This window comes from Adiantum capillus-veneris, chromosome 15, assembly GCF_014529385.1.
Source record: "Adiantum capillus-veneris isolate H3 chromosome 15, ASM1452938v2, whole genome shotgun sequence".
Classification (NCBI taxonomy): domain Eukaryota; kingdom Viridiplantae; phylum Streptophyta; class Polypodiopsida; order Polypodiales; family Pteridaceae; genus Adiantum; species Adiantum capillus-veneris.
The window spans coordinates 25,414,979-25,487,067 of record NC_140945.1 but is presented as its reverse complement, the minus strand read 5'-3'; the positions used below and the strand labels follow the sequence as shown (position 1 = coordinate 25,487,067).

General features: G+C 42.2%; 2 protein-coding genes across 4 annotated transcripts in view; one reads left to right on the top strand and one right to left on the bottom strand.

Moving 5' to 3' along the window:
* The first annotated feature begins 17,467 nt into the window (after positions 1–17,467).
* Positions 17,468–47,917, top strand: LOC147440410 (putative peroxisomal acyl-coenzyme A oxidase 1.2). The gene is made up of 14 exons (XM_086530153.1): positions 17,468–17,736; positions 33,178–33,286; positions 33,652–33,713; positions 33,792–34,001; positions 34,081–34,168; positions 34,253–34,415; positions 45,712–45,910; positions 45,989–46,186; positions 46,295–46,426; positions 46,557–46,677; positions 46,756–46,866; positions 46,951–47,020; positions 47,128–47,311; positions 47,410–47,917. The coding sequence occupies exons 1-14, from the start codon at positions 17,602–17,604 to the stop codon at positions 47,623–47,625; spliced, it is 1,998 nt and encodes a 665-aa protein (XP_086386279.1). The 5' UTR covers positions 17,468–17,601; the 3' UTR covers positions 47,626–47,917.
* An 18,894-nt stretch (positions 47,918–66,811) lies between these two features.
* The window catches only part of LOC147440409 (uncharacterized), a 95,407-nt gene continuing 90,129 nt past the window's right edge, over positions 66,812–72,089 (bottom strand). For all 3 annotated transcript variants that reach the window (XM_086530150.1, XM_086530151.1, XM_086530152.1), the window contains exon 14: positions 66,812–67,277. In XM_086530150.1, coding sequence (XP_086386276.1) covers positions 67,210–67,277 — 68 coding nt within the window. In that variant the 3' untranslated portion in view covers positions 66,812–67,209. The remainder of the gene's footprint in view (positions 67,278–72,089) is intronic.

Here is a 72,089-nt window from a genome sequence, read left to right as displayed (position 1 = left end):
CACCTATTGAGGAGTTTGAGGCAGGATCTCAAGTAGATCTGGATATTCGCTCATACTGGGGGGATAGAGGATTTGTACAATCTTTAGAGAGTCAGCCTCAATCTTTGAGAACCTTACCCTCGTACATGGGAGAGTATGAAGCATAATCAGATGTGAAGGCGGTGCCATCACACAAAGACTCTCATCAAGAAAGGCTATGGACTCTAAAGGATTTTCTACGCCCGTGACTTGCACTATTACGCTAGCAGAGTTTCTTAGAAATGGAAAAACCTCAACTGAACACGAGGCCCGTCCCATTAAACAAGGTTGGAGAGTATTGCGAGGGTGAAGATGGACTTCCAGTAGAGTTCCAAAAAGTATCAACCATGGCAATTCTCGATAGTGGAGTTGGTGTTGCTATTGCCACCAAGGAAATTTGGAAAAAAATGGGGAAAACCAGCCTTAGCTGAGGAGTTAAAACAAACCAGGGACATGTTAGAAAGATTTGAGAACCAAACTAGTCTTGAGTTGGAAATTCCAGAGACCAGAGAACTTAATGAGAAAAAGAAACCAAAAAGTGTAAGTTCGGGGGTATCTGTGCTAGTTGAAAAGGTGAATGAACTTCTATACGCACTTATGAAAGCCTACAAAGTGCGCCTTCAAACTAACAAAAACCAGGAACAAAAATCGATGACATATGTGTATGCTGAGTTGGAAAAGCATAGGTTGGAGATGTGTCAAAAAATGATCCAAACCGCCCAAGATTTGCTAGAGCCAACGACAAGCAAGCCAAAGAGTTGGATAGAAGTTTTAGCTCCAAAAGAGTTGGATAGAAGTTTTAGCTCCAACATCGATAATCCCACCAAGGCATGAACTGAAGGAACAATAGAGAATCCACAGCTGAATTAGAAAATCCAAGGATAGTGATGGATACCAAAGATCAGGCATCTGAGAGCTTCCATCCTATGATACCAAAGGCCTATAGAGAGGATGATGTCATAGACCAGCTTTGGAGACAAATACAAGAAGCAAATGAGACAAACGGGTTGAGCCAGAGAGTTAACCAAACCAGAGGGATTTCTTTCTTTCACCTATTGAGGAGTTTGAGGCAGGATCTCAAGTAGATCTGGATATTCGCTCATACTGGGGGGATAAAGGATTTGTACGATCTTTAGAGAGTCAACCTCAATCTTTGAGAACCTTACCCTCTTACATGGGAGAGTATGAAGAAAAATCAGATGTGAAAGCGGTGCCATCACACAAAGACTCTCGTCAAGAAAGGCTATGGACTCTAAAGGATTAATAGACATATTGTCTACGCCCATGACTTGCACTATTACACTAGCAGAGCTTCTTAGAACTGGAAAAACCTCAATTGAACACGAGGCCCGTAACATTAAACAAGGCTGGAGAGTATTGCGAGGGTGAAGATGGACTTCCAGTAGAGCTCCAAAAAGTAACAACCATGGCAATTCTCGATAATGGAGTTGGTGTTGCTATCGCCACCAAGGAAATTTGGAAAAAATGGGGAAAACCATCCTTAAAGGCTACCATGATGAAATTGCAACTAACCGACGGATACATGGAAAAACCCCTGGGACTTTTGGAGAAAGTGGTTGTTACTTCTAGTGGCATTGAGTATGAGCATACCTTTGCTATAATTGACTTTGACAAGAAGAACAATTTTGACATCATACTTGGGCGACCATTCATGTGACAATTAAAGATGGTTCAAGAACGGGGATATGATCACATATACCTCAGACATGGAAACCACGACACGTATAAAAGACCATAGTTACAAAGACATGAACTGAACCCCAATGGAGGAGTTTGATTTAGCTACATTAGCATGATTGAAGCTTCCAACTTGTTTAGGTAAACCCAAAGAGCTATGGATGTGTGGTGCATCACATTGTGGGAGCTTGAAACAAGAAGAGTCTATTTTGGAAAGAGCTATTGAAGATAAGGAATACATTCCTGAACCTTTTCTTGAAGAAGCTCTAGAGCCATTGGAATGGACTCATATTCTAGCCACCTTAGATGTGTGTGCTATTTTGAATGGCTCCACAACAAAATTATGTGATAAGAACGAATATGACGTGGTTCCATACTATATGGTCAATATAGTAAGTGAGAATGATGAGAAATTAGTCCTGAAAAACCTAGACATGACCATTGGTGAGTGTAGAGGTTACTCCTTGACGGTTATACATATTTTGAGTAGGTTATCCCTCCCTCTCTTGTAAAGTCGATTTTCAATTAATGTGAAGTCTTGAGCTTCTAATTCAATGGCTCTTTGTTTGGATCACGTTACATTTTTGGGGAATGTCCTTGTTGTTAGGTAATAGGTAATCAACCATATATAGACTTCATTGGGGTGAAAATGTTATGTGAAACAATGTGGCATAATCCACCGGTGGATTTTCACACACACACAAGGAGATGAAGAAGAAGAAGATGGAGATGGAGCAAGAGCACTCTTCAATTGCACAAATGAGAGAATAAGTGAAGTTTAGGTTTTAGTTGACTTTTATATGAGCTTGCTCCATTCACACTTGGGCACCCATGCTTAGCCAACTAATCACTTGGGAAAGATAGGGAAGGAAGGTGTATGTGTTGAGAAGAAGGATTTTGTGTTGCTACTATGTATTTCTTTGTTAATGAAGTTTTGAAAGGTTACTGTGTTTCTCTGTGGTAATGTCTTAGTATTAACGTTGTTAGTTATGTGTAATGCAAAGTATAGTAAGTAGGAAGTAGATCTGTGAGAGCTAATGAAGTGTGTTAGTGTGTAACAGTAGGTGTATTAGTTGTAAGTAGGTAGGTAGAATGTGTGTGTGCTCGCGCACAGGCCGCAGCGACCTTATCCTTATAAATTTATTATATATAAAAAAAAAGGTAGGACCGGGATCGGGAATATCTCCCAAACCCAAGCTGAGACCCAAGCCCAAGCTCACTCACAGGCTTAGGCCTCAGTCGCCCTTTAAAATTACGTATTTTAGCCTCACACGTAGCTAAAAATCGATTTTTTGAGGACCAACGGAACTTGAGGTGACCGAACGTTGTGCTGTAAAGCACACCGCGACCCTCTAAGTGATACACTCATTTTGAGCTATCACACACTTTAGTCAAAAAATCGATCATTCAAAAATATTGAAAAACATTAAAAAAACGAGTGAAAACGGACACCTAAAAAAGTAAGCGGTTAACCTTCGAGGTTATTCGCCGACGCTTGTAGGGTGCAAAAGGCACATGCATGTGCGCTCTGGTCGTGTGCTAGAGATGGAGCAACTAGAGATAATTTCAACTTACGCGAGTTCTCAATATCCACCTACCTTAGGTTTCGGGCCCTCGGTGGAGACCCAAGGTAGTACAAACCAAGACCCGAACATAGCGGCTAGTGACTCTTCCTCTGACTACGACGTCATGGAGGGTTTCCCAATGCCTAATCCTAATAGTTGAAGCCAAGACATGCATGCCATGGGCCCGCGGTCCGGGCAGAGCGTGCTTAGCTGCTTGAAGGAAACCTTTAGTAGAGCCACTCGATCCGAACATGGAGCTAATGATGTAAATGAGGGGGGTGGGGAAGTAAATTCTCCATTCATGACCAACGTAGACCCTATGCCCTTAGAGAATGTGCACGTGAATACTTCATTCACTGCACCTCCTGACTCTTCAGAGCTATTCCCCTCCGAGGTCATATTACCCGATGGTAGAAGCCTTGCCGAAGTGCAAGAGGTTGAGCGATATATCATTGTGGCCAGGGAAAAGGAAGTGGAGAGCTTACGCAAGGCGGAGCAACGAAGAGAGTTAAAAGCAAAAGCCCCTATGTCAATATCCTTGTTAGGAGAGCAATCGAGTGTTCTTGAATTAGCGACCACTAAGGGTCAACCCATAGAGAGCAACATAGCATCTAGCTCAAAGGACACCCCTAGCACCTCAATCCTAGATGGAGTGTTCCTAAATGAGAACTAGGAGTACGAACTACAAACGAAAACTTTGACCAACCTATACATAGGTCACACCTATCACGTGGGTTGGTTAGATGTCCTACAATCCACAATGGGTGCTACTAGTGTGGAGGATCAACAACAAAGCATTTGTGAGGTCATCCATAGGGTCATTGAGTTAGAGAGACAGAACAAGGGGATCAACATGCCTTCAACGGGTCTCATGAGATTCTTGGATACAGGGAAGGCTAAACAACCGACCTTATCGCAAATGGAGACTCCCTCGGTAAGTCCAATGGATCCTCCATATGTTGTTTCGCCAGGGGTCTCAGTGCAATCTGCGCCCACAAGTGATAGCTTTACCTTTCCAAGTCTAGCTCATCTTTCCCTTGATGACACCACGGCTACCATGCCTACCCCAATGATGGGCATGCCGAGAAACATGCCATGGACCTCATTTGTTGGTAAAGCACCACTACATGGTAGCTCAATGACTGCAGCAGCAATACCTACAAGTGTGTACCAATCGTATACACCCATGGGTCCTCATACTCATGTAGTCCCTACCCCTCCCATGGTTTCAACTACGTATGCTCCATAACCACAACGCCCAAGTTCTTATTTCCATGGGACCATACCGGCTAGCATTAGCATGTCACATCCGACGTCTGCTATGCCTAGGGCCACACATATGAACTTTGGGCCACCACATGGCACACCATCATACCAAACGTGGAACCCAAGGGCTTCCTATGCGCCAAGCCCAATGCCAATACCTACTCCACATGTAGTCTCTGGAGCGCCTTCACCCACGGTGCCTGCTCACTTAGGTGACTTGGCAACATTTGCTCAAGCTATTGGTCGATCTATTGCTGAGAATATGTGTAACGCGCCTGATAGAGAGCCTAGAAGTAAGGCAGTACAAATAGCCAAGCTCACACAAAAATTTAGTGGAGACAGAGATGTGAGAAAGCATATCGAAGAGTTTGAACAAATATGCGATTCTCTAGGAGAACACAATGACCTGCATAAGAGTAATGCTTTAAGCCTAACCTTAAGTGGGAAGGCAGGGGATTGGTATAGAACCCTAAGGGTGGAAGAAAGAACGATTTACCCTACTCTTAGGACTTAACTAGTCGCTTGAAGCATTTGAATTCTCGTTGTAATCCAAATGAGTGCTTCAATAATAATCAATTGCTTGATAGATTCATTAGGGGATTACGACATGAGGATATCTACAATGGCCTAGTCATTAGAGGTATCACCACTTGGGAAGTAGTCACCACCAATGCGATCCAATTGGAGGATAATTTAATGATTCAAGGAGAAAGAGTGTCTATTGAGCCTAAATCTATTAGGTCGCAAGCATCAGGGCATCAGCCAATGACCCTAAAGCCTATTTCTAAGAAGCTAAAGATATCTTAGATGACTTTAGAAGATCTCACCAAGGCTATTCAAGAGAGTCTTAGAGACAAGCGTGCTTCGCAAAACAATCATATGTATCCAAGAAAGGAGCAACAATGGTGCTCAGTATGCTATGGTCCGCATAGTACCAGTGAATGTCCTACTTTTAGAGTGAAATTCAATGGGAATTGCAATGCCTGTGGGAGGTACGACCATCAAGCTAAGGATTGCATAGTATTTAAGCGTGCGATGGCCAACATCAACCTTAGCATGGATAGACACACCTCGAGTGCCTGCATTGATACCAGCCCCACCTCTTGAACAAACAACACAACACATGGTCCCTAGGGCCCAAAATGTTGTTCAAACAACACCCTTACCACCTCCAGTGCTAGGACCGCAACCACCACATCTGAGAATCACTTCCGTGATCAAGTGGGTTATGAGTCATCTATTGCTTGTTTGGAAGGCTGTGAGGAAGATATAGATCCTAATATTGCCTATGGGATGGATGTGCTTGAAGAAAGTCCACAATACTACATGGAGGACTATTGGGGACAAGTCAAACTTGTATATCAAGTAACTGCTCTTGCGGCAAGAGGCCAAAATATCAATTACACTGCTAAGAGACCACCTCTTCAATGTTATGAGTGTGGAGGTCCACATCGTGTAGCCGAGTGTCCTATTAGGCTACAAAAGAACGCCACACTAATGCAAACCAATCAAGCACGCAGGTCTACAATGCCGATACTCGTGTAATCAATGTGGGATAGATCATTTGATTGCCCAATGTCCAAATAATCCAAATGCACCGAAGATCACGCCATTAAACTTGATTGAAGTTACCGAGGAGCCATCACAAAGTACACCTGTGGTACCAGTAAACGTACTCACATGATCGATGCTCCAAAAACAAAATTATATTCTTGAGGAAAGAGACACGGCATCAATTGCTCAATCTCAAAAAAAGAAGAAAACACGAAGGACGAGATGCAAAAAGCAGCGAAGTCAGACCCCAGTTCAAAGACCAACATAGGGACTGGTGACAACCCCGTATATATGAACGACGGTGAAGAAGATTCTGATTCAGGTGAAACCATGGAGACCAAAACAACCACTAAGATAGAAACCAACAAGGAAGATCTTCATGAGCCACAAAGGCATGGATCCAAGAAGAAGATAGGAACTTATCCAAACCCTACAGAGGAGATCGAGCGAGTCAAGTCTTTAAGGAGTTTGGTAGAAGATACCCAAAGGGATCTAGAACCAGCACCTAGGCAGATCCAAATTATAGACACCGTGTTCCCTACACAACAACAACCTCACCAAGTCCATAGACCCTTAGCCATACCTAGTGTCATCCAAGAAGAAAGTGACTTAAAGTCATGGGAAGTGGCCGTACTCACTTCTTGATGGAAAGAATATTTACAGAGGGACTACTTGATCCTATCGAAGAAATGGAGATCCCATCTTTCCCACGTTAAGGGACTGAAGTCCAAAAGGTGTCGTTAAACATTGCCAAATTGATAGATTTCATGTCTTCAGAAGTTAGAACCACCATCATGTCCAAACTATATAAAGACCTTGAGCTAGTTCAGCTCTTCGAGCCTTCCTCAATGGAGAACTGAAGTTTGGGTTACCACAACTTGCACAAATGGATGGAGCTAGGGAGATGCCAATAGAGGAGGAACACTTAGATCCACAACCCAACCTAGATGAGAACCTTGTTATAGAAGTACCTGTTAACAAGTTGGGACAATACTTTGAGGGTGATGAATCCAATGCGACCATACCAATCACTACTAAGGGATTAACTATGAAGGGAATCCTTGATGGTGGCACTGGGGTTAGCATTGTGACTAAAAATTGATGGGAAACTATGGGAAGACCTCACCTTGCGACCACAACCATAGTAGTGAAGATGGCCAATGGGTCTATTGTTAAACCTATTGGGATGCTAGAAGATCTCAAGATCAAGGTCTTTGGACATAAAATAAGAATTACCTTCATTGTTATGGATTTCTCCAAACACATTATGGCATCGGAGATGATCTTAGGACGTCCTTTTATGAGGGAAGCAACAATGGTGCATGACTGGTCTAAAAACCATGTCTACTTGCAGTTCCAAGATTCTGTCATTCGAGTGGATCTTGTGACTGATCGAGCACATCCTCTAGGAAACATGTTTATAATTGATCATAGATCTGACACCACAATTCACTCGGCCCCATTGCAGTATTGTTACACGTGTAAAGCGGACACTGATGTTGAGGAAGATTCTCCTTATATGGATGTACCACCTAGGATGACTGAGTCGACAATGTGGATTGGGTCCACCTAGCAGCAACCATAGACACTTGGGGAAACATGGGGACAGCTTGGGTAACACCTAAGGGGGATGAAATGCACGTACCCTTAAATATGCTACAAGCAATGCATATAGCTTCTGACAAGACTCATCCTAATATAATGAAGAAACATACAAGTGGGTCCCTCAAGCTTCTTTAGCGACCATAGCTAGTACTCAAAGACAAGAGCCTGGTAAGAGACGTCCCACTCGCCCCAAGAAATGTAAAGAAATGTTGCATTGGATTCCTAAAAAACTATTGCAAGCCCAAGGCTACTATGAAGGAAATGATCAAATTTGGGTGCCAAAACGTAAATTGTGCTCTTACCTGTCACCTAACCCATGTGAGCCCAATCCCGTAGTTCCAAAACAAATCAATGATTGCGGAAAGAAAAAATCACAGAATGCTACACACCCGCTCCCGAGCTAGTTTGGGTACCAAAGAAAAAACGATTTGTTCCACCTAGCTCAGGAAGGGGGGAGTCCCATGAAGCTTCTAGCTCCTCATGTAATGCATCCATAGAGGTAAAAGCTTCTCCACAGCCTCCACCTACAATAGTGGACCTCCATAAATCTACAAAGGAATCCACATCTCCCAGTGTTCAAGCATCACCTCATGTAATGAAATTGGCCTATTTAATTTGAGAGTAGCGGAAATTAATGAGAGTACTTTTGAGAAATGACTTTGTGAGCATAGCGGGTGAACATAATTGAAGATAGCAACATAATCATAGCAATTATTTAACTTGGCATGAACAATACTTTTGCAAGAGAGAGAATTAGAGAACATGACAATAGTTGAGGACTGGATTTATGTGGAGCCGGTCCCCCCTCCAATAGGCATTTGTATTATGATTTATCCCATTAAGAGAGACTTGTTACAATACAATCTTTGTGTTCCTTGTGACCTAGGTGATGCAATGAAGATGGAAAGCTTCATGCATCACAAACATAACATAAACTTGAAGAAAGCTTTAACTATCCCAAGCCTCAGTCCCAAGACCTCAAACACCTTCGAAGGTGGAGAGAGCTAGCAGGGAATGAGGGTAGGGAAGAGGAAGAAGAAACATTTCGTAGGAGAAAGAATTAGTTCCTCACTTATCATAACTCTTGTTGCTAGCATACATAATACATAGCAATGAATGAAGAAAGGAGATGGCAAGCTTAAGCATTGAAGCATGGCTCTTGGTTGGATTTGCACTCCATATCCAAGAGTGTTGGTGTAGGCTCTCAACCTCTACTTGCTTGGAGAAGGAGAGGGAGCTCTTGCACTTTGCATAGCACACAATGAGAGTGTTTGTGAGTGTGTGTGGGTGAGTATACCCCCTAAGCAACCCCCTAGCTTTCTTGGCTCGACCCCCCCTTGTAGCTCATGCTTGAAGCTCATTGGACCCCTCCAGGCCTAGCCAATCACAAGCAGGAGGCATTACAAGAAGCAAGGGTAGCCTTGAGACAAGTGTCCCCCTTTCCCCTTTGAGAGAGAGGGCTAGATAAATGCTAAATCAATTAATTAAATCTCCTAAATCATTATTGGACCTCTTGGGTGGCCAACCAATAGGCTTCAGGCACACCATGAGGGCAACATGAGGAGGAACTTGACAAGTGTCCCTTTTGCTTTCTTTGTACCATTCATACCTTGTGTGAGTGTGTGGGTGTTCTCTCTCATCCCCCCTCATGTAGGGCTTGCTGCCTCCTTGTAAGGATTGAATCTTTGACTTTTTGACACCTCAAGCCCCTTATGCATAGGCCCATTTCCCACCACAAGCTTGGCTCATAAGCACTTTAAGCTTGGGTTGGGTTCTCACCTCAAGTGCAACCCTAGCATCTCAAGCATGTCAAGCACCTCAAGCATCTCAAGCATCTCAATCATCAAGCATAACAAGCAGGACAAGCACCTCGAGCTGGGTCGGGTTCCCGTGCCTCAAGCTCAGCCCTAGCTTACCTAAGGTCAAAGGCCTTTTACACACATTATTGGAGGTCTTCAATGAAGCTAACCCTAAGGTCTTATGCTCCATTTGTTATCCTTGCTCTTTGATAGACCATCTCTCATTTGGGCCCCTTTACCATTGGCCCCATGTTGAGATAGATCTATAAGCACATGTCTATATCTTAACACTTGTTCCCGTTTATTCTCCCACATTAAGTGATCAATTTAATATGAGAAAATCATTTGGGTTGTTTAGATATTAGATATTAGATTTTATGACACCTGATGAACCACTTCAAGTTCAATCCTGTGAGAGTACCTTACCACCCTTGCAACTCGATGAGGCACCTAAGGTAATAGAAAACTAATGGCAAGAATCCTCACCTATTACCAACTGGAACAATTGGTTACAAAGGGTGATGAGCACATTTCAAACAGTATGACCTACCCAAGGAAGGGGAGAAGTCTTCATTCACGTCAGCCTATTGAATTATTTCCCTCTTACCCTTATTTCTCTAACCTCTCAATCTCCCAATCTTAGGGAATGTATATATGAAGCCCCGGGGGTTCACTCTATATACAAAACAGGACGCCACCTGCGAGCGGACAACTTTGATAAAACCCCTATATACGACTCATATTAGGGAATATGACCCCCTTTTCTACGCTTATACGACAATCAATGTGGAAAACTGTCATACCCCTATCTTACATATAAAATTTAGGTCTCACATGATCTAACTGAGTAAAACTAGTCAAAGAGCATGCAACATAGTGATTGGACACGTACTAAGGAACCATTTCTATTGATAACTATATGTACCCTCAATGTGTTTTAATTTGACTTTCAAACTATGTGCCCCTTTAGCCTGCACTCTAGCTACTCATCCAATTTTGACCCATCTAAATTACTCAAAACACATGGTTATAAAGTTGTGTTAGGTTCTCCATGTGAATTTGCATCTATACAAACTCTTTATAGCTTTCATCCCTCAACAAATGAACTATAATCAGAAAACAAGAAACTAATACAAAGCAGTGTTAGTTCTAATTACATGTATCTTTGTAGCTATTGACTAACAAGTTCGAGGCAAAACTCTTTTGGGAATCATTTTGAAACACATAAACTTTCTGTCATTTTCCCCTTTTCTCCCCCCCCCCCCGCCCCCCCCCCCCCCCCCCCCCCCCCCCCCCCCCCCCCCCCCCCCCCCCCCCACCCAATAAATATGATCCCCTCCCTTATTTTTAAGCTTGGGGGAGATAAATTATTGGGGACCTACCCCTAACTTATACGCTTATATAACTTGTAAAAGAACCCCCCTCCCCTGCACTTACGTGGTGCGATACATTTTCCATGGTGAATCCCCCGGGATATGAAGCCTTATACTCACAAAAAAACAAAAAACTAGTAAAGAGCAAGAGCAAGAGCAATTAGCAATCGAGTGTGCACAATAAAAGTTAAAACATTGACCCAGACCTACACATTCTTATCCGGTACACTGAAATAGAAACCTATTTCATAAAACACCTTTGATCCTCATCCCTTGAGTGATGGAGGGTAGGTAGGATTAGTACGATAGGAGTGTTTCTTTCTGTTTTAGAGTCTAGTGATAAGCAAAGTTCTTTCTTCCCAATGATGTGCCTCCTAGAGGTATTCTTTGTGTCCCCTCGTGTGTACAGGAACGTGTTGTTGTTGTTAGGATTTGGATCTTCATGGAATCTTTCTCTCGTTCACACTTCAAATCAAGCACGACCATCAACACAAACACGTGTTTCTTGTCCATTAGCATTGACCCTTATCTTTTTGCATCCATGTTTGTCTGCTTTAATTGTGATTGGTAGCATAATATTCAACACATTTGTATCAAACATTAAATTCAATATAATTTTTTGTCATAATCACTTGTCTAGGTTTAAAAATCAAGCAGCCCAACTAAGCTAGTTTGACCAAGCTAGGTGTTAGAGATCTTCTCTTAATACCATGGGGAATACCTTCCTAATAATCAATGGTTACTTAGGTTCTTAATCCAATTTAAGCAGCATTGTGTGAAATGTACTAGGGCTTCCTAGTGGGCTTAGTCCCTATTGACCTTTAGCTTAAGTATTATAAAGGGAGTTTACTAGTGTGATGAGAGTGGGGAGGGTAACAATGTTATATGACCCCCAAAGTTACAAAATTAAAATGTTGAAAACGAACAAACAAAAAATCAAAGTGCCACAATGTAAAATCTTAAGTTGGAAGGGAAACCTTAGCTTGATTTGGTACTCCACTCACATGTATCGCCTATGGTACTAGAGCCCTAGAGGTTCCCAGTGTGGGCGCTTTTCCTTGAAAATCAAAAAACCCAAGGCATACAAAATAAGCACGCACATCAAAATTGAATCACTATGAAAAGACTTTGGGGGTCAAAGAAAAGGTAATCAGTCAGGCGATGATTTCATGAGAAATTCCTTTTATTGTAGCTTAACTACAAGGTCTTCTAGGTATAGCCTTTAGTTAGCCCTCGAACATGAAATACTTGGCTCTCGTGATTAAACAACTTAATTGACCAGAGAAAATTAAAAAGCTTATCCATGGTATTAATAGTCGATCTTTAGTGCCTTTCGACCGTTAAATTAGCGACCCCAGACTTGTTTAATTTTTTTTAACCTTTACAACTGTTTATACGTTTGATTATATTGCAATTTAATGTTTATTGTTGACAAATGGTTTAAAATTCTGTTACCAATCGATTTGTCTGCCTAAAATTGCATATGCTTTTTAATTGTATATGAAAATGCAATTACTATGCCAATGTTGTTTGATTTTGCAGTGACTGAGGAAGGCTAATGACATTCATCTCAAATGCTCTTCCACCTCGATGAACGAGCTTCAACACAATAGATTCCGAGGACGGAATATACATCAGGAAGGGGGGCATGTTAACCATCACGCACATTCCTATCACCAAAAATGGACGCCGTATTATTTATTTGGTAGAGTCATGTATCGGACTTGTTGGTCCAATAGGAAAAGGGTAAGAGTGATTGCCGATGAGAGGCGCACTCTAACTGGAACATTCAAGGGATTAGTTGGCTAAGCATAGGCGCCCAAGTGTGAATGGGGCAAGCTCATATAAAAGTCAACTAAAACCTAAAATTCACTTATTCTCTCATTTGTGCAATTGAAGAGTACTGTTGCTCCATCTCCATCTTCTTCTTCTTCATCTCCTTGTGTGTGTGTGTGTGTGTGTGTGTGTGTGTGTGTGTGTGTGTGTGAGAGAGAGAGAGAGAGAGAGAGAGAGAGAGAGAGAGAGAGAGAGAGAGAGAGAGAGCGATCGAGCATTGCGGCAGCACGACGTCGGCGAGGCGGTTGAGTGCAGCGTAGCGGCGTCTCCCTCTTCTTCGCGGCGAGGAATCCTCCACGACAGCAAGTGTAGAGCGGTGAGTGACACACCATCGCCATCTTTGAGCTTACTAGTTTATGCTTGTTGTGTGCTTGGAGCCATTTGTGGCTCTCACACAGTGTATCGGCAAGTTCCTTGCATTGACACGTGCGACATACACGCATAGAGAGCTAGCGGGGAATGAGGGTAGGGAAGACGAAGAAGAAACGTTCCATAAGAGAAAGAAATAGTTTCTCACTTATCATTACTCTTCTTGCTAGCATATATAATAGCATAGTAATGAAGATGGCAAGTTTAAGCATTGAAGCATGGCTCTTGGTTGGATTTGCATTCCATAGCCAAGAGTGTTGGTGTAGGCTCTCACTTCTCACAAGCTTGGAGAAGGAGGTAGAGTTCCTCTACTTTCACCAAGTGAGAATCAATCCACAAAATGAGTGTGTGAGAGGTGTATACCCCCTAGCACACCCCTTGCTTGCTTGGGGCGAGTTCTACTTTTTTCTCATGCCTCAAGATCATTGGACCCCTCTCCCCCTAGCCAATCATATGCACCATGCATTTCAAGTACATGGGTAGTCTTTGAACAAATGTCCTTCTTACCCCTTAGAGAGAGAGAGCTTGAAAATATCTAGATATTTGTTGAATGGAACTAGAAGCTCATTGGACCCATCTTTAGCCTAGCCAATAGCATTCAAGCACACCATGTGGCTAAGCATAGGGAGAGTCTGACATGTGTCCCATGTGCCCCTTGAGAAAAGGGTGCCCTTTGGGTGAGTGGGAGGTTAAGTCAAAGATTCTCCTTACTTTGGGGTTTTCCCCCTCCTTTGTAGGGTCTCTTTTTGACTCAAGTATCTTACCCCCCCATGCATGGGAAGCTTCTCAAGCACCTTACTCATCAAGCATGACAAGCACCTCAAGCACCTTAGTCATCAAGCATGACAAGGACCTCAAGCACCTTAGTCATCAAGCATGACAAGCACCTCAAGCACCTTAGTCAGCAAGCATGACAAGCATCTCAAGCTTAGGTCGGGTTCCCACCTCAAGCTCAACCCTAGCTTGCCTAAGGTTCCTAAGGTCAAAGAACTTTTAACACTAACTATTGGAGGTCTTTAATGAAGCTAACCCTAAGGTCTTTTAAGCTCCATTAGATGCATGTTGCTCTTTGATAGACTACCTCCTTTTGAACCCGTATTGAGATGTGACCATCTCTCCTCTTGGTCCCTTGTTGAGATAAATCTAGAAGCACTTATCGCACATTGCTCTTTGGTAGACCGTCTCCTTTTGGACCCCTATTGAGATGCAACCATCTCTCCTTTTGGTCCCCTATTGAGATAGGTCTAGAAGCACATGTCTCTATTCTAACTCTTGTTCCCGTCTATTCTCCCACATTAAATGATCAGTTTAATATGAGAAAATCATTTGGGTTAGCTAGATATTAGATTTTATGACACCTAAAGTTGGCCATAGTCTTACCTAATGGTCCTAGGTCTAAGGACTTTTAACACTTCATTTTGGAGGTCTTTAATGAAGCTAACCCTAAGGTCTTTTAAGCTCCATTATATGCACATTGCTGTTTGGTAGACTGTCTCCTTTTGGACCCCTATTGAGAGATAAGTATCCCTCCTCCTGCCCCCCTTACTGAGATAGGTCTAACATCACATATCTGTATCCTAACTCTTGTTCCCATTTATCTCCCTATATTAAATGATTAGTTCAATATGAAAAAATCATTTGGGATAGGTGGATACATTTTATGAAATTTACCATCTTATAAAATCAACCTAGTTAGATATCTAAAAATATTAAAGAAATTTCTTAATTTGTAAAGATGACAAAAAGTATCAATCTACTAACTTGGCTACTCTATCTTCAATTTTCAAAATATAGAGTAACTGGTTTTGTCCACTCTTTTTTGCCTTGTGACCTAGTGATTGTTGTCCTTTCATTTTCTTTTTTCGACCTGCTCAAAAAGGCCTTAGAGAACAAGGGATTAAGGAGTGCATTCATAAGAGTTTGATCCCATGATGTGAAGTATTGACTCAATGAAATTTTTCTTAATATTTGAATTTGTGAAAGAGTTCTTTCATTTAAAGACCTCATAAAGGTCCATTTCTTTAAATTGTTTTACTATTTCCTATGCTTATTAGATCGACCTTTCTTATGGAAGCATTAAAGTATTCTTTTATATTAGTTTGTCAATGGATCCCTTTACTTTATTGTCTTTATTTTACTAATTTTTCATTTTATTTTGTTTTAAAATGCCAATGTGCGACCGTCACTTTGTTGTTTAAGTGGGGCTCTTTGTAACATAAATGGTATTTGTGATTATGTGTGTATAATGGACAATGCGATCTTATATTAAAACACAACAAAAATGATGTGATTCTAAGCACTCATCTAAACCGGCTCCCCATAGCTCTCATCCCCCTCTAACTTCAGTGGGCCTAGTGGGTCTTCAAGATTCCTTATCTTGTTTTGTTCATTCACACAAAAAACCCTTTCTTATAGTACAACAATTACCATACTCCAATGTTGCTTCTACCACAAACTTCAAAGATTAGCTCACTACCTTTTTTAGCAATATGTCTATCAACACAATTGACACAATACCTTGATTTTGAACTCACTTTCAACGTGCTCAACACTAATTTGATGCATATGTACCTACTCAAGCATTCGAGTTTGTTCAAATCAAGATATGTAGAGTTTGTTCAAATGGTGATGTTTAGCTGTTGCACCTCCTTGATGGATGCCTACTATGGGTCTCATATTTTGGCCACCTACTTTTTGGATATATGTAGGGATCTCACATGATGAGTTTGAAAAACTAGAAAGAAACTCGAAGATGCTTCTTCATTTCTCTACTCTATTCAAAGAAAGCCAAGTTTGCCAATTTTCAACAAAGGAGCACCCTTCACATTCCAAAACCATGTGCTTGAGAGCCGACCCTCGTTATGAACTAGTGTAATTTGTAAAATTATGATATTCAAACAAATTAACTACATAAAAAGCTTATTTGATTTGAGTTGTGGTAAGGGAGTGATTTCCTTAACTAGTGGTGCTCTTAATACCCACTTTTTCCCTAAACTAACCAATGAAAATTTAGTGTCTTTTGTGCATCTACTTGCATGTTCCTTTTCCACATTCTTTAAGCGATTCAATTTGAATCTGCCCTCTCCCTTCTTTTAGCGCCCTTTTTTTAACCTTGCCCCAAAAAGGTGTGAAAATAACGCGAGCTATGGATTATGGAAACATGCAAGAAATGTAGGGAGAGAATAAATGCTTGTGCATACTGTTTCACCCACTTTTGGCATTTGTTGTAGAGTCGAACTTTGTTGAGCATGTCGAGGCACCCCTATTTGACTCCACCCGTGAGCGAGTTTGTGAAGGTTGACACACCAGTTCTTGTGTGCAAGTGGAAATTCCCGCCTATTTGACTCCACCCATGAGTGGTTTTGTAAAGGTTGAGACACCAGTTCGTGTGTGCAAGTGTCCATTCTTGCAAGGAGGTCTTCTCGAGTTTTTTTCTCTGTGTATAGAAGCCATACTTCCCACTCTTGTCCTCAACCTCCACCACCCCTTTGTGTTATTGGTACTAATTGCATCGTGATCCGGCGTGAATTTGCATTATCTCTTTCTATATTTCTATGAGTTTCAAAGTTCTTAGTAAGAAAGTCCTCTAAGAGCCCTGTCACATGCCAAGGGCTTGCAATAGTACAACATAAGCAGCTGAAGCGTTCGAAACGTGCACTTATTACTCCTTTCTAAGATTGTTCAATTGGTAACGGACGGCGAGGACAACTCGCTCAATTCTAAAGAAGGTCATGTGACTTGTCTATCAGCGTGCAAGCCTCCTTGTTTGTGCAACTGAAGCATTGCAAACATTGTGAATGGGCTAGAGCGCATCGTACATAAGATCTAACTTTATTTTTATTTGTGCGTGACTCCTTTTAAAGAGAGCATGTAGCCTAGGCAGCTTTGCAAACCCCTAGCCACAACATGCGGCAGGTCATAATTGATGACTCTGCCTTCCTTGGATGTGGTAGCCGTTTCTCAGGCTCCCTCTCCGGAATCGAATCCTAATTCTCCGTCACCCGTCACCCTTCCAACGTTTATGTGCCTTTTATCATCAGTTGGCTTTTCATGCAGCGTGTAGCTCAGAGAATACACGCCCTACGATGTTGGACGCATTGACGGGACGGCAAGGGCCGACGAGTGTGAATGGCACCGGAACTACCGCATCTTATATCGCTGCCCACTATCCCCACATCTGCAGAGATGGGCAAGATCTTGGATGTTTAGTTCCTCGGACGCGGCTACTATCACATAGAGTTCGAGACTTCCGAGATGGCATCATATGTAAGAGGCTCTCCCTCATCTGTCAACGTAATGGGGGAACGGGGCCCTAAACTCCCTAATAGTTTTGAGGATATTCCACATAGTAGAACACGAAATTGACGCCAGCACTGACGGCACCTGCTTTTCATCGCCCAACTAAAAACAGAGGTACTGAGGCTTGAAAAACGTCGCTCGTTCTTACTTTTGAAGTGCAGGGCGGGGAGTCAGTAGAGCCGCGAGCGAGAAAAGTGTGTGTGTGTGTGTGTGTGGAAGATGGAGATGAATACACTCGCCCAAGAGCGCAGAAAAGCGGAGTTTGATGTAGAGTCCATGAAAGTCGTGTGGGCAGGCAGTATGGAGCAGCTTCACCTCTCGCAGCGCATGGCGCATCTTGTAGCTAATGATCCTGTAAGTCCTGTCTGACTGAGAGAGAGAGAGAGAGAGAGAGAGAGAGAGAGAGAGAGAGAGAGAGAGAGAGAGAGAGAGAGACTTTGATGACCTTTGCCCGTGATTGTCTAAAATTCGACAGGATCTACGTTTGTTTGATTAGAACTGGAAGAAAAGAAAAATTTGTTACTCAATCCTAAATTTTCTCAAATCAGTGTTGAAAAACTAATGATTACTCATCTGGACTGTTATAGTCTGACACCTCGTTAGGTGGGTTGGCGGCTCCATATTTTCCTAAGTCCATTCGCCTTCGTCTGAACAGCCCTCAAATGCTTAGCAGCTTGATTTTCAACATCTTCATCAGTCCATAGAAATGGTGATTGTCTTTCTTGCAAATAGTTTCAAGAACAAGGTTGAAGCCTGCAAATATTTGAAAGAAGATTGCCATTGTATTATTCAATGATTTGAAAGTTTGAACCAACCCTTTTTGCTATCAGCTCCCTGGTGTTACTCTCATCAAATTAGGAGTTGGCACTTGTTTCATCCGATCAAATATAGTTGGACTACAAGATAGCTCACTGATCAAAAAGTTGTTGACAAACATTAAGCAGCTTCTGTTTGTGTGTGTCGCCAAATGAACTAAGTTAATTGTTCGAGTTCAATTGTCCTATGTTGATGACCATTGATATCTGTCGAAGACAATTGTAGTAGAGGGAGAAATACTCTAGTGCTGGTGTTGTCAAAGACTCTATATTTGGCCCCTGCTCATGGTTTTTTGTTTTCAGGAAGTCAATATTCCACATTCATATCCTGGAAATGGAGGAGAGCTCTATTCTTCTTTGATATAGACCTATGAGTTTTTATAGGGTGAATGTTCTTTGGAGTATTAGAATGTAGGTCCACAGTCACCATGAAACACGTTTCGGCAAGTGTGAAACCTTGAAACTCCAAAATTAGTTCGAAACACCTCACATGAAACCTTGGCTGAAATGTCCCTCAAATTTTTGGCCGTTGCTCACATAGTTGAGCCGTCTTTAGTCGAGCTGTTTTGGGCAATGAATTTCTCTTGAATTTTATGTATTGACGTTTTGGTCCAACGTTTTGTTACCTCTTTCCTATGGGCATGTAGCCATGAAGTTTCAAAACATTTCGTATGAAACAAGTCGCAAAAGTTTCAAAGCAGTCTCACTAGTTTATGAACTTACAAAACGTTTGGAAACTTCTCTTGAACGTTTCAAAGGCGAATGCTTTCTACTAGGTGTCTAAGACTTAAATCAGACACTCTTGTCCACATGTTACTTTGATTGAGGTTTCAACTTCAAAGTATTTTATGAATCTCCTAGTCTTTTTAAGTTAATTAGTGATTGCATGTGCTATGAGGTTCCTATATAGCGAGTAGCGGGGTCCTCTCTTGGATACCAATTTCAACTAGGAGAAAAAAGTGAAGGCCAAACTATCTGCCTTTTCACCACTTCTATCCTTTTAGTGTTTCCCCATACTCTTTGACCACATCGGTCCACACCGTCAATCTACTCTCTTTATGTGATTTCAACTCTTGTATTTCAGCTCCTTCTTCTATAAGAGTTATGGCATCTCTCTAGATTGGTCTAGTCGGTCCTGGTATCTCCTAGGGACAGGTGAGAGGGAGTGAGGGTTGTTTTGTGGGTGTGCCTAGCTAGAGTGAGGTAGTTTTCTCATGTCGGGATTGTCCAGCCATGTTTAGCTCGGGGTTTTGGCTCATTCCATGGCCATATAAAGGCTACAGGTATTTTGGCCTATTTTTTCCCTTGAGCCCTATGGGCCTATATTGCCCTTTCTCCCCCATTTCCTCATTTCAGCCCCTATTTTTGTAGGTCACGAGCTGAAGGAGTGGGTTGGGCATTTTGGCTCTTTCCCTATATAGGGAGCCGTGGGGGAGGGGGATCCCTCTCTTGGACATTGATTTACAGAGCTCTTTGTGGGGCACCCTCATTGGGCAGCCCCTTGGGTAGGCAGAGCTCGTCGGCAGTAGAACACCTGGCATTTTTGCGCTTTGGTGTTTTTCCCAAATCGGCCCTAGTGTTTTGTCAGGCTGCAAGAGCAGTTATGGACAATGTCTCGAGGATGTAGTTTTATAACAGACTTGGGCACCTCAAATCGGAAATCTGCCACGACACATGAGAGAATCACCTAAAAACACTTCACAAACTTTATCACAATTTAAAATAGAATCGACACGGCCCGGCGTAGTTCCGTTCCAGGTATTGGCCTCAAAATCTGGCGTCCCTTTCGGTATTTATTTTTATATTAATGCTTGAGCATAGTTACAATTCGTGCGGGCCTTCTCTACTCAGATGCCTCAGAACCCATCTTTATTCTTATGCTTGCGTCTTTACTCGTATTCCTTTTTCTAGTTCGGGTTTCTTGCCAGACCAACGGAATATCCCTTTTCGATGTTCCCCTCACCCCATCACGTGACGCAGCAAGAATATCCGTTTTCCGGTCTCTCCTACCGAACTAACGGTACAACCTCTTCACAATGCTTAATGTCACCCATCATATGACGCATCAGAGTTGTCCGTTCCTGATGGCTTTTAATAATTCAAGTAGGTCTACAATTCCTAATCTACCGGTTCAAGTGGACACATTTAAATATCCTAATTTCAATAAAAAGAAATTACTGAAGAAAATAAGAAAATAGTCCATTTAGCAACAGGTACCCGCGTGGATGCCTTGCTAGTAGTTTCTTGTGCAGGAGCAAATGGTAGTAGCAGCATAGTTAACGGGGAATGCCATCTAGGGAGGGGGGGAACGCCGGAATGGTGCTCTAGGCCTCGGGCAATCTGTGGAGTTTCGGAACGGCCGGCCCGAAACTGTCCAGGACTGGCAAATTTTCAGATTTTGGTTTTTTTATCTTGTGAGCCAGATTTTCAGATATTGGTTTTCTATCTTGTGAGCCTCCCCCTTATAAAATGCCCCTCCCCCCACCCCTTACCTTCACAATGCACACAAGCTTTCAAGTGCCAAGGCTCAAGCTGTACCCTCTCGAGTCTCGACTTTCAAGCTCTAGCCTGTCACAAACTGGTGACGTGGCAGGTCCTCGGACACACACACACGGCTGATTGCCCGTAAAATGCGCCTAACATGGTAGTGCCATACGGATCTCCACAATTTTCGCTGACTATTGACGTGGCAGATTTCCACAAAATGCACTGATTTACTGACGTGGCAGTACGTACGGATTTTCGGAAATTACGTTGGCTGTTTTAGCAGCTTTTGGTTATAGTTGCTTTTGAGTTTGAGAAGCTTTTGAGTTTAACTTTTGGGGCTCTGTTTATGGGCATCTCTTGTAAGAATAAATAATTCCTTTTGGGACTCGCTTCTCAGAGCATCTGGATGCAGAGTCTGAGAGTGAGTACCCATGGACTCTCTTGTACTTTGCACACAGATTAATATAAAAACAGATACCGAAGGGGTGCCAGTCTTTGGGGCCAATACCTCTTGGCACGGAACTACACCGGGCCGTGTTGTCTTTTGTGAATTGTTTTGAAGTGAAACTCTGTTGTGTCGCGGTAGAATCTTGACTTGGGGTGTCCAAGTCTTAAGAGTGGTATCAGAGTGCGGCCGATTTCTCTTCTAGCAAGAGATCCGATCCTTTTCTCACGACACTTATGGATTCCAACAAGAATTAGTCGACTTCTTCTGCATCTGCTGATGCAGGAGGAGATCACGAAGAAGATTCAACGGATTTAACAGGAGAAGAGTAGACACAAAGAAGAAGCATTTTTACAGAGCCAACCAATATGACTTTCTCGAAGACAAAAGCAAGAAAGCAAAAGAATTCAAAGAAGGTGGACAGTTGATTGAATTTGAATCCTTTTTTGGGTTTCGAGATGCTCCGAGGGCTTAGCCTTCATCGAGCAGTTTGACATAGCCTTCTCTGGAGGACATTACTCCGAGCACCTCCAAGATTAGGAGGGTTGTATCTTTTCTTAAAGGAAATGCTCGAACATGGTGGTTGAAACGAACGAAGGGAGTGGATCTCCCAGCTACATGGACCGCCTACAGACATGCGTTCGACGAACCACTCGACTATAGACACCATCCGGTAGCTCCCCCGTGTTGGGGCAGCGTCCGAGGACGTAGGCGTGCACCTGTAAGACCGAGCATCCCATACCACCCGGCCTCACCTCCTCGAGGTGACCTCGCGCACTCCTAGCCTCGCGGGCTTACCACTGGCACTCTGCCAGCGGGGGTCGATAGCTGCAAATGAGGCCTTGGCCTCCCTTTTATAATAATGGCTGGCCACACTGGCCGTGTTCACACTACGTCCGCCCGGACATTGGACGCCCATCTCGATGGCCTCTGGGCTAGATCCCCTCTCCCATGAGCGGGACATAACATACTTCCCCCCTTAAGAACCATTGATGTCCTCATCAATGAAAGTGGGGGTACTGAGCTTTCAAAGCTCTAACTGTTTCCCAAGTAGCAAACCTTTCAGATCGACCCTTCCATTTAATTAGTACTCGTCATAAGCTTTTTGGCGTGAATGATGGGTACGATGATCTAAAACTGCCTCTGGTTCTTGAGGAATATACTTAGTTTCCATATCTTGCCATACATTTTCCTCGATGAGCACAACAACGTTGGCTTCGCTCAATTTTACTTTAAATAGACCCATTCTCCCACATCTAGAGTCCTTGGAGATCTCTTTTGATTAGCATAAGTAGTGACTCGACCACGAACGAGCTAAATCCAATAGCAAAAGCAAGGGAAAACTCTAACTGTGGAAGATACCTTTCCCAATGAGACTGCCTATGAGAGACATAGGCTCTCAACATGTCCTCTAATGTCTGATTCATCCTTTCAGTTTGTCCGTCAGACTCGGGATGGTCAAAAGACGACATACTCAACTTTGTCTGAAGATTAGCAAACACATCTCGCCAAAATCGGCCAGTGAACTTAGTATCTCGATCACTGACGATATCCTCTGGCTGACCATACAACTTATAAAGCTGATCGACAAATAAAACCGCCAACTCATGGCTTTTTATAGTTGACTTTTTTGGTATAAACTTTGCCATTTTTGTGAGTCTATCGACCACAATCCCAATGGCGTCATTGCCCCGACTAGTATTTGGCAAACCAACGATAAAGTCCATGGAAATACTCTGGCGGATTGGATGTAGCAGGCGAACTTTCTCAAGGCGCTCTGCCTTATTGACCTGACACTGAGCGCATCTCTTCACATAGCTCTCTATGTAAGAGCGCATTCTTGGCCAATAGAAATATTGCTTGACCAAAGCCAAAGTTCTTTGGATGCGTGGGTGCCCAGCGCTAGGAACATCGTGGCATTCGCACAAAATTCTTTGTCGAACCTCATCGATTTCTGGCACGCAGACTTTACCATTTCTGAACAATAGTCCACCTCTAATGGAATATTGTCGTTGTCTCGCCTCTCCAACACGACTCACTTGGGTCTCCGGATCACCCAAGCTTGTACGCGAGTCATACCCCGCTTCGACCTCGTTCCATATCTTGCCAAAATGGCCATCGGAACGACATAGCCCTCGGAGAGAGAGAAATCCGTCGAGATTTCAGCCATAGACAAGGCTGAGTGCATCGGCAACTCGATTGCTGGATCCTTTTCTATAACGGATCTCAAAGTCAAACTCTTGCATAAGCTCAACCCATCTAGCCTTCCGGCCTCTGAGATCACCCTGATCACAGACAACGCAAAGAATGATGATCTGTCCATGCAACAAAGGTAGAGCCATACAAGTAGTGTCGCCATTTCCTCAAGGCGTTGACTACGCCATAAAGCTCCTTCTCATACGTTGGATAACGCATCTTAGCGTCAGAAAGTTTCTTACTTTCAAACGCAACAGGACGTCGGATGCTAGTATAATGCCGCACCAATGGCATAATCACTAGCATCCGTTTCAACCACAAACGGTTTGCTAGGATCCACAATGTGCAATATTGGCGCAGTAGTCACCAAGTGCTTTAGTGTCCGAAAGCTCTCGTCGAGACGCTCATTCCAGACAACATGGGACTACCTTTACGGTGAGGACCTGAAGTCTTCGGCCCTTTCACCCCTCCTTTTAAAAGTTGTGTAAGTGGGGCAACAACTTTAGAGTAATCCTTGATGAACTTGCGAAAGAATCCAGTAAAGCCTAAAAAGGACTTTACTTGGCGCACATTCTTCAGAATGGGTCAATTTGGCACTTTATCCAACTATTCAGAGTCAACGCGAATTCCATCGCGAGTAATGATGTGACCCAAGTACAAAAGCTCTTTCCTAAAGAATTCACATTTAGAGCGCTCCCCCATACACATATTAAAGCAGCATTTTAGAAAAGGGCCCTCTAAAGTTTGGAGGGCCCTTGTAAAATCTTATTGTGTGCCCATATGCCCTTTGAAAGGAAGTTTGCAGGTCGACTGTGCCAACCATTTCAGAGCACACCCTTACTTTTGACTTGTAAACCTCCTATAGCAAGTTATAATGGCGTTTTTGAAATGTAAGGGGTGGTAGAAGGACCCCCTAAAAGTTTTGTGCAACATTTTAGGTGGAGGGCCGTTTAATTTTTGGCAGCCCTATGAGGCACAATTTATTTGTTTGGAGGGCCCTCTAATAGCACCATTAGGGGGTCTATGAGGGAGCCCTCTTAGAAGCCTTGGCGTAAAGCTTCTCAGTTCTCAGTACTTCGAGAACAAGCGTGTATGCGCCAAGTGCTCAGATAAACGTCGGCTGTAGATCAAGATATCATCGAGAAATACAACAACGAAGCTACCTAAAAATGGTCTCAGCAAATCATTCATCATCTGCTGAAACGTAGCTGGAGCATCGGTCAAACCAAAAGGCAAGACCAAAAACTCATAGTGACCATAACGCGTATGGAAACCTATCTTAGGAATATCTTCCAGTTTGATCCGTATTTGGTGATAGCCTGATCGCAGGTCTATCTTCGTAAAATACAGTGCTCCATGGAGTCGATCTATCAGATCGTCCATGCGTAGGAGCAGATACTTGTTCTTGACAGTGAGCTTATTCAACCCCTTGTAATCCATGCAGAAGCGCATAGTGTTATCCTTCTTTCGAGAAAGTAACACTGGCGCTCCCCATAGGGATTTACTTGGCCGAACAAAACCCCTGTCGAGATAATCTTTCAGCTGTCGCTGAATCTCATCCTCCTCGGTTTTATTAAACCGACAAGGTTGCTTTGAGAAGGGTTGACTACCAGCCACTAACTCAATGCCATGATCTACTCCTCTTGAAGGCGGCAAGTCAGGAGGTAGATCATCAGGAAAAACATCCTTGTAATCAGTCATGATTTCTCGGATAAGGTTGGATTCATCGGAATCCCCAAGTTCAACAGAAGAACATGAAACATTTTTACGAAATTCGGTGACAGAAGTATTGAGCACTAATGAATCAAATCAAACAGATGGTACACATTGATAAAAGTCAACATCAGAAGACTTTGTATCTTTATACATTTCCAAAGCAGTAACAACCGGTATTGCAAAACCATTATTTACGAAATTCTGATTACAAAGCGACACAGATACATAAGGCATGTCCTGCTTAATAAAAACAAGAGAGTGATGTACATAGTCTATATACAATGAGTCTTGTTTATCATAAAACCATGGAATTCCTAAAATAACATCTGCTTTGTCCAGGCGCATGATGTGTAAATCCAGGTTCACTTTGTAATCAGCTAGCTCAAGCGACAAATCTAGAACTATCCGATTCCATACATTCGTATCCTCGCCACGAGCCATCTTCACGCGATACTCATGGTCACTGTCCCGCGTCCGCCGCCGCAGGCTCAGTTTCTGCACCAATTTTGTATCCACAAAATTGTGTGAGCTTCCATTATCAAAGAGTACGGTCATGTCGTGACCATTGATCTTCTCCGGGAAACGAAGAAGATCATGCTTATCAAACACTTCGGTGCTAAAAGTACAATCAGTGCATGAACTGTGCGCTAAATGATGGATTTCAACTTGAATGACATCAGAGTTACTTGAGATCTCGTGAATCTGAACCGAAGGACCTTGCGGTTTCTTTGTCTTCTTCTTGGGGCAATCCTTGATTTGGTGACCCGTCTGGCCACATCCGAAGCAAGCCCCCTTCTTAACTGCATTAGCAACTGAAGCATTTTTGGCCTTCTTCTTCTCCTGGGAAGATCTCGGCGGTGATTCGGACTTGTGCTGGAATCGGGGTCGCTTCTTCGAAGCGCCCTCAACGGATTGATGGTATGAACTTCTTTTCTTCTCATAGTTCGTTCCATTTATCAAATGGAACGTCTTGGCCTTTGCCACTGCATCCTCGACGTCATTCGGGGCTTTGTCCTTGATTAAGGCCCAACGGTAATCTTCATTTAAATTCAACAAGTACATGTGCACAGTGTGCGTGGAATCCACCTTGCAGAAGGTGAGCGCTTCTTTGAAAGCTGTCGTATACTTATCAAAAGATAGAGCTTTCATCGAAAGACTACAATTTGGTGTAAGCTTTCAAAGGATCCATTTTGGCGAAATCCCTCTTGAATTTCACACAGAAGTCGGTCCACGTCGTAGGCTTCTCTGTCATATCACGCCACCAGGTAAGCTGGCCTTACTACGCAAATAAAGAGGAATCGTCTGAATCCTCCGTTCATCATGCTCCCCATGGAGGTCGAAGTACGTGGTCCACTGGTGCAGCCAATTATTTACGGCCAGTTCCGTACATTCCTTCTCCTCCCCTGAGAAATTCGTAGTTTTGTACGGAATCGTGGTAGTTGGACCACCTTGTGAACGCCCAAAAGCAGCAATCTGCGTCCGCAATTGCTGGAGGTGGGTTTCACCTTTGGAAATTCGCGCAGTCGTCGACCAAGCCGTATTTCCAGAGCGGTAAGTCGGGAACTAAGCCCTTGCACGACCCCTTCGAGAGAGGCCAAGCGAATGTTCGTCTGAATGTTTGTGTTTTCCAGAGTGGTAACACGTTGGTCGAAGCTCTGTAAGGTACTTGTAATCCATGTGTATAGAGCATGCGTGTATGGAATTTGAACATTACCTGGCGCGTCATCACGCTGCACATGCGAGCTGGAGGAATCCATGGCAAAGTGTGTGAAAAATTGAAGGTTGCACGCGAAACTGGGTCTCGAAAAGTTGTACTGTGAATAGCTCTACGCGTTGGCGTGAGCGTCTGAAGGCGAGCAGGTGGTGGTGGGAGCGCGGGAGTGCGAGCAGGTGAGAGAGAGGAGCGGTGGGAGAGAGGCACGAGGGCTGAAAACTGAGTTTTGCTGTATGTTTTTGCAGTCTCTATAAGTGAGTTTTTAATATCTGTAGGTTTCATACTCATTAAAAAAACTAAAGTGTCCTGGCCACCTTAAAATAAAAGGGCCGCTTAATAAACTTCCCAGCGCATAGCGTTAAAAAAAACTCCAATGTAAAGTTGCCAGCGATAAAAGAAATCGAACCCCAGCAGTGAAAGTGGGCAGCAGATGACGCGTGGGAGGAGGGAGAGAAAAATCTTGGTGTGTGCCCGCTTGTGCAAACCACGCGAGAAAGGCCACGCTGGCTCTCTCTCTTCTTGCGCAAACACTCCCTCTCCTCTTTTGCAACGCAAAGATTCAAGAGCTCTTTGTCTCTCTTCTATTGTTCCCTGCAGATCCAAATAAGAACACGGAGAGAGGTCTCTGTGTGTGTGTGTGTGTGTGTGTGTGTGTGTGTGTGTGTAACTTACACTGAAGAGGAGTACAGAGAAAGATTAAAACTTTTGTTCGTTGAATTTAGTCTAAAGTCAGCAAATGAATAAATAAATCACCTATTTTCATCAAAAATCAGCGAAAGCAATAAAATTCCACCGATTTTCAGCACTTCCGCCTACTAAATTACTGAATTTTGTCAAAAATCAGCAAAAAGCACATTAAATTTCACCAGTAAACATGCTCAAGAGAAGAAAATAATCAATTAAACAGTTATTTCATCAAAACTTGCATGAAACAGTGAATATCCGACTCTTACCAGCCCGTAGGTGTGCACACAGTCCCTTTGTAGCCAAGCCGGCTCTGATACCATGAAACGAACGAAGGGAGTGGATCTCCTGGCTACACGGACCGCCTACAGACACGCGTCAGATGAACCACCCGACCATAGCCACCATCCGGCAGCTCTCGGCAGCTCCCCCGTGCTGGGGCCAGCGTCTGAGGACGTAGGCGTGCACCTGTAAGACCGAGCGTTCGAGGACGTAGACGTTCACGTGTAAGACCGAGCGTTCCATACCACCCGGCCTCACCTTCTAGAGGTGACCTCGCGCACTCCTAGCCTCGCGGGCTAACCATCGGCACTCTGCCAGTGGGCCTGATAACTGCAAATGAGGCCTTGGCCTCCCTTTTATAATAATGGCCGGCCACATTGGCCGTGTTCACACTACGTCCGTCCGGACATTGGACGTCCATCTCGACGGCGTGTGGGCTAGAGCCCCTCTCCTATGAGCGGGACATAACAGTGGTCCACTCTTCTTTTGAGGAAGGAAGTTCGAGTCAAGTGGTTGAAATTCAAAGGGCTCTTTATTTCTTCTTGGCTGACCGAGGACTACGAATGGGATATACGAACCGCTTGGAACCATCTTTGAATGACCAAGGCAGATTCTTTGGACGCTTATTGGGAGAGATTTTGGGACTCTTTTCTACCAATTATATCAGAGGGGAAGTGTTCTGGTTGCGGGGAACATGGGCACATCTTTGCAAAGTGCTCCAAAAAGGCATAGCAAGAACAAACTGAAGACAGGCCAGAGAGTTCAAGAGCTGCAGAGGAACGTGGCAGAAAAGGCAAGATGAAAGCAGGACTGGTACCAGATTGCATGGGTATTGACCCAAGCCTGATTGCATGGGTATTGACCCAAGCCTGATTGATGAAAGTACAGAACTTTGTCGAGCTTGTGGCAAAGTGAAAGATCAAGAAGCCTTGATTTTCTTTGATGGAGGAGCCAAGGCCAACTTCATTTCACTTGAATTGGCGGCACGGCTCGAGATTACACCTGACAAGATGGGACCACCAGCAGAGGCAATTCTAGCGGCACCCGGACGGGCATAGCCATTACACCTGTCATTGGCAAACTTCGATTGCATTGTCAGGGGTATTTAGGGCATGAGGACTTTTACATAATGCCCTTGGAAGGTTGTGACGACGCCATGGTTGATTATCGGGCAAAGAATTCAACGTTGACGAATGAAAAGGGCCGAAAAATTGTACTTGATGTAAAATTGAAGGGCGAGTTCGTTCCTATTGTATCGGCTTCGGCCATTTCCAAATTAATGAAATCTAGTCTCTTTGTTTACTCTATCTACTTGAAAGAGTTAAATGATGAACACAAAACAAACATGTCTGAACTTGATAAAGAACGCCAAGATTTTCTCTACACACATGCTAATTGTTTCTCTTAGGGCCTGCTAGGCGAGTTACCCCCATCTCGACCTGAGGATCACACCATTGATCTGATTCCATCGAACCGGCCACCTTACCGTGTTAGCCGAGCCCAGAATGAAGAGATCATGAATCAAGTGAAAGACCTTCTGGAAAAGGGTCTTATCCAGCCGAGTACTTCACCCTACTACTCTCCGGTGTTGGTATTAAAAAAAAGATGGATCTTGGAGAATGTGCATTGATTACAGAGCTCTCAATAAAACCATCATCAAGAAGAGATTTTCGATTCCAAGCATCGATGATATTCTTGACCGACTTTAGGGATCCTCTTGTTTCGACAAGATGGATTTGAAAAGCGGATATCATGAGATCCGAATTGCACCGGGAGATGTCTACAAGATAGTCTTTCTGACGAGCTTCAGTTTGTATGAATTCTTGGTGATGCCTTTTGGCCTTACCAATGCTCCAGCGACTTTCAACCGAACGATGGATAGGATTTTCAGAGAGTATAGATCATTTGTCGGCAGTTTCTTTGGTGACATTATAGTCTTCTCCAAGGATAAAGCAAAACATAGACACCATCTGCTACAGGTCTTTTAGGCATTGCGAGATCACAAGTTAGTTATCAATGCCAAAAAGAGTGAATATTTCTTGCCAGAGATACACTTTTTGGGACACATCGTCTCAGCAGCAATAGTACAGATGGACCTGGCCAAGATTGAGACTATACGTGATTGGCCCGATTTGAAGAATGTTCATGAAGTTAGAAGCTTCTTGGGCTTGTGTTCTTACTACCGGCGGTTCATTCGAAAGTTTTGCAGAGGTAGCTTCCCCTCTGCACATTCTGACAAAGAAAGGAGCCCCTTTCTCGTGCGGATCAACAGAGGTGACTGCCTTTCAGACACTGAAAGAGAAATTGACTACTAGACCAGTACTGACTTTGCCGGATTTGCAAAAGTAATTTGAAGTATGTTGTGATGCTTAATCTCGAAACAAAAAGGAGTGAGAACTGTAGAAGCAGGCCAAAAAACATTCAAGAGTGTAGTCTCCTGAAGGCTGAATCCAAAACATAAGTAGAGACTATCTGCTATAATCTAACTGTAGATACTAGAGTCAACAGCGAACATTGAACACCATACGGGTAACGGCATAAGTAAATATCCAAAACCATGGTCCAAAAGCAGGTGGCCATGTAGAGTGAGCTCTAACTCTCACCATAGCTCACATCCTCATCGTCATAAGCAGCATCATCCTCGTGTTTCTTGGTCTGTCCTCTAGAAGACTCGGCTGAGCCCTGTGCTTTTCGTGCTTTTCTTGACCCCTTGGAAGCTTGACGAGTTGCATTCGCGGTTTTGCTGAATTTTGCTTTGATCGAACCCGTTTCACGCTACCCTTGAATCCACTGTCTTCTCCTTTCCGCAAGGCATCACTAGTGTTTGCAACCTCAATCCGTTGAGTAAGGGTGGTCACTTTAGTCTGTGCAGTAATTTATCAGCCCTTTAGTTAGCCCACAACGTTACTTTTCTATCTGCTCTGTTAATGGCACGATCTGTAGGAAGTAACTAGAAGTAGCACTCTCCAAAACTTCCGATTGTACTCCTCTAAGTCTTTGTAGTTAGCCGCATTGAGTTGGTGTTAGTCTATCATAACATCAACTTCAAACCCATGTAGATGCAAAAATCTGTTTGAAATAAACCCATGTGGAGCGTGCTTGTCCTTGCATTAACAAAGTTTCCACATTGATGCGCATTAACTTTTAAGAAGGTGGCAACTTTCCAAACCTTCGAAGCCTCTGTAAAATCCCCCCCCTGCATATGTGGTATCAATAATCAAACCGTTGGAGGAAGGAAAGAGCCTTTGTCTTGTCATCAAAACCACTGGAAGTGTTGAACTGTACAGCTGCACCACCTTTTTTGTATGGTTTCGGCTTGTCAAGCAATGTCAAATTATCCCGAGGAAGTGTTTGCAATATGGGTGCACTGGTTGGAATCATCTACATTCCTTGGCCAAACTGGCCTTGAGTACCTTGAAACCTTGGCTGTAAGCCAACATTACCATACATGGGGTTTGGCATCATGCCTTGCTTACCCCCAAACACTGTTTGTGGCATATACTGCTGATTTCTAGGCGCATAACCAACCATGCTTTCAAACATAGATCTACCTCAAAAATACCTACGATGTACCATAGGTGGTGGAAATACCTTATGCATAGCTTGCAAGGTAGTTCCCTGTCCATTTAAACCAACATTTGGATGCTCAAAGGTGGCCGGCTGAACTTGTATAGCTTGAGAAGCCACTTGCTCATAAACAGAAAGGGTTTGCCTTGGGGCCTAAGGTGACTGCATAACATGCGAATGCCTCTGTCATGTTAGGACACGTTAGGGACCTTCTCTTGAGTTTCAACATGCTCCGCAAGTTGAGGTTGTTCCTTAGCTTGTTGTGACACTGAAGGAGGTTGCAAAACTTGGGATTCTGCATTAACTGATTGAACATAGTCACAGCCGTGATAAGCTGGGTCGTGAACACATCCTCTCCTTGCTGCCCAATCCTTGCTCTTTGATTCCGAGACACATTCACATCAGTAAAGGGTAAAGACAGTGGTTGCGCATTCTAGCTACTGGACGCAAGTGTGCTGTCTTCTCTTCCTTCTCAGTTCTCTGTGTATACAAGTAGTTGAATTTGTACTTCCCTCTACTGTGTATTGGCCAGTTTTAAACTCCTCCCCCGATAACCGAAGCCCAAGTCATGAGTTATTTAGAGGTCATATATACAACCAAATGCCCCCCAGACATCCTTAGACCGCAAACTCCGTTGTTTAGAGGACCAAATACAACTAGACCTTCCCAAACCGCATCCTACTTTGTCCAGAGGTTCTCAAACAGTGTTGAAACCAACATATAAACCAGAATCGAACAAACTCAATTGGCACCAAGACACAAATAGGTTTAAACAAGATTTGATGTAGTTCAAACAATTCCCAAACAGTATTCTCAACTAATATTTAAATTATCAGTCAGAATTCAAACAAGTGGTTCTTCTCGTTGGTTTTTCTCCCCCGCATCTTCCATGATTGTAACTTCGTCTTCCTCCATCTTGCTGCCTATTGTCTGTAATAAGCACCCAAAACATAATTTTGACCCATGTTGTAGAAACCCTAATTTGTTGCGGAAATCCTACTTTAAAAAAAAAACCGTTCGCGTCAATACGTAGGGCTGTTTGAGAGGAACAATTTTGACTTCTATTGCATTTTCAAATTCTCAACCGTTGAGATTTTTAGAGGCCTTTGCATCATTGAAAAGCATTAAAAACCATTGTTTTAGAGCGTTTTAGAGCAAAAACAAACTCATCTTTCTCCTCCTCCTCCTTCTGTGGTCGTTTCTTCTTCATCCAACTCCATAGCTTTCCATTGTAGGTTCGTGTAGGACTAGTTTGCTTGCTAGAACAGCAAATGACTAATACCACTGTAATGGGAGGGCACCATGTGCCTATTAGTTGTTTGCGAGAATAACAAACCCTTGTAACGGGAGGGCACCACGTGCCAATTGAAATGAACAAATTGGAACACAATTTTAGCACTTCAAAACAACTTGAACACACACACACACACACACACACACACACACACACACACAGAGAGAGAGAGAGAGAGAGAGAGAGAGAGAGAGAGAGAGAGAGAGAGAGAGAGAGAGAGAGAGAGAGAGAGAGAGAGCTGTATCATAGTTACCAGGAACGGGAACGCGGAACAAAATGCCATTCCCTGTTACGGGTTCTCACGTTTGAAACACGGAACGGGGATTCGGAATGGGAACTTGGAATGGGAACGGGGACCTGAAAACGGCCATTCCCTGTTACTATGAGCTGTATCAATGAAAAAGAACATGCTGGCACCAAGTCGACCAAAGTTTTTTGAGTTTCTCATTCTTTACCATTTAGAGTAGAAAAGTCGATCATATATTGGATAATTTGATTGTGTCCTTCCAGTTCATTTTTCAGCTTCTTTGCATGTACAGCCAACAGCATTGCTACAATAAAATTTAAACGATAACAGTGTTTTCTCTTTTGATAGGTGTTTCGAAAAGATTTTAGAGTCACACAAAGTCGGCCCGATCTCTTTAAGAATACCTTGCGAAAAGCGGCACATGCTTGGAAGTTGGTACAAACTCTGCGTTTGACAGGCAAGTGCTAAGGGAGATGATGTGGTCATTGACTTACATGTCTTTTCTGCTGTTGGTAGATGTAGTCAACTATAAGGGCATCTAATCTTGACCTTTGTAGTTGGGCAAGTGCCTTAATGGAAGAAATTCTGGCACACACATTAATTATGAAGAGTGCTGAGGCTGCACTAGATTTACTCCTCCTAAGATTGCTCTTTGTAATTGAGCGATCATAATTATGATATTCGGCAAAGATTGCTTGAGGAAGTTGAGGGATGCATTAGAGTCACCTGAAATGGTTGAGGGCCAAGTACCCTAGAAACTTATGAATCACATGCAGCACATGTTTATAGAGGCGGAAAGTCAACTCCTTATTTGCTTTGCAGAGGAAGAGGCAACGAAGATGAGAAACTATATTGACGAGCCAGCATATACAGACCTGCATTGGGTATGTCACAAGTGTTTAATTGTTGTAGGTGTTCTTGGTAAAAGATTGTGAAGTTTACAGCTTTATTTGTGATTGTAGGGAATGTTTATACCTTCGATCAAGGGTCAAGGTACAGAGGTGCAGCAGCAGAAGTGGTTGCCTCTGGCCTATAAGCAAGCCATTCTTGGATGCTATGCCCAGACCGAACTTGGTCATGGTTCTAATGTGCAAGGTCTGGAAACAACGGCTACATTTGATCCATCTACAGATGAATTTATCATGAACACTCCAGTGCTGACAGCCACAAAAGTATTGTGTTCATGCCTTAGTTTTTCAATATAAGATATCTAATCATGGATCTAATTAAATTCCCCAATGTCATGCACAGTGGTGGCCGGGAGCTTTAGGCAAAGTTGCAACACATGCAGTTGTATATGCACGACTGCTAACAGATGGGAAGGATTATGGTGTGCATGGTAATAGCCGTGGTGAATTCATTTGTGTTGCATGCCTGAATAAAGCCGGTGGTATGACTGATCAAATATTTTGGGTGGAAACAGCTTTTATTGTACAAATACGGAGCCTTGAAGATCACCAGCCTTTACCTGGGGTAATAGTAGGAGACATTGGTGTCAAGTTCGGAAATGGAGGTTATAACACCATGGACAACGGTTTCCTTCGGTTCAATAACGTGCGATTTCCTCGTGATCAGATGCTCATGAGGTCTGATTTTATTCATGGCTGTAGTTGGGTGCATGTAGCAGAATCTGAGGTTTACTTTTGAACTTTGTATTAAGTATGATATGCCGGATTCCGTGCATTCTCTTCAAGACTTCATCTTGTTGGCCATACATAGAGTAACCATCGTCAGGGGGTGAGTTCCTACTTGAGTTAGAATAAGCAGATTATGAATTTTAGATTTGGAGACACTGGCATAGAAGCATTGAAACATGTTTAGCTGCTTTCAAATCCTGAAATGTCTCACAAATTGTTTGTCTTTTTAATTCAAAGAAAAAACCCTCAACATGTGTTTTCATAAGACTCAAAATTCTTAACCATAAGCCAAAATGTAGAAGTGGAGACCCATGTTGTGGCCTGGCCTACGCTGAACATTCTGAAGGCAAGACCGGAGGAGACAAAGAACGCTCTTACAAAAAGATGGGGAATCTGTGGTAAAAGCAAGAAGTCAGATGGCTCTGCGATAATCAATATGTATGGATGCACCACATTGATCTAAGCAAGCATGAACTATTGGGACAAAGAGAGTGCCTCAATCATGGATGCATCATGGACAGAAGGGTCATATTGACACTGCGTACTAAAATCCCATTCTGCATCTTTGGGAGGTTGTCATGGCGGGAGACGTGTAGAGTACTTTATCTGGCCCAGCTGAGGCCCCTCTTTTCCCACCCACTCCTTGGAAAAGATAAAAAATATATGAGAATCTCAACGAAAAAATGGTATTTGGACTCTCTACATTGTGACACATGCAGATCAAAACATTGCAAAGGCTGAAAAAAAAGTTTCTGCTTGGTATCTCAAAAATTTTCTGGCAAAGGGGTCTGAAACTTACAAAACATTTCAAGAATCAATGCATAATGGAGCTAATGGCTATATTGTCTTATGGTAACTATTTATGAGCCTATTCCTTGTGCTTTCCGCTAAAGTTGAATATGGGCTTATCATGGATTCATCTAGGTATATATCTAGAAAGATTACAAGTGAAGATGTTAATGTATTCATTGTGAACAAATTAATCATTGTTACCTAGAGTCACAAGGGGACGAGGGAACATGAGCGTGGGAAACATCCCCAGATTGGGGATGGCGGAGGACGGAACAGGGTTGTCAGGTGGTTCATAGGCGGCCGGATCAGGATGACATCTTGGGACGGATTCCAGTGATGGGTCAGGTCAGTTTGGGGGACGGTTAAACGGTCAATTTTTGACTGGCTTCTCACTCTTTGCAGGACTGTTGAGTATGAAGTTTGGAGTTGTTTCGAGGGGAGGGGCCTTAAGCCTAATTGTGCCTACTTCCTTTAGGCTATAAAAGCCACCAAGGGGTTATGGCCACAATATGCTCATTGCTCAAAGCCTCTAGGGTTCGAGTCTCAATGCTCATCGTGGCATATGCAAGCCCTCTGTCAAGCTCTCTCTAGTATCTACCATATGCTCTAGACTAGCCTATCTACTATAATCTCTATATCAAGCTCTTTCTACCATATGCTCTAGCTTCTCAACTCTATCATCCTTTTGGCTGAGTCTCTCATTGGTTGGCGGATAGATGTAAACTCACAGGAGGTCTATCCATGGAGTCATCAACTATTCGAGAGAGGAGATGTACTTCGTTGACTTTCATGACTAGGTAGACCGCTGATTGGCTTGCCACCATCGAGCTTACTGGACTAGAGCATGTGGTGGCCCGGTGGGCACTGGGCATGGTTGCAGATGGAGAGCCAGTAAATGGGCATGGTTGCAGATGGAGAGCCAGTAAATAGAGCAGCAGGAGCCATGATCAAGAGCATGTATCCAAACCATCACCTTCTCCTATCGCATGGCTCGGTGCCTCAACAATCTTATAAAGGACATAGGGTCCTTGACATGGAATTCACCCATCATTGAGCAGGCCAATCAGCTGAGCTTTGTGCCCAACCACCAAAAAGTGGGGCATGAGTTTAACAAGAGGAGCCACCTCTCTCTTCTCAAGTATTTAGAGACCAAATTTTCCCACAAATGCGTGATGCTAGGCCGTTTGTCCACATGTGGTGGAGCATAGAGGGGGCTCTTTCTTAATGAGGAGTACCTCAGCAGACAAAGTACAGCACGGGCGGATGATGTCACTTTGGGAGGATGACCGTGGTGACGATTGTTGATGCTATGCTGAGACTCATTATTCGCCTCTTGCAAGTCCATGCATCGGCAAGGTCTACGAGGCCATGAATGTCATGATCTAACAAGAAACGTTTTGTTTGCTTCCTTGTTTCTTCGTTTCAAGGGGCTCCATTTCGAAAATGCCAAAACGAAACACATGTTTCTTGAGGTTATAGGGAACGTAATGTTCAGGAGTCTAGTAGGTGGATACATCCTACATACATGGTCGTAGAAGTGGCAAAATATGTTGCATATATCACACTATATGGCTAATTTCGAATTTTGAAATTTAGACCTTTTTTCTTGAACCTGAGAAACGCGTTTTGCAACAAACTTGGACACCCCAAGTCAAGATTCTACCGCGACACAACACAGATTCATTTTAAAATAGTTCACAAAAGATGACACGGCCCGACGTAGTTCCGTGCCAAGAGGTATTGGCCCCAAAGACTGGCGCCCTTTCGGTATTCCTTTTTATATTAATCTGTGTGCAAAGTACAAGAGCCCGCGGGTGCTCACTCTCAGTCTTTTCGTCCAGATGGCAAGAGAAGTGAGCCCCTAAGGCTTATTTATTCTTACAAGGAATGCCCCAAAAGTAGAGCCCCAAAAGCTCTAAAAAATAAAAGCAAAAGTTTCCTAAAGCAACTGGTCTTCCAAAAACTGCCAAAAGCAGTCAGCGTAAATTTTCGCAAATTCCGTATGGCAGTCAGAGTGATTTGCGGAGATCCGTACAATGAATACAATTCGTGGAAATCCGTACGCAAGCCACGCTAGCAACCTCTTTACTTAATTTCTAGTGTCCCCTGGGTCCCCTCGTCACTTGGCCATAAGTTGGAACAACTTTTATAGGGTTGCCACGTCATTAGTTTGTATTTACTCCCCTCTTGACAGACTTGTAATCGCCCTCGATTACTCCTGCAAAACAGACAGAGGCCATAAACTGTTTTAGTAGACACTGACTGTTACTACCGATGTACTAGAAACGACACATCTAGCACTTGTACAAAACGACAGTCACATCACCGGACATCACAGGACATCACTTGACATCATAGGACATCACATGACAAATCACAGATAAATTCATTCCAAATCTCAGACCATGATCATCGGCAACATATTTAGTAATCGCATCTAGATTTATTCCGGACCTCACGAATGCCCAATTAACTAATCCTTATTGCAATCATGTCTATAGAGATTTATGAGACCGACATACTGCAGTCATTTCATCTTTCATTTCCTGCACTCAAACAAGTCAAGTACAAATCAATCATTTTCATTTTCGAAATTCCTGTTATAAAGTCATACATCAGAATACTACTCAGCCCATTAGTATCCCTGAAACCCAAAGGGGACATCAGTGTCTATATTCAAAATTGAGGTAATCTGTTGACAAAGGAGCAGAGTGACTTCCTTCTTGTGCAAACCCGCTACACTACATTCACCCTTGCATAATTCAGGTTCTATCGGAGTTAGACTATGCTAAACCGAATGCTTCAAGGTAAAGTTCCAAAATCTGAGGAGTATCTGCTAGGTCCTTCTTCTCCATCCACTTCACATCCAATGCAGGATAGTTCTTGAATTTAACCAAGAACCGCCTAATCACTTTACCTGTTATCTTTTTGTTCTTGTGTGCCAAAATTTGTTCTAGAACGAGTATCTCCTCGCTTTCCTCCACTTCGGGTTGCTCATCTGGCTCCCCATCATCGGGCACATCGCCTTTAAAAGGCTTCAATAGACTTCACATCGGGTAGCTTGAGTCTAAAGGAAACCTCCTTTATCTTCTCTTTTATTTGGAAAGGGCCATAATACCTCATGCCAAGCACCCAATCGTCTTCCTTTAATTTTAAATCTCGTCAACGTCGATCTGTTGCTTTTTTGTGTCGTTCCTGACTCCTGAGATCTCGCTAAAGTCTCCCGGACCTTGGCAAATGCAGTGTCCAAGTCCCTCGTGTATTGGTCGGCTTCAAGAATCTTACCTTTAGTGCTTAGGAAGGGTGGAACCTTTGGAGCACCTTCAATGATCTTAAATGGTGCCTTCCCCGTCGAAGTGTGGATCATGTTATTGTAGGCGAATTCCACCAAGGGAAAAATTTGTTTCCATTGAGTCTTCTGATCAGAAATGTAAGACTTCAATAAATCCAATACAACTGAATTTGCAATCTCAGGTTGCCCATCTGTCTGCGGGTGGAAAGATGACGAGAACTGCAACCGTGTGCCAATGTTCTCCCAAATAGCTTTCCAAAAACAAACTTGTGAATCGGGGATCTTTGTCGGAGACTATTGTCTCATGCATGCCATGTAGTCTGAAAATCTGTGCAATGAAGAGTCTCGCTAAATGATCCGGCTTGACCGTTTTCTTCATTGGAATGAAGTGAGCTTGCTTGCTAAATTTGTCGATGACGGTCCAAATGCCATCATGCCCATTCTGTGTCTTCGAGAGATCAAAAATGAAATCCATTGCAATACTTTCCCAGGGGCGGGTGGGAATGGGTAAAGGTTGTAACAATCCCTACGCCTTATGCCTGTCAAACTTGACCTTCTGGCATACTAAACAATTGCGAACAAAGTCGTCGACATCTTTCTTTTTGAGTCTCGGCCAAGAGAAGTAACACTCCACATCTTTCAAGGTGGTGTCGATGCCGCGGTGACCCGTAAACGGTGGACAATAGCACTCAGTTAGAACCTTTTCTCTCAACGGCTGTGTGACACACATCGTTTTCTTCATCAAGTAGCCATCCCGAATGAAATATCCCGCTACTACCTCCCTATTTTGTATTTGAGTGAATGTATCGGAAAAATCCGGATCTGTGGCGTACTGATCAACCATGTCCTCGAAGCTTCTATGATGAATCACGAAAATAGCCAAGACTAACGGCTTCCGAGATAAAGCATCTGCCACCAAGTTTTTCTGTCCCTGACATGGACAATATGAAAATGAAACTGTGACAAGATGTGAGCCCATCGTATCTGCTTTTTCTAAAGCTGCTTTTGTGACAAGAAGTATTGTAAACTCTAATGATCATGTAAAATCGGCTCCGAGTAGGTAATGTCGCCATTGAGTAAGAGCATGGACCACTGCCAAAAGCTTTTTCTCTTAAATCTGTGCTGTCAATCCTGGCCTTGAAAACAATCAGCTTTCATAGGCAATGACATGGCCTTCTTGCATTAAGACCGCTCCCAGTCTATGACCACAAGCATCACAATATACTTCAAATGACTTTTGTAAATCCGGCAAAGTTAGTATTGGTCCAGTAGTCAATTTCTCTTTCAGTGTCTGAAAGGCAGTCACCTCTGTCGGTCCGCACAAGAAAGGGACTCCTTTTTGTGTCAAGGGGAAGCTACCTCTGCAAATTTTCGAATGAACCGCCGGTAGTAAGAACACAAACCCAAGAAGCTTCTAACTTTATGAACATTCTTCAAATCTGGCCAATCACGTATAGTCTCAATCTTGGCCGGGTCCATCTGTCCTCTTGCTGCTGAGACGATGTGTCCCAAAAAGTGTCTCCGGCAAGAAAAATTCACTCTTTTTGGCATTGATAACTAACTTGTGATCCCGCAATGCTTGAAAAACCTGTAGCAGATGGTGACGATGTTCTGCTTCATCCTTGGAAAAGACTATAACGTCATCAAAGAAAGTGCCGACAAATGATCTATACTCTCACAAAATCTTATCCATCATTTGGTTGAAAGTCGCTGGAGCATTGGTAAGGCCAAAATGCATCACCAAAAATTCATATAAACCGAAGCTTGTTCGAAAGGCCGTCTTGTAGACATCTCCCGGAGCGATTTGGATGTGATGATATTCCCTTTTCAGATCAATCCTGTTGAAACAAGAGGATCCCTGAAGTCGGTCAAGAATATCATTGATCCTTGGAATCGGAAATGCGTTTTTGATAGTGATTTTATTGAGAGCTTTGTAATCAATGCACATTCTCCAAGATCCGTCTTTCTTTGATACCAACAACACCGGAGAGTAGTAGGGTGAAGTACTCGGCTGGATAAGACCCTTTTCAAGGTCTTTCACTTGGTTCATGATCTCTTCATTCTGGCTCGGCTAACACGGTAAGGTGGCCGGTTCGGTGGTGTGCTTCCAGGAATCAGATCAATTGTGTGATCCACAGGACGAGATGGGGACAACTCAAGTAGGCCCTCAGAGAAACAATCAGCATGTGTCTGGAGAAAATCTTGGCGTTCTTTATCAAGTTCAAACATGTTCGTTCTGGGTTCATCATTTAACTCTTTCAAGTAGATTGAGTAAACAAAGAGATTGGATTTCATTAATTTGGAAATGGCCAAAGCCAATACAATAGGGACGGGCTCGCCCTTCAATTTTACATCAAGTACAAATTTTCGGCCCTTTTCATTTGTCAAGGTTGCTTTCTTTGCCCTATAATCAACCACGGCGTTGTTCTTATGGTACCAAGGGACTCCTAGGAGGACGTCACATCCTTCCAAAGGCATGATGTAGAAGTCCTCGTGCCCTAAATACCCTTGACAATGCAACCGAAGTTTGCCAATGACAGGTGTAATGGCTATGTCCCGTCTGGGTGCCGCTAGAACTGCATCTGTTGGTGGTCCCATCCTGTCGGGTGTAATCTCGAGCTGCGCCGCCAATTTAGGTGAAATGAAGTTGGCCTTGGCTCCTCCATCGAAGAAAATCAGGGCTTCTTGATCTTTCACCTTGCCCCAAGCTTGGCAAAGTTTTAGACTTTCATCAATTAGGCTTGGGTCAGCACCCATGCAATCTGGTTTTCATCTTGCCTTTTCTGCCACGTTCCTCTGCCGTTCTCGAACTCTCTGGCCTGTCTTCAGTCTGTTCTTGCTGTGGGGCATTTTGCGGAGATGTGCCCATGTTCCCCGCAACCAAAACACTTCCCCTCTTTGATATAATTGTCTCTCTCTCGAAGAGTCAGTCGGGATCGTGCATCCTTATCCTTCTTTTCTTGGGAACTCTGTTTCTTTCTACTTTCATTGTTGGAGGTCTGTCTGGTACTTTGAGTCAAGATCTCATCAGTGAGGTAAGTCGGATTTCCCGAATATATCGAGAAACCCGTTTCACATGCCTCATCAATTCTTGGATAGAATTTGACTTTTGTTCCAGGCAGTAGTCTCGGATCTCTGTAGGGAGTTCGCAGCAAAACCGCTCAAAGAGACGTTCTTAAATGAAGAGGTTGGTAGAAAAGAGTCCCAAAATCTCTCGCAATAAGCGTCCAAAGAATCTCCCTTGATGGTTCCAAGCGGTTCGTATATCCCGTTCGTACTCTCGGCTCAGCCAAGAAGAAATAAAGAGCCTTTTGAATTTCAACCACTTGAGTGGAGCTTTCTTCCTAAGAAGAAGAGTGGACCACCATGTTCGAGCATTTTCTTTAAGAAAAGATGCAACCCTCCTAATCTTGGAGTGCTTTGAGTAATGTCCTCCAGAGAAGGCTATGTCAAACTGCTGGATGAAGGCTAAAGCTCTCGGAGCATCTCGGAACCCAGAAAAGGACTCAAATTTAATCGACTGTCCACCTTCTTTGAATTCTTTTGCTTTCTTGCTTTTGTCGTCGAGGAAGTCATATTGGTTGACTCTGTAAAAATGCTTCTTCTTTGCGTAAAACATATGGTCATCGCAGTCCGAACTGTTAGAGGATGACTCCTTTGTAGAATTGTCAGAAATTGGGTGAAATCTTGGGTTTCTTTGCCTTTTTCTTGCCCTTTCCGAAGATTTGCTTTTTCTTCGCTTTTTGCCTTTTCTATCTTCCTCGCTCGAGTCAGAAGAGCTAGAAGAACTGTCAGAAGAAGAGGAAGAAGAAGAACTGGGTAGTCCTTTAAAGCATACACGCTTCTTCTGCTTTCTTGCAGATGCAAAAGAATGTTGACGGCCCATATAAGCAGGGTAGTCAATCCCCTTCTTGTGCTTTTTCACTTGCTTTTTGGATTGATTGTTCGCGTCCAAAAGCCGACTGATTTGAGTCTGAACCACCCCTTGAAGTTCTTGTTCTATAAACATCCTTGGAGAAGGAGGTTTCTTGATTGCCGGTTTGATTGGTGGTTCGATGGCTTTGTGCCACTGAGTGTGCACTTTAATGATGGATTGCTGAGACAAAAATCTTGCAAACAGTGGGTCTTTCGCAAATTTAATCATCTGTTTTGTGCTCTCGTCAACCTGCTGTCAACGTTTCATCTCTTGAAGTTCGTACTGAGTAGGCCGAGGTGGCCCGTACTCTTCCTACGTTGATTCGGTTGAATCTTCTTCGTGATCTCCTTCTGCATGAGCAGATGCAGAAGAAGTTGACTGATTCTTTTTGAAATCCATAAGTGTCGCGAAATAAGGGATCGAATTTCCCGGTAGAAGAGAAATCGGCCGTGCTCTGATACCACTGTAACAAACTTGGACACCCCAAGTCTAGATTCTACCGCGACACAATAGAGATTCACTTTAAAACAGTTCACAAAAGATTGACATTGCCCGACATAGTTCTGTGCCAAGAGGTATTGGCCCCAAAGACTGGCGCCCCTTTCGGTATTTCTTTTTATATTAACCTGTGTGCATAGTACAAGAGCCCGCGGGTGCTCACTCTTAGTCTCTGTGTCCAGATGCCTAGAGAAGTGAGCCCTTAAGTCTTATTTATTCTTGCAAGGGATGCCCCAAAAGCTTTTAAAAATAAAAGCAAAACTTTCCAAAAGCAACTGGTCTTCCAAAAACTGCCAAAAACTGTCAGCTAATTTTCAGAAATTTTGTACTGCAGTCGGAGCGATTTGCAGAGATCCGGACAGTTAGCGCAATTTGCGGAAATCCGTACGCCAGCCACGTCAGCAGCCGCTTTACTTAATTTTTAGTGTCCCCGGGGTCCCCTCGTCACTTGGCCATACGTTGGAACAACTTTTATAGGGTTGCCACGTCACCAGTTTGTGACTGTTTCCTCCCCATGTCTGAGTGTTTTGTGTTTCGTTTTCTTTGGAGGGGATGAAGGGCGTTTTCATGTGACATTGTTCAGATTCAGATGCTTGAGGAGCTTGTGCCAGATGTGGATCACCAAGAGGAAATTAAGTCCTTGTTTGTTGTGAGGTAGAATGGCTACTACTGAGAACTACTCTCACCTTCATGCACCAACCTACATGGTTGAGCCTGAGTTCCATTAAGAGAAGACAAGGAGGTGAGCAGAGGATTACACTTCATCTCAGCCTGGTAGTGAGCTCTAGTTTCTTGGAACAACTTTGGAGAGTCTTCAATCACATTGCTTTTAAGAAGGCCTTGGGGTACGGAGGGCCATCAATTTGTGAGTGCCATCTTGTGCATGTTGTGCAGCTGCCTCACAAACGCAGCAGATCCCTTCACTGTGTGGCAAATGGTGCAGCAGGATTCAGCTACGACCAACGAGCATGTGGACAATTTAGGGGTGGAGGGATACTCAGGTGCATGACGATGGTCTTGAGGACTTTTGACATCTTTGAGGATGTGGAGATTGTTATTGTTCCTTCCCATGAGGGGAGCACTTGAGGGGCATGTACTTATCATTTGTATCCATCATTGTGCCATCTATGCTTGATTGGGGCATTCTTCTAGTATTTGTCATTTTTGTTGTCTATTTGGTGTAATTTTGTGTTCATAATATTTTTCTTTTTAAATGGCATGCGTGGCCTTAATAAGATTGCCAAAAACAGACGCTTTTTAAATTTATTTAAAAACAGTTTTTGCACCGTTCTTGTTTCCTCACTTTGCAGACCCCCACGGTCGACCCCATTTCCCGTTCTCATCCCTAGTCCCATTCCCATGTGACTATGCATTTACCAATGCTGGCTCTCGCGAGAGTAGGTGGGCTCAAACTGGTTGATAGTTATATGCGCGGACACAGCATTTGCTCGTTGTGCTCCCAGTTAGAGAGGGTTGTTCGCTTTCGCATTTGCTGATGAACTGTTCAGCGATTGATGATTCTAGGGGGCGTTGGCTAAACCGATTCAACTTCACCTTCAACGCAATCGACCCTTCATTGGACCTTGAAGAAAGGACCGTTATCCTCCTTGGTGGGGAGGCTCGCGGGAACCTTATGGGTACGCCGTGATCCGCACTCGAGGGACGGAACCGTAGGGCACGTGTCTGTGGCGAAGTTCCTTGGTGAAGTTGTACCCCGGTACTTGGGTGCCTGCATAGGCGCATGGGGAGATAATGCTCCCCTTCCTATGCTGTTATTTTGAATCCGATCCCTTCCGAGGGAAATGACATAATTCTCCCCAAGCGAAGCCAAATGAGCTACAAGAGTGCCCAAGTGCCTTTCCCCCCCGGGGGGGTCAACTTCACCTAAAGGGGTTGGGAGGTGCACAAGGGAGACACCACCAACCTCAACGGACGCCACCTGTGAGCCGACGCCCTTCCAAGCGGGTATGGCATTTTCTAGGGGAAAACCGTCGGGTTACAAAGGCAGTTTAGTGAGGTGAGCGTTAAGTTACCTGGAGAAGCCAACTCCAAAGGGAAGACCAAAGCAAGTCCCACAGTACTTGGGCCTCTGAACAGAGGTACTTGGTCATTGTCACGCCCATGTTAAGTTAGTGAAATGGGTCTCTCAAGGGAATGGTCATGGCCCTAAGAGAGTAGATAACTCTGGCCTCGTAGTTCAGAGGAAACTAGTGACAAAAGCGTCTGCCTTACGATTCTGGGTGCATAGTCCTGATAGTCCTTCTTGTATACTTTTCCGGTGTATGAGGAGAGCGGCTGGGAGTGCCCTACCCGACTCCTAAAACAAAACAAAACAAAATACAATTCTGTATCAAAAAGGTGTTGTTTCACTGGTTTCCGATTGAGCTGGCAAACAAGGTGTATCTTCGATTATGCATGCTTTTAATCACTGAAAAGAAAAATGAGCAATTAGGAGGTGCACATGGGAGCCTTCAGTTTTATGGAGCATTGATAAATACTCAAGAGCACACAAAAAGCTTATCATCAAGAGGCTTAGAGAGGGCCTTGTAAAATTCATTGACTGGTGCAAGGGTGGGTTCTAGAAAAGCCTTGTTTAGCCTTGAATCTTATCTTTGTTTAGCATGTTTTGAAGCCAGAGTGTAACTGTAGTGGATCAAGAGGTTCAGGCATCAGGACCTAACCAACTGAGCGCTTGATTCAAGTAACATAATTTTTTTGTACAGTCTCTTATAAGGTCTCATCTGCAGGCTAGCAAGTGTGACGAAGGAGGGGAAGTATGTACAGTCTGATGTACCTAGGCAGCTTGGTTATGGTGCAATGGTTTATGTTAGGAAATCCATTGTTATGGATGCTTCAAATTACCTCTCAAGAGCAGTAACAATAGCAACGAGATATAGTGCTGTCAGGCGCCAGTTCGGGGCTCAAGGAGACAAACCGGAGATACAGGTATGCGTGTTATTTTTTGTTTGCGTAGAGAAGCTAGGTTCTTGTGCCTTATTCGCTTATGAGAGGATTTTATGTCAGGTGATCGACTACATGACTCAGCAAAGTAGGCTGTTTCCACTGCTTGCAACTGCTTACGCTTATAGATTTCTGGGAGTATGGATGGCATGGCTTTATTCAGATGTTATGGCTCGCCTAGAGAAGAACGACTTCTCAACATTGCCTGAAGTGCATGCCTGCACTGCAGGCTTGAAGTCAATCACAACATCTACGACGTCTGTAAGTTTTTTGACTGCCATGCCTGTTGATGACAGGAGTGAAACTATGATTTTTGTTTTAATATATTTTTTATAAACAGTCTTGCTAAAGTTTGAATTGATGAGACAGGATGCCATAGAAGAGTGCAGAAAACTTTGCGGAGGTCATGGCTACTTATGCGCTAGTGGGCTTCCAGAGCTGTATGCTGGTTATGTGCCAGCTTGCACCTACGAGGGTGACAACGTAGTCCTATTGCTGCAAGTAAGCTTTCTACTCGCAGTTTTTTTTTTGTTAAGTAGCACCTGTGATTCATGGACTTGGTTGGTCATAGCTGCCTAGCCATTCTGCAAATCTCACGTGGTTGATGACGTGAACTGTGGCTTGGTGACAGGTTGCGAGGTTCTTGATGAAGACTCTCTCTCTTCTAGGTGCAGGGAAAAAACCAGCTGGTACGGCTGCTTATTTGGGTAATGTGAGGCAACTTGCAACACAGAATTGTCAAGTAATAAAAGGTACATGCAGCGATCATCTTTTCTCTATTTGCTTGAGGTGTTCGTGAATCTCTTTAACATGCTGGTTCTGGTCTCCAGGAGCTGATTGGTTAAATCCAACCACACTACAGCATGCGTTTGAAGCACGGTCTGCAAGACTTGCTGTGAATTGTGCCACGCAAATTGCTGAAGCTTCAAACCAAGAAGCAGGTAGAAGGAAGCACTCCATTTGTAGTGAGCCTTGTTGTAAATGCGTACTTGTCATTGGGATTTAACAGTGGGTGGAATTCACAGGCTTTACCGAACTATCAATGGAGCTAGTTGATGCAGCTCGAGCTCATTGTGAGCTCATTGTTGTTACAAGGTAATGCACATCGATCACTTGTGTGTCTGAGGGTGCATTGATTTTTGATCAAACTGAGGATGCCTTAAATATTGATCATGAATTTGATTTTACTTGTCTGGTTGTAGGTTCATGGAGGCTCTGAAGAGAGAATTACCAGGCAGAGAGGTTAAGAGTCAGCTTCAGGTCTTATGCAACATTTATGCTTTATCTTTGATTACAGCACGCACAGGGGACTTTCTGGTGACCGGGTATCTATCTCACGAGCAAATCGATCTCGCCAAGGCCAAGCTGCGAGATCTTTTCAGACAGGTGCACTTGGGTTTACTCTTTATGCTGTCTAGCAATAGTGTTTTGCAAGAACTTGGGGAGAAGGATATACCTAACTTTGAATCTGTTTTATGCTTCAGGTGCGACCTAATGCAGTTGCATTGGTTGATGCCTTTGATCATAGTGACTACTATCTAGGCTCAACGCTGGGTCGCTATGATGGCAATGTATACACAAACCTCTATAATGATGCTTTAAAGGATCCAATGAATCAGTCTCCGGTTACTGAGGGTTATGAGGAGTTTATCCGTCCTGTCATTAAGCAGCAGCTCCAATTGTCTCGATCAAAAATATGATTGAGATTTTAATTTTCTGTAGTTATATTTGCTAGAACCACCTCACTATAGGCTCAGAAACCTCAATCATACTAGGAAGGTTTTGTATCTAACATTGTATTTCTCCTGGGGGCAACCTATTATTTCCCTTAGTCTGCCCCCAAAAGGAAGGGGGACAGGACAGTTTTCTGGTCTGAATAAGGAGCAAACCTTAGAAACATTGAAGGATGCATTGTAATTTTGCTAAAAGGCATGATTATCATTTTGCTTTATGTGATTACTGACAATGAGAAGTGATCGAATATTGGTTAGACGTACGCTCTACACTACATTCACTGTTGGGCACTGATGACGGTAGTGGGTATGTCGTAGTCTTTGGTCAATTCTATGCATGATGGAATTGATGGTTATTTAGTCTTTTAAAATGACTACCATGAGTCCATGCCTTGCTCTGAACTTTAAAGGTGAATTTGGGCCACATCCCTGATGGAATCATTGAATTGATGGTTATATAGTCGTTGAAAATGACTACCATGAGTCCATGCCTTGCAATGAACTTTAAAGGTGAATTTGGGCCATACACCTGATGGAGTCAGGGAATTGATGGTTACATAGTCTTTCAAAATGTCTACCATGAGTCAATGCCTTGCACTGAACTTTAAAGATGAATTTGGGCCATATCTCTGATGGAATTATGGAATTGATGGTTAAGTCTTTTAATGACTACCACGAGTCCATGCCTCACACTTAACTTTAAAAGGTGAATTTGGGCCATATCCACACACTTTCAAACTTTGATGAACATGACTTTAAAACCATCTTAAGAAGCATATTCTCATAAGAAACTTTCAATCTTGCATTTCAGAACTTGTGCGTCTTTTTGTTATGCACATGTTCTCGATTCTAAACGAACAAAGTAAGGGGTCAAAAGCAAGAAGTATGTATTTTTAGGATATAGTAAAGAGTAAGGTATACAGACTCCATTATTGAGAGGCAAAGAAGATACTAATCATGATGTAGTATTCAAAGGTCACAATCGGTGGAGAAAACAAAATTGTCCACTTTCTCATCAAATGAAGAAATAGCTTAACTTCTTTCATGTAAAAAAATGAGGAGGAGTTGTTTGATGATGAAAACTAATCAAACTGTTGTAACATCATAGGAGAAGCCACTACCAAAGTTGGCTCAATAGCTCTTTGATAATCGAAAACCTCATGTTCATAATCTTCGTGAAGAAGAGGATGGTTTGCAATGGTCAAAGAGAATATATAAAGCAAAAACAAGCCTCCAAACACATTGTCAACATGGTTCTAATGAGATTGAAATTGTGAGGCTCTGTAAAGGAGTTAACCTCTGTCAAAGAGGCCATGATTAATCCAAAGTAAAAAGAAGCAATGCAGTTAGAGTAGGGCATCATAACAAGGAATGACACAAAGAAAATAGTGGATTGGCCACCAAAGAAGAAGGTCATTGACACCAAATGGGTTTACAAAGTCAAACACAAAATTGATGGCTCATTAGAAAAGTATACAACAAGGTTAGTAGCATAAAGTTTTTCGCAAATTGAAGGATTTGATGTGAGTGAAACCTTTGCTCTCACAACTCGAATGACCACTATTCACCTTGTACTTGCTCTTGTTGCTATTTTGTTGGATTGTTTTCCAAATGGATGTAGTATCGACCTTTTTGAATGGACTTCTCAAGGAGGAGGTTTATATAGAGCAGCCACCAGGGTTTCAGTCACCCCATTCAAAAGAGAAGATTTGTAGGTGGTTAGAATGGACATCTATTTCTAGGTTGAAAAAGGCTTTATATGGCCTAAAGCAATCACTAAAGCACGATCAAGATAGATAGGTTTTTTTAAAAGCCACCGGGGTTTGAGTCTCCTCATTCAAAAGGGAAGGTTTGCAGGTTGAAAAAGACTTAATATGTCCTAAAGCAATCACCAAGAGCATGGATGTCAGGATAGATAAGCTTTTCAAAAAAGCTTGACTTTAAAAGGAGTACTTTTAAAATAATTTTTTATGTACTAAGAGAGAACAAAAAACAAGTCATTATTATCTTATATGTAGATGACTTACTTATAACAGGTGATTATGAAGAGCTCATTGAATAAACTTAAGAGAGTTTGAGCTCCAAGTTTGAAATGATAGACTTGGGACTTTTACATTATTGTTTGTAGATTGAAGTTTGACAATCCACAAAAGATATCTTTATCTCTCAACAAAAGTATGCGACCAAAAACCTAAAAGCATTTGGGATGATGAATTGTAAACCTGTGAGCACTCCAATTAAGGTGAATGTGAAACTCTCCATGGATAATTCTTCTCCCTTAATCGACATCAAGAAGTACAAGAAGCTTGTGAAAAGTTTAAACTTCTTGTGAGGTACTTTGGACCATTGCGTTTTCTATGGCATTGACACTAATACCCTAAGTGGTCATTGTGATTTCGATCGGGTGGGAGATTGTGATTCTAGAAAGTCAAATTTTGGATATTATTTCTCACTTGGTTTTGGAGTGTTTTCTCGGATTAGCAAGAAGTAGCCAACCACCTCGGTGGTGGTCGGTGGCCGGTGGCCGGTGGTCCATGGTCGATGGTCGATGGCCGATGGCTACAGACGATCGGTTGGCATAGTCAATATTGCATGTGCGCGCACACACACACACACACACACACACACACACACAACACGCACACACACACACACACACTCATCTACCACCCACTCATAGCTCAATATAAGGAGGCCATCTCCATGAACCATGTCATCCTATAGTGAAGGATAACTAGCCCCTTGTATTCCTACCTACCAGCTCGAGTTGTCTATATCACCATCTAAGCTCTTGAGAGTACATGTGCAATGGCTTGTCTGCTTGACTTACATGCAAGGACACTCGCACTCAAGTAAGTTTCTTTACAATATTAAGCCACAACCATACTATGTCTTCCTTTCTTCTTTTACCGTATATTACTTTGAAAGGCTCTTGTGCATGCAAATATTATTTTTAAGTGTAGTGATAACTTTACATGGATACTCACTTGGGAAATTTCTCATACGTGTAGATATTTTTGTTTTAGTTTGATTAGATTAGTTAAAAGACACTCGTACATGGAGATATGTGTGCAAAAATTTATCGTCCGAGAAAAACGGTTTTCTAACTTGTTTAAGAGTTACCAATTTGGTTTTTGAAATTTATTATAGTTTGTTGTAAGATTAAGTTTATAGAATTCTTAACTAGACTATGCAATACAAGGTTAATATGTGACTCACATCAAAGAAAAATGTCATATTGAAGAATTTTGTGTATTTACACTTCACAAAATCTGACAGGTTAATTTGTACATTGTTAGAGTGAGATTGTCCTTCATAACTGACAATCTTATAGAATCTTGTTCTTTCCAATCTTTATGATGATATTGACTAAGTTTCTTAAGTATCTTATTTTTCAGGTCTCCATGGAGCTTTGTTGGATGCTACTTGAGTTTGCCTTCAGTTGAACTTGAACGCCATTCTTTTGATGTCAGAGATAATATTCCTTTATAGTTAATTCAAGCCAACATTATGAACATACAAAGAGTTAAAACTGAATTATTCTAAATCAACTATATTATAATAGTTGTGTAAAGCTCCCTTTTTCTTTCAAATCCCAAAATTTTAAAGATGAATATGTCCAAGAATTACATGAATTCTTAACGATATTAGCTTAGAATGCTAATCCTAATGGCTTCAAAAAGAATAAAATATCTTGGTTACACATGACGTGCTGTGGTACCCTCATCCAACACCTCAGGTCACCCATTACTTGCTCTACCTGCTTTCTTCTTGCTCTTGGTGCTCTAGCTCACAACTAAAGACTTGGCCCTCTCTACCCGTCTGTGCTGAGCCATTGGGACCCACCTCGTAATTGCTGCACACCAAACCCCTACCTATCCCTCGATCGACATACCATCCATTGCAAGCTCATGCTATCGCATGTTGTGCACTCCCGTCTACACCCATTAAGGATGGAGCACTAGCAGTAGGCTACCCATTAAGGAAACGGGGCTCTGCGAAACAAAATCGCACTTGGAAAAGGGGGGGAGGCACCCAATAGGCTTTAACGAAACAAACAGGGATGTGTATCATAGTTGGAAACGGAGGGGCTAGAGACGAATGTATGATGGTGGTAAATCCTTACTCTTAAACGAGAGAGAAGAGAGAAATAGATTCTACTTTTGACCTTTTCTTTCCACCTATTCTCAATGCAAACCGACTTTCAACCTTTCAACTTCCATCGTATTGTTCAACCATCCACTCTGTCCACATTATTTGAACGATTTTTTTTTTTTTGAGATTTGGGGGACCTATTATCTTCATGTATTTGTCTGAGTATGTTGAGTTTCAATATCTTAGGCATTTCTCTTTGTGCGTACAAGTGTTGAGAAGAATTTGCTAGTCAAGGGGCATGCTCTTAGTAGAGCAACAAAGTATCTATTGGAAGGTGAGTCCAAAGCTTATGCAAGATGTAGAAGCTACTTGTTTTTGAAGATGCTCTTGGAAATGAGAAATGACACAAAGCTATGGATACCGGGAGATGAATGCACTTCATAAAATAAGACTTGGAAGTTGGTGCCATTGCCAAAAGGACAAGAAGGCAACTGGATGCAAATGGGTGTAGAAGATAAAGCACAATGTTGATGGTAGTGTAAGCATGGACAAGGCTAGACTTGTGGCCAAAGGATATGCATAGCCTTATGCATTGATTATGAGGAGACATCCAGCCCCGTAGCCAAGATGGCTATTGTGCATGTCATCGTTGCAATGGCAGTAGCAGAAGACTTTACGTTAGATGGATGTGAATAATGCTTTATAGCCTAGTGATTTGGAGGAAGAGGTGTATATGGAGTATCCACAAGGATATGAGGATGATCTGCATCCAGATTATGTATGCCAGTTGATGAGGGAATTGTATGGGCTGAAGCAAGCATCTCGATCTTGGAATACTAGGTTTGCATCCTACTTGATTGTTCTTGATTTGCATATGTAGGATGCAGACCATTCCTTGTCATAAAAACTAATATCTAATTCTCCCAAATGATTGTCTCATGTTTAGCTGATCATTTAATATGGGGAAGTACCAAGGGAGTAAAAGCTAGAATATTGATAAGGCTACCAGACTGGCCTCTGTCAAGGATCCAAAGGAGAGAAAATAGGGATCCAAAGGGAGACAGTCTGCAAAAGAGCAATGTGCTTCAATGGGGCTTAAAAGACCTAAGGTTCAGGTCCATTAAGACTTCAACGGGCTAAAGTTCCCAAATTAAATTGTATTGTCAATGGCCAAAGTAGGGAAAAAGTGAATGGTTATTGGAAGACTAAAAAGTTTTCCCACATCCCTAGGAAAGAGGGGGCGAGCCCTAATAGTAGGGGATGAGAGAGAAACACACACACACACACACACACACACACACACACTCCCAATCTCTCCACAAAGGGAAGAATGGACACATGGCAGACTTCTAGGCCAGTTGCCCCCAATTTTCCCTCAAATCCTATTGGATGGCCATAGAGGTGGAACAATGAGACTTAGGCTAGAGTAAAATTAGTCTAATCAATTTTAAAATGCTTGATAAAAGAAGCAATAGAAATTAATCTCCCTAGAAGACTATTGGACACTCTACCAAGGGGTCCAATGAGCATCCATCAACCCAATGGCTTGCCTAATTCTTATTGGCTAGAAGACAAAAAGATCCAATGAGTGTTTAAATTAATTGTTTAATTACCTAAAGCTCTCACAAAAGGGGAAAGGGGGACACATGTCACAAGGCTATCAATTATACTTCCAATTTGTGATTGGCTAAGCTCTGTAGGGGCCAATGGGAAGCCAACATGAGTAATTTGCAAGAGGGGTCGACCAAGAAGAGAGAGAGAGAGAGAGAGAGAGAGAGAGAGAGCGCTGCATTTTAGTCTAACACATTGCTACACACACACACACACACACACACACACACACACACACACACACACAACTCATGTGTGCAAGAAGAACTCAATCTCATCTCCAAGCATTAAGAAGTAGAGGCCTACACTAACAACTCTTGGCTATGGAATGCAAATCCAACCAAGAGCCAAGCTTCAATGGCATGCTCATCTCCTCTACCATGCTAATTACTAAGCTAAGCTATGCTATTAGAGTGATTATGTGAGGAGATTACTTCTTTCTCATAAGATACATCTTCTTCCTCTCAATCTATCCTCATTCCATGTTAGCTCTCACCCTTTTTGAAGGTGTGTGAGGTCTTGGGACTGAGGCTAGGGACACTAGGTGTGTTTTTCAAGCATAATTTGGTGCATGAAGCTTCCATCTTCATTGCACTAACTAGTTTTTTCAAGGAGCACAAAGATTGTATTGTACAAAAGTCTCCTTTGATGGGAGAAGCTATAATACAAAGCCTTCATACAGGGGGGATCGGCTCCATGTAAATCTAGTCCTCAACCATTGTCAATTTTTCTATTTCTCTCTCTTTTCAAGTATTGTCAATGCCAAATTAGCTAGGTGTAAATTGCTATGTTGCTTTCTCAAATTAAGTAATCTCTCTATGCTCATTAGGAACTTGTTCTTAATGAAATGCTCACTATGTTATCAATTTCCGCTACACACAAGTTACTAATGCATTAAATGTTACACCTTGTATATACAAAAGAATAAGCATGGCATAGTTGTTATTTTTTCATTTATGTGTATGATTTGATTGTTGGTGGTGATGATGAGGATGATGATGAGGATTTAATCTCTCTACTTTAGCAAGAAATTAACATTAAGAATTTGGGATAGCTGTTCTGCTTTCTTGGCATTGAAATCATACGTACGGAAGGATGATGTAGATGATTCAATCTCTCTACTTAGGCAAGAATTTAACATTAAGGATTTGGGAGAGCTACACTGCTTTCTTAGCATTGAAATCATTTGTACAGAACATGTCATACAGGTATCAAAAGGTAGTACATTTTGGCTATTCTATCAAAGTATGATATGGCTAATTGTAAGCCTATTGTTATGCCCTTGGATCAAAATTTGAAGTCGAATAATGATGTGGAAGAAGTGCTATATAGGAAGATTGTGGGCAACTTGATATACTTGATTATCTCACGGTTAATTTTTGAGTTACACAATGGGATTGGAGAGTCAGTTTATTTAGCCTCCCATGAAGCAACATGTGGATGCAATGAGGCATATATTGCATTCTATGAGTGCTACATTAAATTATGCACCCTTTTATGATGCACAAATTGAGTTGGAGTTGTATGGTTGCGCTGATGTAGATTGGTATGGTAGTTTATGAGACAATCGGTACCAATGGGTTTATGTTTTCACTTGGGAGTGTTGCTATTACATGGAATAGCCACAAAGAAACCCATGCTTGCTTTGTCAAGCACAGAGGTATAGGGGTGCTACAATGTAGCATGTGAGGTAGCATGGTTGGATGTGCTACTTGCAGGCTTTGAGATACAGTTGTAGAGGCTAGTTATCATCTATTACGAGAACCTTAATAGCATATAATTGTCACAAAAACTAGTGTTCCATGCAAGGATGAGGGTGCACTACCACTTCATCTAGGGAGAGGTCTTAGCAAGTGATGCCGACCTCATGTATTTGAGGAAATATGAGCAGGTTGCAAATATCTTCACGAAGGCCCTTAGTGGAGAGAAACTACGGTAGTTTCAAGTGATCCTTGGAGTTTGACAGATGGTGTTGAGATCAAGGCAGAGCGTTGAGATATCGAGCTCAACACGTGAGTCTCTAGAATGACTATCACACTAGCAATCATCGTCACTAGCATGAGTTGGTGGATATGTAGACCTTTGCCTGTGATACTACAACTAGACTAGATCTTCATGGTCTACCTACCGGAGTGACGGCACAATGACTTTACCCACTCCCCCATTAGCGGTTCACAATTGTCCGTTGTACATACTATCCTACTTATGTTGTATTATTCCATTATGTTGTAGTCCTCTTTTGTTATATTTAGTTAGTGAAGAAGAAGCTATTTGCCACCATCTTTGTGTGTGCTTTCTTGGTGTGTGAGTGTGCATGCTTGTAAGAACTCAAGCTCTCTTGTTCTCTATCTTTTTACATGCTCATTTAGATACCATCAAACCAATCACAATAATGCAAGCCCTATCATCATGCATGGGTAAATATGAAGCCAAATATGATATGAAATTCCTACCATCCCAATGTAGTGCTCTACTTTTGTGGTGGTAGACACAAAGACCCTACAAGAATCTTGTCCATGCCAATTAAATGTATAGTCATGCTCTTAGAGCTCCTAAAGATTAAACCATAATTGTGAGTTGAAACGGGCAAGAGCTTAGGAAAAATGGGGAAAAAGTGCACTCATGAAAAATTAAATTTCCTGATTCAATCTCAATTCGTTAGTAATTATGCCAATTAGTACTAATCACGATATTAATTGCCCTAATTATAACCTAATCTTTCTTAACATAGACATGGTATCGATATAGTGTGCACTATGAGGCTACAAAGTTCACAATCATGTGATTGATTCATGCTAATGGTGCTTAGATTAATTTACTAATTAGGATTAGCCCAATTACTTTCTAGATTAAGATTATTGAGAAATTTGAGAAAGGATCAATGTGGATAGAGAGTATAATTATGATTTTACTAGCATAACGTATACTATTGGAGTGCTTAATTATGATAAGATTGGAAATTTTACCTCGCTAATCCACTTAAGATGTTTGGTGTTTTTAATGGTTTGTGGAAGCCTTCTCTAGAGAGGTTGGTAGCACTTTGTGACCACATAGAGTAAATCTCAATGAGTTGAAGAGCATGTGTGATGGTCTATTAATAGGCATTGGTCTCTCAAGCTAGCCCCTAGCTTCTACAAGCAACCTGTACTACTAATTCAAGCCAAGCAAGAACCTGGGAACACACAGGGGCTTTGACATGGTTGCAGGGGGAAGGTTTCCTTATCCAATGTGCCACATTGCCCTAAGGGAAAACCCTTGTGCTCCTATGTGACTCAATCAAATTTCCTTGTGTCCCGATATTTGACCCTATTGAAACTTACATCCTTTAATAAATTTCTCTAGGTCTAGGCATGTCAAAATTCAAAGTTGCAAATTCCTAACCTTATATTTGCTCAAGTTAAGAATAAAATTTGAGATTAAACAATTGAAATTACTAATTGAAAATGTGCAAAAAGAGATAAACGTAGTTGCATTATAGGTAGGAAACCGTACAGTCACCCCAACTTAGGATTTGAGATGCCCTCATCTCAAAAAGAGGGTAGGATACTCCTTGAGAAGCTGTCTCATCATCCAAATAGCATCTTCCTTTTAGATGGACATTTCACTAGTTTCTAAGAAGATGGAATGAGGTTGAAGCTGCAGAGAATCTTGGCTTTGGTCGATAAAACGACTTGCTCATCATCAAGGATATAATCAGGGTTATGTAGGTAAGGCTTAAATAGACTTACATGGAATACATCATGAACCTGGAAGCTTAGTTGATTGGCTTGATCCATATGACCTTGGTTGTTTTTTAGGTCTATAATATTTGAATCATTTTGTCCTTGCCAAGGGATAGGTTTCTCTTCTTGGGATTTACTTGTAAAAAGACTTTGTCACCTTCCTTGAAAATTTTGTCAGGTCTTTTCAGATTTCCATACTCTTTTCTAATCTTGAGCTATTAGAATATCCATTTGAATGGATTTGGTACGGGTCTCCATTTGTTTACGAACTTTTTTTGAAGCTTCTGCCCTTATTGTGGGGTCGAACGAGGTTAGGGATGATAAACATTATGAACCGTTGGGATGATTAAAGGGTGTCATTCCAATACTTCTATGACTAAAGGAATTGTAGGCATATTCTACCAAGGGTAGGTATTGGATCCATCTGCAAGACTCTTGATTGCAATAGGCTCTAAGGATGTCTTCGATCTTTTGGTTGACATGATAAACATTTTTAAAGCATCACTGAGTTCCAATACCCTAGAACAATGATACCCATAATTTTGAAATAAAGGAATCATACTCAACCTCTTGGGTAAAGCATGAATCCTAATAGTCCCCTTAACAAAGAGGAAGAGCAATATTTGAGACTATAAAAGTTAATTTGACCAGAATTAGATGCATGAAATTGGTAAGCGTATCAACCGTTGACATGATTGAATCATGTCGTCTTGAATAGAGGGAACTTTGGAGATGAATTGATGGTGATAAAATTTCCACTTCATTTGGGGGATATCCAAAGGATGTAAGTACCATGGCATCTCTAATCTCTCAACTTTACTTCATTGACAAGCCAAAAATTGCTTGACATAGTGAAGGACATCACGATCCCTTCATTCCTTGCCAATAATAACTTCTGCAAATAGCATTGAGGATTTTCCCATAACTTGGATGAGTAGAAGTTAAATTATTGTGTGCTTCATTTAGAATAGAATTCCTTAGGGTAGAATCCCTAGGTACGCATAGCCAATTCTTATAATAAATTTTCCCATCTTTCAGGGTATAAAGTAGAGGCTTAGCTCTAGCTATGTAGACATCTTCTCTCAGCATAAGACCCTAACAAGCATTTAATAATCTTGATCTTTGATAGAAGAATCTCTGACTTTGATTAGAAGGAGATTTTTTGCCACTAAAATAGTCCCTAGAAAGGCTTTGTGGCTTCGGAAATGAGCCACGGCATTATCCTTACCTGGTCTAAATTTAATGTTAAAATTAGATTCTTGTAGCAATTCTATCCATCTCCTCTATCTTGGACTAAGTTTTGTTCGGGTAAAAATCCAATTGGGATTTGATGATCAGTGAGCAATTGACATTTGTGTCCCAAATCTTGAGAATGTGAAAAAGTATTAGTAGTTCGAGATCATAATTCATTTGATGAACCTTGATTTTTGATGAGTGTAGGCTACATGCCTTCCTTCTTGGGTAAGAGCTCCTTCTAAGGAAGGGTTGCAAGCATGTATCACAACTTCAAACTCTTGGGTAAAACCTGGAAGTCTCATAATCGATTTTGGAGCACGATACTCCTTAAGTTGTCTGGAGAAAGCTTGATGTGTTCTTGCCAAAGTATCTTAGTGCCCTTCTTGAACAATCCGGTTAAGGGTAGCACCTTAAGGGCATAATCCTTCACAAAAATTTTGTACCATTTTGTGATACCTAAGAAACATTTGAGTTTGCTATGTGATGTGGGTTGAGGCCATTCCACAATGTCCTACATGTTGTCAAGGTCGATTAAGACTCCACCAAGTGAAATGATGAACCTCAAATAACTAAGCTTAGGTGTGAAAAGAAGATACATTTTCTCTTCTGAGCATAGAGTTTTTGTTGAAGTAAAAGCTCTAACACTTTTCAAACATGCCTTTCATGCTCTTGTTTTGACTTGGTATAGATCAAGATATTATAAAAGAATATAAAAAAACATTCATCAAAGAATTTCCTAAATATATCTTGCATTAACAGATTAAAGGTTGTAGAGAATTCATAAGTCTGAAGTCCATTACTATAAGCTCAACCATAACGGGTATTGGTTGTTTTGTCAATTTTAATGATAGCGAGATCGTAGATCAATCTTGGTGAACACCTTGGCTCCATGTTGCCATCCAACATTTCATTAATATGGGGAATTGGATATTCTTTCTTCCCAAGGGATTCAACTCTTAAAATTATTTTGTATTATGTGCTTTCAAGAGGTTTAAAAAGTATCCCTCCCACTTACCCGCCTTTATGAACAAAATGACCCCCTTTTGCTCATAAATTTATAGCGTTTTTAAAAAAATTGAAATAAATAACCCCTCCTATAGATGTAAACTTGTAAGTTTTCTAGCCTCTTGATGTACTCACGTGCTACACCTACATCTTTTCAAGTGAACCCCTCAAGTAATCTCAAATGTGGTGACCTAGTTTAGACCTTGATAATATCTACATAGTGAAAGAGATCCATCGTTCTTCTTTTGAAAGAACACAAGTGCACCCCATGGAAATGTACTAGGTTAGATAAACCCTTAGTCAATAAGTTTCTTGATTTGCTCCTTGAGCTCTATAGATTCTGGCAGTGAAATTTTGTACGGCCTTTTTGAAACTAGCTCTCTACATGGGATAGTTGTGATTTTGTGATCCACTTCCCTAGGTGGTGGTTCAAAAAGCTCATCTAGGAAGATACTATTGAGAATTCTTGTAGCCACATAGGCTCACGGTTAGATAATCTTTCTTCCATTTTGCTAAGCTTGATAAGGAATATATGTTGTCCTTTGCATAGACCCTTCAAGAGATGATTGGTTTTGAAAAATCAAGGCTTTGGTCAACGGTTCTTTCCTTGAATGGTGACTTCTTACCCTCAATTGGTGACAAAGGAAACGCTCCCCTATGAACAAATGGAAGTCTATATGTTGCTTGATAAACCAATTCATCCCAAGGATTCCATCATCTATACCTATAGATTTGGTGACTTCTTACCCTCGATTGGCGACAAATGAAACACTCTTCTATGAACAATGGACGTCTATATGGTGCTTGATAAACCAATTTATCCCAAGGATTCCATCATATATTCCTACAAATAGGTTCTAAACGGTAGCTAAAGTAGAGTATCCCTCACTCAAAATCTATAATTCCAATAGAATATTGAGATACCACTTCCTTGTTGTTGCCTATTTTCACTCTCATCTTCCTCACAGGATGTTGATTTGATACTAGCCTTTTTAAAGACTTGGGTGATAAAAAAGAGTGAGTGCTACCACAGTCAAGTGGAAGCCCAATATTTTCACCTTGATGATTTTTGGTGTCTGAATGATAGCATACAATTGACGTGCTCCAAGATTGTCAATGGTGGCATGTAAGGTTTCTCTCTCCTCTTACTCTTCTCCCAAGGTTAGTTATCTTATGGTAGCTCTAGCCTTTCCCTCTAGGTCAAACATGTATATTTGTTGTAAAGATTTCCCTAGGACAATTTCTTCAAAAGTTTCCTGGTTCATTACTATTAGAACACCTATAATTGGGATTTGAAACTTTTGATGTTGAAGCTATAAATATAGGTTGAGGCTAGTTTACTAGGTTAGTGGTCCTTTGATTCAAACACAAGGGTCTTCCTCTCTTTGCATCATTTCTTTGTTGCCGATATTCTCCCCTCTAAGAACTTGACAACCCATTTGCTAAAGGTTTGGCTCCTAGGAGAGCATCTTGTAGGTTCGATGGCCTTATAGCTCCTAGATGGGCTCCTAGGAGAGCATCTTGTAGGTTGGATGACCTCATAGCTCCGAGATCAGTATTCAAGGGAGTCTCTATAAAGATTTGAGGACCATACCACCTTAGACCATGAGGATGTACTCTTGTAAAATCACTGGCAAAGATCCTCATGTCCGTCAATTTGTGACCGTGATGCTTCCGGTGATTGTCACCCTGGAGAAGTCTGTGATGAGTTCAATATCTCAACACTCCCTCTTGAGCTCAATGCCATTTCTCGTACTTTAAGAAACACTTAAAACCGTCATAATATCTTTGCAACAAGGGCCTTCGTGAACAACATTCTCATCTGTCCTCACATACATGACGATGAATGAGGTGAAAATAACATACATCCTCACATACATGAGGTCAAAATCACCTGCTAAGACCCTCTCCTTGATAAGTGGTAGTGCACCTCAATGTGCTTTGTTTTTCGCACAACACACTAGGTTCTGTGCCATTTGTATGCTACGAAGATTGTCTCAGTAGATGACAACCAACTTCTGCACATATATCCCTAGATCTGCAAGTAGCACATCGAGCCATGCTACCTCACATGCTACTATTGCAACACCTGCTCTCTACCTTCGTGCTTAATGAAGCAACCATGGGTTGTTTTTGGCTACTCCATGTGATGGTAGGACTCCCAAGTGAAAACATAGACCATTTGTTTGATACACCGCCAATTGTAGTCAAACAATGTGTCATAGAAGAGTTCATAATCCAATGTATCACTCATATAGTGCAATGTGCACCTCACTTGCAACCAAATGTAGCTTCCTTGGATCGTGCACAAACAACCTTCAATACTAGCATGCCAATATCGTTTGCAATAGCATCCTCAAAACAAGTGGGTTCTACATCATGTGCTATCTTTTCCATATATGCATAATGATGAGTTGCATAGCTATCATAGGTCAACTGTTGCACATGTTTTTTGGTTCAATGTGATTTGTGTGGGCATGGATCACTGCTAGGTATTGTTTTTCCTACTTGCAACTTTTGTGCACCTGGAGTCTTCAATGATGATATTTCCCCAATTCCTCATCTAAACTTTGCTTAGAACCACTTTATCACCAGCATGACCTACACTCAATTTGACAACCTTTAGGGAAAATCAAATTTCTCCCTACCCTTCCTAGAAGAGATTACACAACCACATCTAATATTCCATTCCACGGATTTTCACCATGGTTGCCACAAGGTGGCCCTTGTGTTCCTCTCAAACACAAACACATGTATATTTTGTAGCCACACCCCAAATCATCTTTTGCATTAGCATATGAGGTTGCCATTTCATTGAATAGAACATCCTTACTCACATACACTTCACTTGTAGTAGGGTTATAGCATTTGTATCCTTTTATTCAAGTGAGTAACCAATGAAAATTTTCAGGTTTACTGGCAAGATTGATGTGCATTTCATCTAGAAAATGTACGTAAATAATACATCCAAACACTTTCAAGTGTGAGGGATCAAGTTCTCTCACTATAAACCTGTCTTCAATGTCATATCATGAACTGCAAAAGTAGGAGTCATGTTTATAATGTAAGTTGTAGCCACTTTTGCAGCGTGTTTTGTTCTACAACATTATTTTGCTATGGAGTATACTTGAAAATTGCCTCTAGATTCCATGCTTTGTCAAGAAATTGATAACTCATTGGAGAAGTATTCTTCCTCTCCATCTAACCTCAAGCACTCTAGATACTTTCTTGTTCAGCCTTTTTAAAGTTTTGAAAATGCATAAACACATCACTATTTATCTTCATGAAATACACCAAAACCTTCCTTAAATGGTCCTCAATAAAGGTAACATGGTACCTGTATCCTCCCATAGATGCACCCTTTGTGGGGCCTCCAAGTGAACTAACTTAAACACACTTTTACTGACATGATTAGCATGTGGACAATATGACTTCTCTTGCTTCCCAAATTGATAGGCCTTACACATGAGGGATCAACCATGGGAAACCTACCATACCACATTTCTTGCAAAGCTACATTAGCGCATAAATAAAATCTAGGCCTATACAAACCCTGTTAACTTAGAAATAAGGAAGGTGGAGTATAAATTGGTGGAGAGAGAGAGAGAGAGAGAGAGAGAGAGAGAGAGAGAGATGTAATGCTCTACCTTTGTATATGAAAATGGATTGGTACCCAGATTGTTGTTACATAGAGAATCGTGAGAATAACTATTATGCAATTTGCATGTTTCAGCATGTGGAAGTGTGCAAGGGTATTTAGTAGTATGTGGAGCGTCTCTAAAACTATGTTAACTAAGGCCATTGATCACATATATCAAATGATACTTGGTACTAGCATTTGGTATATATGCAATAATTGCTATGGTGAGTCTTGTACATGTGGTATTAGTGTCACTTGAGTGCTCATCGCAATGCAAAGCCCATTATTTTTCAATGCAATTGATATGACTAAAGGTTGGCCAAAACAGAAGATTTAATCATTTGAACGTATAACGTAGCTAGGTGCTCCCCCCCCCCCCCCCCCCCACACACACACACACACACACACACACATGAATGCACAAACACAATCATACACACATATACCCATAAACTGTACAAGTAACATGTGCAGATAAGCTCTTGTGAATGCATAGAGTGACAAGCCCAAAGATGCAAAACTATGCACCTAGACAATTGACAACGAGGATAACGGATGAAGCATGATACACCTAAATTATGGATAAGGCCCCACTAAATCCGAGCATCGAGGGAAGCACATTCTCAAGAGCAAAATCATAACTCCGCGCCCAAGGAGAATCCACAAAGGAGTCTCACATTCACTATGGTATCTAGAGTTCTGTCCCACCTTGTGTTTAGTTAATTAGTGATGATCATTATGCACGGCAACTGCACCTAGCTATTTATTCCGAATCCACCATGTATCATGGCATAGCATCATTCATTTGAAGACATACCCTTTGTAGATACCCTATCACCATCCATGAAGATTCCTTGGCTACCCCACTACCAAGGCCAAGTCTAGAGGAGACCACATTAAAAGCGGTCTTTGCTAAGTCTAGAAGAGCAATTACTGACATACTGGTGGCGTCGTTAATATATTGCCTAGAATCTTTTGCAGATACCCTTTGAGATTTATTTCATTCTCCTCATTTTGGAGCAAAATGCTCCTCTCATTATAGGGAGTTGAACTCAAGCGTCGACGGTGTTAACTGATCACTACTCGAACCATCACAACCGAAACTGCTCGGTGTCTTAGGCTTGAAGGCTTATGAATATACAAAAGGTAACTGCGTCTGTCCTGCCCCTTCATGTCTGGAGCTTTTCATGGTCTGCCTCGCCCTTCGCTGGCGCCTCTTGCTTGCGTCCCTTGCCTTGACGCCACAGGGCCCCTTTTAGCTCGCTTCTTTCTACTCCTTCTGTCGTCATACGCCGTCGTGCGCCTTTACATTCAGAGCATCTTCAAAAGATTCCGGTCAATGCATCTTTTTCCGAAATCGAGGGCACATACTTGAAAATTTCTCAAAGCTAAGCAACTCCACACGTAAAAACGAAATAGAGCCCCTCTCGTCAGCGAGCTTGCCTCCATGGGCGAATCATAGGCAACAGCCTCTTCACCGCAGGTGTCCCCACTCGGCATCAGTGTGTGTGTGTGTGTGTGTGTGTGTGTGTGTGTGTGTGTGTGAGAGAGAGAGAGAGAGAGAGAGAGAGAGAGAGACCATGTCTGTGCGTTTCCTTTCAGGTAAGATGCCACCCTTCGTACCTTGGAGTGTCTCGAGAAACAACTTGGCATTTTTTCGAATGTATTGAATGTTGAGGAGTCCAATGCCCCTCACTCGGCGAAACTGGCCGAGGGAAGACAATCAGTCAAGGTACTAGGGCACATGCAAAAGAAGTAGGGGCCGTATTACAGACCATAAACATTTGTCTATTTGTAATCATTCTATTTTTATTTGGGTACAGTCTAACATGTCTATAGTCATGTGTCTACCCCTGTTTAACACCTTACAAACTGCCTGTGAATGCATGCTTGAACTGGCGTGCGAGGGCATAAGAGCGCCCCACAGGTTGTCCATGAGCGCACCATGATCACCACGGAAGCAGCTTGACCAGAAGGCTTTTGAACAGGCCACCCTTGTTTTGCCCTTGTTTTTCTTTTTCGCATCACATCTTCTGGGAATAACTGAGAGAACTCGTAGCAAGAGGCTAGGAACCTCCTCCTCAGATGACCCACCCGAGGAGGATGCACTCGAGTGTTCAAGAACAAGAGCCCTAGCAACGTGAATACCAAGTAAGCACAAGGTGTCCTTCTAGAGGGACCCAAAAGGAGGTACCTAAACCCTAAGCACAAGGTGTCCTAGATGAACCCACAACCCGTAGATTGAGAAGCCAAAGCCTTACCATTAGACCGGCTCTTTGGGTACAAGGCCACCCATTTTCTCGACCCTTTGGAAGAAATCAAGTCCAAGGGCATGCAAGGGGGATTCATAGGTCTGCTTCCATACCATGTTCGTGCTCAATGATCTATAGGAAAATCATTTCTATACAACTGTGGACATCGATCATATGAATCAAGATACATAATGGGGACAAAAAAAACAGCATAGCATTATTTTTCCAATTTTAAAGGGAAGATCATTTTATAAGAATAAAGACCATTCTTTATATTGCCGCATTAGCGAAAGGGTTACATACTAGTAGTGCTTTTTGGAAGACTTTCTAAAAACAAAAAAAAACCTTCACACGGAAAAGTTCAGAGTTAGATTGACTACTTGAAGTTTCAAACACCCATTTTCAAACCCCTACTCACACTTTTATGGTGTCAAAATTGAATTTTTACTCAAATTTTAGGACCACCATAAGTAAAAGTTTCATTGAGGAATATGCTCATGAGTACCCAATTGGTGAAGAATGTCCTAAGCGGTGTGTCAAACACACATGCCTTCAAATAATGCAACTCAAATTCAGACTTGGATTACCATCGACTTGCAGTAAAACCAAACGTCAATAAGGTACTTGATACACAATTTGTTTTGACATTGGTAACAACAATATGACCTGCCCACTCTTCACTAACTAATACAGTTCCCTAACATTAAACATAACTCAGCTGCAAATTAAGGACACAAGACTAGTATAAAGCGATGGAACGGTATCCTCACACAGCTAGACACTAACATTATTTCATAAAATTATTCTGCCTTGACTAAAATCAACCATATATCATGCCAGATATGAACAACCATGTAGAAATTCAATGCAAGCCGAAATGAGAACTGGCACTAAAAGCCTACTAACATGTCCCAATGGCAAACATTCTCATGACCACTTAGACCTACAATAGCACTCATGCGCCTCAATATTGGTCCTTGCCTTCTCGGCACACCGTTTGTTTTGGCAGCTGCAAATGCCTATGGTATAGGTGACCCAGCAAATAGCACTCAAAATGTATTCATCAGCAAGCACAACCACCCAAAGCACTTGCTTTTCACTAGTACTATTGCAGCACTTTATACTATGTGCAGTCTCCACTTCATCTCCAAACATTACAAATGCTGCTCTGTGACTCCCTACACCTTCATCATCGCATTACCTTGCTTCATTCCTCCACATCCATATTGATATATTTGGTACGCCGTTTGGCTCATGAATATAAAGCTGGTTATACCCAACAAATGCTTTATGTTGGTAAGAACTGGCTGGCTCCTCAGGCAACTTGTTTAAACTTTATAGAAACAATTTTCTGAATCATTCACACCAAGGAAAAGAAACCGCAAAAACTCGGCTACTACATTTAAAACTCGTACAACACGGATACAAGACATAAGTGCAATTTCTTGAAACCTCAAAGAGGCTACACCCAAATTCGACTCTGACATACCAACCTCAAAAGCAGTTTTAACCCAAATGAGACACGATCTCTTTTTTATCAACAATTAAACACTACTCATCCTTTCTTCATGCAAGACACTAACTATGGCGGCAGACGTGAACATGTGCTACATGTGATATTGCCAATAATTTACAGGGTCTTCTAGACCCCTTCATTGTGGAGCACTACAAAAATACACCTCTAGTCCAGCAATACATGATGGTACCCTTTTGGCCCACCCCTTTTCTATGGCTCAAGTCAAAATTGATAACAAAACTTGCTTGATTACTGTGGAAATCTAAAATGCTGAATCGATGTGCTAAGCAAGCAAGGGATTAAAATGAGTATTGACAGGATCCGCAGTTGTTGCAATATTTCATAGGCTAATTGATATATCCCCATTACTTACATAGAGCTTTATCAAACGCCTTGAGAGGATTCCTAGCTGTCGGGATAATTTGATAAGCTACGCGATGGTATCCACATATCTGTTGCAAACAGCTTTTGCACTCAATACGGTTCCAAAGCTTCTGTAGATATCAGCATTTGACATACACCGGAAAACGCTCTCATAAGATCTGAAGACAATGAAAAGATTAGTCTCTCTCTCTCTCTCTCTCTCTCTCTCACACACACACACACACACACACACACACTTGCACAGCTCAAACACTCCCTCGTCAAAATGCACTTTTAGAGGTGGTTCATGCGCGGTAATGCCTATGTGCTGAAATGCTATACTGTGCAAGAAAGGGTACGCAACTATGACCTGCCTGGGCATTCACGTCCTGCTAGATGTTCACAAAGTGCCAAGCTAGGTCCTAAGCTAATGCGCGGTAATGGCTATGTGCTGAAATGCTATACTGTGCTAGACGCTCACAAAGTGCCAAGCTAGGTCCTAAGCTAATGCGCGGTAATGCCTATGTGCTGAAATGCTATACTGTGCAAGAGAGGGTATGCAGCTATGACCTGCCTGGGTATTCACGTCCTGCTAGACGCTCACAAAGTGCCAAGCTAGGTCCTAAGCTAGACTATAGTAGAAGCATGTCCACGTAGCGCAAGTGAAGTGAGCACGTGACAATTCTACTTCTACAGAGGATCCAATCCTTACACATGGGTTCTCGCGGATAATTTGATAGAGACAACACCCCTCTCCAGGAAGATGAAGAAAAGTTGAAACCCAATGCAGGAATTGAAGAAACCAACAGAGATTTAGGCGAATTTCCAACGGGAAATTTTACCAGAGAGGAGTAAAAATGTCAGCTGCAGGTTGACAGGTGTATAAAAGATTGAATTCCAAAAACCCGAAATATGTGGAGTACCTCAAGAATTACCCGATTGATGAGATACATTCGAGATGGCAAGAGGCCATTGATTCTCCCCTCAAGTTGGGAAGGAAGCTGAAAGAGACGCTAAGTGCACAAACGTGGAGACTGTACTCGCAGAAGGAGCTGGACACAACTCTTAAAAAGAAGATGAACTAGTTAATGACAGGTTTCAAGCACTCAACAGAAGAGGAAATCCGTGGATTTTGCCCATTTTGGGCCAGAAGTCGATTTTTGAGGTGGCAGCGGATCCAAGAAGCGTGCTCATTTTGAGGATAGCCCTGGTTTTTCTTGGTCTTCAAAGAGTTCTAACAGATTGTCGTCCTCTCAATCCAGTGAGGATGAGAAAAGGTGGAAGAAGCGAAGAACAAGCAAAAAAAGCAGATATTTGAAAAATCTAAGAGGCATGGAAGGCCATCTAGCAGCTCAAAGGAGGAGAGCTCATCCTCTTCTGATAGTGATAGCGAGAGCAAGAAGACCAAGGAGTTCAAGGAAGGAGGTAAGGCAGTCATGTCTGACACGTTTTCAGGCTACGCCCATCGAGCAGCTCTCAGAACGCTCTGAGGTGCGAAGGGCAACATCTTACTTGAAAGAAAATGCACAGACATGGTCGTCTACTCTGTTGTTACGTAGGGAAGCATGTACGATGTGGGTAAAATTCAAGGGAATTTTCATGTCAAGTTGGATATCAGAAGAATACAAAGAAGATCGCATCACGGCTTGGTATCATCCATGAATGACTAAGAAAGATAAGTTGGATGACTACTATCAAAGCTTTTGGGATACTTATTTTCCAATGTCCTCATTTTGAGGGATTACTTTGAGGGACAAGATTGAGCAATTTTGTTGTGATTTGCCAAAAGAGATTTCGACAATATTGTCTGCAACAAAAGTTTGATTCTATCCAGAGACTTATGGGACATGCCAAGCAAGGTTTTGGAATGCATGCCGGCTCATTGACTTATCCTATGGACAGGTTAGTGTCCACCTCAAAAGGGCAAGACAATGAAGAGAATGAACCAAGGAAATTGGATGACTGTTCATCATAGGATTCCAGAGACAAAAGGGAATCAGATAGTGCATCAATCACGAGACCAGCACCATGTGCCAACGGAAAAGAACAGACTAAACAACTTTAAGCACTTCAAATAACAACTGAATTGAGAGAGTTAGACGACACGAGACGGGGAGTGGCGAAATTCCACCCAAAAAAAGCACTGGCCCCAAACCTTGGCGCCCCTTTAAGTATTTCTTTACATTGCTTGAACTGAGAACAATGCCGGTACTCCACACTGTGCACCTTCCTACTAAAGTGTGCCAGAGAATGAGCCCTCTGCAGATATTTAAAGGCCCTTGGCCCATGAAAAGCAGTTACATGACAAGCATCAAACTCAAAAGAATCTTGCCCAAAAGCTGCTAGCGGAAACTGTGGAAATCCGTACAGTCTCCCACGTCAACAGTCAGCGTAAAACACGGAAATCCGTAAAGGTGCCACGTCAGCATGTCAACGTAAATCCAGAAATCCCTACAAGCTGCAAAGTCGGCACTTAGCACAAAATTTGGAAATCTGTACAACCGTGCCACGTCATCAGCTGGGAACGCAATTCTTCGGTGTGTGCTATCGATTTTAATCTCTTTAGGTCACTGAGGCCCCATCGGACAGGGTCCCATAAGTTGGTAGGAACTCCTCTTTAAAAATAGGCCACTCCGAAAGACTTTGCAAGTTGTTAAAACTTCTTCTACTGCTTCTTCTAGGGTTTAGGCCCTCGGCCGGGATCTGCAAGTTGGCTATGTTCTTCAATTGGCTGACACGTCAGCAGTTTGTGACAGCATCTGAGGGTCCCGAGAAGCCAAGGGAACCAAATGCAAGGTCATCACAAGATTTTGAAGAAAAAAGGGAATCAGATGATAGTGCATCCGAGGAATCCAATGATTGATATTCAAATGCCTACGGACAAGGAAGGCCAGTGAGGCTACCATTAGGCCCCATGGCACAAGAAAAGAATATAAAGAGAATCAATTCGTACATCAGAGAATTCCAAGATCCAAAAAAAGAACAGAAAGGTAAGCTAGGTCCACAGGATAATTTGGTTAAAGGAACTTTTTGGCCCTCGATGAAAGTGGCTAGAGGAGAAAAACATCACAAATTCTCTTCATACAGAGCTGTATCTTGAAGCTTTTGAGTCATTAGCAGTGTCCATGTCGAAAGTTACCGATAAATCAACAAGGTGAATCTGGTGCAATGCAGACTGCACAAGAGGGGAGCCACTCCACTCCTTTGTCACAGATATCCTAGGTTCAATAAAGTCACTCATTTCTCTTTGAGAGTTTACTAGTACTGACAGATTGACAGTATTTTGCAGAATGACTTTATTGGAAATTTCCTTACTTGAACTGAAGGCATGCGTTCTTTCATGTGTGTATTATTAGAGACATGTAGCAAGATGACATGTCTGCAACATTTTGTCTAATGAATGATTTCAACTTAGAGCATCTAGACATCTGTTACAGATCAGCGAGATCTGGATGTGATGACTAAGTGAATGAAATCTGAATGAAGACTGAATTTATATTGAATGAAATTCTAGTGCATCAAGATGTCTATTTGCATGAGATGACTAGATACTATTCTAAATGCATCAAGAGTTCCGAAAAGAATGAGATGGCTGCACAGTTATCTAGGTGAATCAAGAGTTCTGGACGAAATGAGATGGCTTGATTGAATGATTGAAACACAATGTTCAGTGTGGAGATGGTCATGGGCATGGGCATGGGCATAGGGAGCATGAATGAAATGTTAAAAGAAAGGATATGAATATGATAGTAACAAGATTTAGTAGATCAAGACATGGGTGAAAAGATTATTGCGGTCTTGATGTGATTGCTAAATGGGTTACAATGATTATGATTTGCATCTGCGAACCTCGTGATTGATAAGGGATCCTGGATTAGAGGAGTTTGGTGCATGAGTACGTAGAGTTGGGTCTCTATTTAAATTTTTCTTTGTCCTTTCGATGTTTTTGCAGGGGGAATCGAGGACAATTACATTTCTTTTAAGAGGGGGAAATGTCACAAAGTGATGATGTAGCATGGCCAACTCGAAAGAAATGGCCAAGAGGAACACGCATTATGATCTCCATGGGGAGCATGATGAACGGAGGATTCATACGTTTACTCTCTATCTGCGCAGTAAGGTGCTTACCTGGTGGCACGACATGAAAAAGAAGCCTACGACATAGGCTAGTTTCTGCATGAAATTCAAGAAAGATTTCGCAAAGATGGATCCTTTGAAAGCTTATGCAAAATTGTGTAGTCTTTCAATGAAAACTCTTGTCTTTTGATAAATATACAACGGCTTTCAAAGAAACACTCGCCTTCTGCAAGGTGGATTCCACGCATGTTGTGCACATGTATCTACTGGGTACACGAGGACTACCGTTGCGCCTTGATCAAAGATAAAGCCCCGAATGACGTTGAGGACGCTATGGCAACAACCAGGATGTTCAATTTGATAAATGGGGCGAATTATGAGAAGAACCAAATCATCAATCCGACAAGGACACTTCCGAGGAAGCGGCCTTAATTCCAACAAAGGTCCAAATCCTCGTCGAAACCTTCTCAAGAGACGAAGAAAGCCAAGAATGTTGGCTTTGTTAACGCAATGGAAAAGGGGACTTGCTTTGGGTGTGGTCAGACAGGCCACAAAATTAAAGACTACCCCAAGAAGAAGCCCAAGAAACCGCAAGGACGCCCTTTAGTTTAAATTCAAGAGATCTCAAGTAACTCTGACGTTATTCAAGTTTAAATCCATCACTTAGCGCATAGTTCATGCACTAATTGTACTTTTAGCACCAAGGAGTTTAATAAGCACGAGCTTCTTCGTTTTCTCGGGAAGATCAATGGTCATGACGTGACTGTACTCCTTGATAATGAAAGCCACATAGTTTTGTGGATGTACAATTGGTACAAAAACTACACCTGCCGACGCCGGACAGTGACCATGAGTATCGTGTGAAGATAGCTCGTGGCGAGAATACCGATGTATGGAATTAGATGGTTCCTAAC

Excerpts from the sequence above, each read along its gene's own strand:
- LOC147440410 (XM_086530153.1), top strand. The coding sequence starts at position 17,602 with ATGGAGATGAATACACTCGCCCAAGAGCGCAGAAAAGCGGAGTTTGAT. Across the intron at positions 33,287-33,651 it reads ACAAACTCTGCGTTTGACAG|AGGAAGAGGCAACGAAGATG; the intron begins GCAAGTGCTAAG and ends TTTGCTTTGCAG. Across the intron at positions 34,002-34,080 it reads CAGTGCTGACAGCCACAAAA|TGGTGGCCGGGAGCTTTAGG; the intron begins GTATTGTGTTCA and ends TGTCATGCACAG.